The sequence below is a fragment of the Xenopus tropicalis genome, chromosome 2 (assembly GCF_000004195.4).
Source record: "Xenopus tropicalis strain Nigerian chromosome 2, UCB_Xtro_10.0, whole genome shotgun sequence".
Classification (NCBI taxonomy): Eukaryota; Metazoa; Chordata; class Amphibia; order Anura; family Pipidae; genus Xenopus; species Xenopus tropicalis.
Genome location: NC_030678.2, coordinates 149930539 through 149990105, shown reverse-complemented (window position 1 = coordinate 149990105; position 59567 = coordinate 149930539). Strand labels below are relative to the sequence as shown.

The following is a 59567-nucleotide window of genomic DNA, read 5'->3' as shown; positions in this document are numbered from 1 at the left end:
GTGCCCATACACTATAAGATCCGCTCGCTTGGCAATGTCGCCAAGCGAGCGGATCTTCACCCGATATCCCCACCTACGGGTGGGTGATATCGGGTAGCAAGTAACTTAAAAAAAAAATAATCCGATCGTTTACATTTGTGGTTATGGGGCAGTCGGTTTGGGGACCGCATCAACGAGCCGATGCGGTCCCCGATCCGACCGGATTTTCTAACCTGGCCGATCGAGAGCTGGCCAATTTCAGGCCAGATATCGGTCGGCCAGGCCGCTCTGTTCTGCCCATACACGGGCCGATTAGCTGCCGAATCGGTCCAAGGGACCGAGTATGGGGACCTTAAGATTGCATCCAGGCCCTTATTTCTATTGAACATGCTTTCTTTTTTATTGACTCTGTAGCCCCATCTAGTGTCTTTATGAAATTGTACTTTATGTACTTTAGAATGCACCCACCCATGTTTTATAGTGCTCACCACTGGGACACTTGAACACAAATTCACATAGTTTAGGAGAGAAAAATATCTGCTTATGTTCAAAATAACTCAAATAAGATCCAAATCTGGAATTAGAGGGACAGGCTTCTGTCTAGCAAAAGCAAATAAATGGATAGCTTGCAGCCTTCCAGCTCTCCTCAGCTATGATTCTACAGTAAATATCTGGGAATATGAAATCCCAGTCCAGAACTGGTTGTTATGGGTCATTCTATACAGCAAGGGTTAACCCCAGCTGTAAGTGCAACCTCCCAGACTTGGATGGATTCTGTTCTCTAGCTAGCCTTGGTTACTACTACCATGGCGAGCTGTTCTTTGTTGCAGCAGAGCTCTTTCCTCCAGTCTGATGGAAAATGACCTTGTGCACCTCTGGTAACTTCAGTTCTAGTCAGATTGTAGTCTTTTCCCTGTGTGCCCACCTCACATTAATCACAATGTACGGCAGTAGCGCTGCATGGCAGAAATGCTTTAGCTTCTTTGAAATGAGGCCTCTCAATAGTTATACATACAGGAATTTGAAAGCATTACATGTTACATGTTAGTTGGGGGGTTAGAAGCAGGAATGTATTTTTATAGAGTCACCTGAGGGCACTCACTCTGTGCCGGAGGGGGCGCATTGCACTCTTTGCACTAACAGAACAAAATCTCCAGTTTAAAAAAAGCAGAAATTTGGCTCTTACAGTTACAAGAAGCTTTTTTTTCCCACCATTGGTAACTTTGGGGTGCTGCCACCTGAGGCGAGTTTCTCAACTTAGCTTAGCTTATGGCAGCAGCGCCGCTGGGAGACCAACTGCAGTGTCGGAACGTACACTGCCCCACTGCCCCTTCAAATTCCCAGGAACACAATTTTTTTCCTGTCCCTGATAACCTGCGGTGTGATGTCGCCTAACTGCAAAAACTTCTTAAAAAGTCAGACTTTCCTGCAATAGGTCAGAGTAAAGTTGCTGCGGCTAATTTCCTGCGCTGATACGCTGTGCGGATAAGTCACATTGACTTTTTAAAAAGTTGCGGCTACTAATCGCTGCTTCTGTCTTTGCCTAAGGCTGAAGACACACAGAGCTACTAGCGGCAGCTACTTGTCACAGCTACAAAAATAAGAACGCTGATCATTTACTGATAATTACCTCTGTGTGTTTAGCAGAGACAATTCTCAGCATTGTCTACTGCAGGGAATCTTCTGGGGTTTAGTAGCTGTGACATGTAGCTGCTACTAAATAGCTCAGTGTGTCTTCGTCCTATAGCAAATAAGATAAAGAGTTGTTAGCCTTTAAGGTCCTCTGGGGCAGGTACTAACGAGTACCGTGTATGCATTAGGACAGCTAACTACAGGATTCGCCTTTTATTCTGTCAGGCGTGAGCATTCAGCTCCTCAGCATGGGCTGAGCCAGCAGCCAATAACACTAACATGTGCCTAAATGACCAATCAGGGGCTCTGCTTTGGCTATCACGTGATCCAGCCTCTCCCACCCATTGTTAAGGAGTGACGGAATGAGGGGCGGGCCTTTGTACTTGTTACACAACGTTCACGCTAGGGAGTGGGAATGGTGAGCGGCTGAGTGAGTGACTGAGTGTAACAGTGGCGGAGGGGTTGCTGTGCGCTGAGGTGCCGGGATGTCTCTGTACAGAAACACCATCTGGTTCCTGAAGGGGATGAGGGAGTACACCAAGTAAGTGCTCACACAGGCTCAGTGCATGTGTGTATGGCCGTCCCTGCAGGGTACTAGGCGGCTGTGTATACAGGGGTCTGCAACACGTACAGCTGTTATTATCCCCTGGCATCTAATCAGGGCTTACTGGGGATGATGGGAGTTCTAGTACAACTACATCCAGAAGTTGCTGTTATTACAATTTCCCGTTATACTCACTTTACAGGTACATGGGGGCGGCCAGTGCAGCATTTCCCACTTGCCTTATACCCAGCACCTATGCCTCTCTGCAGCCCCCCTCACAGTATGATCCTATCAGCCAATTACTACATGGGCCATGCTTAGGGTGGCACTGAGAGGGTGTGTGACCCCTTGGGGATGTAAGAATTGGTGGATTACTGTTATACATTATGCAGGAATAGCTGGCTGCCTTATAGCTGTGACTCCCAACAAATGGCCGACAGCCGCAGGTTCAGCTTGGGTGGGCATCATGTATTTGTCTCCTTCCTCAGGCCCAGACTGGCAATCTGTGGGTTCTGGCAAATGCCAGAGGGGCTGCTGTAAGATGCCATAGACAGTCACTATTTATTGGGCTGGTTTGGGCCTCTGTGTACTTATGTGGGCCCCAGCCTTACTGCATTGTTAGGGGTCTTTACCTTTAGCCCTGCAGTGTGGATATATTGCTGGAGATGGGATCCCTGTAAGGCACTGGATAACATGACAGCCCAGTTGGCAGACATTACTGTTACTGACAGGCTGTATTGCTGCTGTTGGTGAGTGCACGTTACTTTGCGTTATGCAAGGAATCTGCTTGTGTAACCAGTGCTGAGTGAGGGTGTTGCCATACTAGTGATACACGGTTGTTACATAGCTTGGTTATTGTTTAGCTGCAGCGTATTTGCTCCCTGGCCCTACCCTTATTATATATACTGCCTGTAGCAGAGATACAGAGACTAACTGATGGGCAGAGGTCAGTATGAGGATTACAAGGGAAATCGATAAGCAGTTGGGATGTGAAAATCCATCCTGTTGTTTCTAGGGGCACCTCTTTCAAACCTAAAGGGGCATATTTATCAAAATATAAAATTAGAGCTCACTACAGAAAAACTCACCCACCTTATGGGAGGTATATTTATCAGTAGGTTATAGTTTATTATTTGATAAATATGCTTCTAAAATCCCATAAGAATGAACAGAAAGTAATTTTTTCTGTAGGTTTGTATGATACTATCGGTGCGTGTATAGCCAGCCAACAGGAAGATTAATTTGGCATTGTGAGGCCTCTTACTCAGTGACTGCTGTAGCGCCAGTATACAGGAATGCATGCCTTGCAGTGGCTGCTGCAGATTCAGTATACAGATATATTATGCCAAGCCCCCCAACCTTTTGTACCCGTGAGCTACATTCAAATGTAAAAAGACTTAGGGAGTAACACAAGCATGAAACATGTTCCTGGGGTGCAAAATTAGGGCTGTGATTGGTTATTTGGTAGCCCCTATATGGACTATCAGCCTAAATGAGACTCTGTTTGGCAATACACCTGGTTTTTATGTAACCAAAACTTGCCTCCAAGCCAGGAATTCAAAATAAGCTCCCACTTTGAGGCCCATGGGAGCAACATCCAAGGGGTTGGGGATCACTGTATTGTGCTATGTCATGCAGTGGTTTATTACATTTCCGTGCATCATTCTAATGTTATGAATGTCTTTGCTTTTAGAAGTGGGTATGAGACTGCAGCAAAACAATTTTTATCAGAAGATTTGGAGTTCGATGTCAGGGGAAGGTCTTATATGATCACTGGAGCAAACAGCGGGATTGGCAAAGCTGCTGCCTTGGTAATTGCAAAGAAAGGTAATAAAAGTAAATCCCTTAAAAAGGGATATTTGCCAACTTCACACTATTATATAGTATGCATGATGGAGCTATTTGCCATTACCTGCAGATCAGGCAATAATTTCAACTATTGTCCATGAAAAGTTAATTTCTAGCATTTTGCTGGGCTAGAAGTGGCGGGAGAAAGCTTTGTGTGATAGGAACCCATGTGCTGTTTTTTTCCTAAGCTTCTTTAAGAATCAGGACTACCTGTTGTCTTATTCCAAAAACATCAGTTTAAAAGTTGCTGTTGGGGGTATGTAATCAGAAAGTCATTTTTCTTTTCACTATTCACTTTTATAGGAATAGGACATTCTGTAACATACTAATGGGGGAATTTGATAAAATTCACAAATTCACGCAACAGAACTGTTGCGCTCCAATAAGAAAAAATTGCATTTCACAGCGTAATATTTTTCATTAGACTTTTATTGCACCACAACTTTTATTGCCGCATTGCAAATGTTTAATATGTGCTTGAAGATGGTGTTAATTTTAACGCAAAATAGCAACTTTTTCATTAAGAAGATTTATTACATACACTGAGTACTTGCAACCTGCTGTTGCAAGAAATGCAAAGGGTTTGCAAATGGTATTTTTTTGTCGCAGAAACTTAACATTTGTTGCAAAGCAAAATGTTTGTCCCGTTGCTACTGTCTTTCACAGTCAGTTCCAACAACATTGGGTCCACTTCTTGCATAGTTAGTTTACACTAGGGTAGCAGTCACTTTGCTGGGGTTCCACCTTTTCAAATCATGTTCAAAAATGCATTCAGGTTGGCTCCAACTCAACTGCTGTGCGCCGCCCGCTATAGTAGGGGAGTCTCATAGTTTGCAATTAAAATACTTTAAAAAGAAAAAAAAAATACTTAATTCTGTGTTGTTGCCATTTAGTGTGTAATAATATCTGCATTCTGTAGGTGGAACTATCCACTTGGTGTGCAGAAATAAGGAAAGAGCAGAAGAAGCCCAAAGAGAACTCAAAGCAAACAGTGGAAATGAGGTGAGTACTGCATTGTGTGCTCTATCACTAATGGGGTTGGGGGAAACCAACTCTCTTCCACAGTTTACCAGTTTGTGTGTTTATATTCATGTACTGAAACATATCCTTCATTAACCTGTATACTGTATATTAGGGACCTTACATGTGGCTGAGTAGTTTGGGAATTTTCTTTACCACTGTTGGAGGGCCAAGAGCCTGATATTTCTGCCCTGTACCTTCTCATATTTCTTCCTATCTTGCCTCTCTATAGGACATTTCAGTGCATTTGCTGGATATGTCTGACCCCAAACAAATATGGGAATTTGCTGAGAAGTTCAAGACTGAGCATAAACTAAATGTCTTGGTAAGTTTGGGGGATGATCTGTATACTGTCTGTCTTGTGCCAGTACCCTCCTGCTCATCCACACACCTTCCTTAGAAGTCTCACAAGACTTGGCTGGGCAGGAATTGGAGAAATAGTGATTATAGGAGAGGGATATTGACTGCAGGATTCAGTAGAAAAGACATAGGGCTACATACATTGGGTGTTTATAATGCCCGCTGTGAAATGTCTTCTGGCAGATTTGTGTGTTCTGCATTGTTTAGGTCAAATGCAGGGGCTGTATCTACCTTTATAGTCAGAAGCTGAAACTGGCAGGATCAGGATAGGCTTGAGCAACCTGCTGCCTTCTCACTGGGATACTGAGCATTAGATATGTATTAGATGTATTATATGTCACAAATATGTTTTGGTATTCACCTTTTGAGGAAACTCAAAATTAAATATATTCTGTAATATTGCACTTGGGGGTATGCAATTATGCAATTTTTATTCATTTATTTATAAATGCAGTGATGCTTAAATACCATAAGTACAAAATAGATAAATAAAAGCCTACCTAGAACAGTTTTCTGACTCCCAGCAGCCACTGTGATCCTTTAATACAATGTCTCTCTCTCCAGCTGGCACTTCTCTCACCCACTGGGAGCTCTCATTGCCTGGATGCAAGCACAGCACTGCTCTGGGAGATACAAATAAACCTGCTAGTTTGTCTTTATGTAGTATAGAGGAGCTGTTAGGGACTGAGAGTGTGCAATACAGGGACTGAGCACATAACAGATTTTCTAAGAAGAATATCAAGATAAAAAAGGACCAGTTATGGTACTAAATATACATCAAAATCACATGTTTACATGTATACGCTTCCGTTCCTTATGCTAAAATATAACATAACTCCCTGTGGTGTGTCTTTGTTCTGTAGATAAACAATGCCGGGTGCATGGTTAATAAGCGGGAACTGACTGAAGATGGCCTAGAGAAAAATTTTGCCACCAATACTTTGGGTAAATATTCCACAAAAAAGAAACAAATGTTTCCTTATTTATTGAAAAATCCGAAAAAAACAGACACAAATGTGTACAAAAAAAATGTTGTGAATTGTCAAGTTTGTGTCACTTTAAAAGCTTGAATAGCTTCCCTCAAAAATATGAAAAATCTAATACCTTGAGGTGAAAGGACCACAAAAAAATGCCTAGGGCTGCTCCCATTCATTTCTGCATGACCTTGCGTTTTTCCTGTTTTGTAAATTGTGAAAAATTCATGTTTTTTTTTTTACTTTAAAAAATTGTGATTAGTGCAAAAAATGAATTGTGGAAAAAAAACGACCAGATAAATCTGCCCCCTAGTCTATCCCAAGTGTTTTGTGCCTTACCCTGCACACCTTTACATGTACCCCATATAAAAAATATAAGGATAGACCTGGGTGACCTGTATAAAATTACTGTCTGCAGCCATGATATGGTGGTAGCAGAGAGTGAATGAGCTGTTACATGTGTATTAAGTTTTCTGTACCTCTCGGTGTTTTTCTCACTAAAGAGCATTCTTTGTACAGTGAGTGCATTGCTGGCAGGCAGCCACATTCTAAATTCTAATACCAAACCAACGGATTTTAATTACTAACTAAAGAATATAATAACGAGCTTCTCTGAGGGGCACTTGGTGTTGCGCCTTCCCTCCATCTATTCATTTTGTGGTTATCTAATTGGTAATGCTGTACTGATCACGTTCTGCCTCATTGCCTATCCTCTTTCTATCTGCCTGCTGTTTCATTAACTTTGGGCAAAAAAATATGGTCAATGGACATTGATTGACGTTTAAAGTCTTATTAATAGGACTATACTTTTCATTTTAATTATGTGAATTTACTTTCTGTGGAAATAAATTAATTTACTGCTCAAGTATTTTGTTTTGTTGAAACTGTGCAGTAATAGTGTATACGCAGGAAGGCCATACTGGTGCCAGGCTTAGTTTTAACTGCAAGCACAGTGCTCTGCCACTTGACCATGAATGATATCCTGTGGTTATGTATCTGATATTGCCTTTAGGTACATACATTCTAACAACTGCACTGCTGCCATCTTTGGAGAAAGAAGAGGATCCCAGAGTTGTAAGTTCTGGGCTTTCAAAGCCTTTAGATTTTATATTTTCTAATCATTTTTCTAGGCAGGACAGGTTAATCACTATTGCATTGTGGCTTTTTAATTGCTACTGCTTAAGGTGGTGACCCAGATCACTTTCCATTTATCTAGCGCACATTTTCAAGTGCTACTTGTGGGTGCTGTGTGACCCACCGCACTTCTTATTCAACTAAATGGAAAAGGATTGGCAGATGAAAGCACCATGTTTAATAAATGCCACAAGTAGTGATGTTTAAAATCCAAGGCATGACATGGCTCTAATGAGTGAATGGTTGGGGTGCTGCTTGTAGGAGCAGCATGAAGTGTTTGGCATGGGTAAGCTGGGTATGGGTATGCTGTATCAATGACTTCGTCATCTTATCATGAGTATAGGTGGGCATACACGGCCGATTTCAGTTGCCGATATTGGTTCTTTAGACCGATTTGGCAGCTTATCTGTCCACGTATGGGCACAAACGACTGGCTTCCCCAGCCAACATCTAGCCTGAAATCGGGCAGGTTTGATTTTTCCGTTGGATCGGGGGCCACATTGGCTTGGCAGTGTGGTCACTGATCTGACGGCACCTATGCCCGCCATTTTAATTCGATCGTTTATCCCTATGGGCAAAAGATCTAATTAGCCTGATATCGCCCACCCGTAGGTGGACATATTGGGAGAAGATCCACTCGCTTGGCGACCTCGTGAAATGAGCGGATCTTACAGTGTATGGCCACCTTAGGCCCATGCCAGTAAGAACATTTGGATTAGTGTACTGATTGTATTGCAATCAGTAGTCCTTTCTTTATTCTCATTCTAATTACAATTTGGTTAGATAGTAACTATTGAATTAAAAGCTGTGGACCTGTCTTTGGAGATATAATAGTTCTGTGTCCCTAATCCCTATGTTTGTGACAGATAACGGTTTCCTCGGGAGGAATGTTGGTTCAGAAACTGAACGTGTCAGACCTGCAGTTTGAGACAGGCACATTTGATGGCACAATGGCATATGCACAGAACAAGGTATGGTTCCTGTAAGTAAGCAGGTTCCCTCACTGTAGTGTGACAGATAAACAGGTACTTCTCCTGCCTACCACTAGTCTGTGCTCCCTTGCTTCCATCGTATGCAGCTGTGTTGCCTAGGGCGCCCAGTTGGCTTGGCTTGCCCTTGCGTCTATTCTCTTTGCCAGTCGTATTTGCCCCTTTTTCAATGGCTAATTTGGTTCACTGTTTTGTTTATTATTCAAAATGTCTTACTTAAATGTCTTTTTGTTACTTTTACAGCGACAGCAAGTAATATTAACAGAGCAGTGGGCTAAAGCCAACCCGAATGTCCATTTCTCTGTCATGCACCCAGGCTGGGCTGACACACCAGGTAGGAACTCACCATTATTCTAAACTTACACAATAACAATACACAATAAAGCTCTCTTGTTGTTTGTATGCTTTGATTGTGGAAAATTCTCTAACACACACACAGAACCAAATACACATGATTTTGCACAATGTTAAGGGTAAGGCCCTATGAGGCCCAGCAAACGTAAAGTCTTGCGTTAGGTGATGGATATTGGTTGCGTGTGCCTGCACCTAAGTGGATTCAATGCTTCTTGGTGCTTCACAATTAGAAGATTTTTCAATTGTACAGGCGGATTGTCAGCCTACATTTATATGCAGTCTACCTCCTGGGGCCTTAGACTAATGTTTGGTGTATTCACACCTTCATAAATGTGCTCTAATGTATTCATATAAACATTTAAGGGGACACAATCATTGTTACATTGTTTTCAGTTTATTACAAAACATTACTTGTAATATTTAAAAAAAACAAACAAACTGGTAATTGGTTTCTTTTTTGATTTTTTTCACTTTGATTGAATAAGCTGTGAGATCCTCAATGCCAGATTTCTATGAAAAGATGAAGAACAGGTTACGCACAGAGGAGCAAGGTGCAGACACTGTTGTATGGCTGACACTTTCCCCCTCTGCCAAGAAGCACCCGAGTGGCCTTTTCTTTCAGGGTAAGTGCGGTTGGGTTCCACAGTGCACATATGAAACCAGCAGTATGTTCAGAAGCGTGCTGCCCTAAATATGGGGGACACCCCGCACAATTTTTGAACCTCGGGTTTAAACTGTAAACTGCACCAGCATGGAGGTGGCTCCTTGCTTAATTACCAAGCAGGCTATTGAGGTATGGATGAATTTCACCACAAATAACAGTCATTTTTAAACAAATTCATGTATTGAAGCACCTTAGAGAAAGCTTGTTGAACTAAGTATTACTGGATAATTGCATGTATTTTTTTCTTACTAGATCGGAAACCTGTTTCTACACATTTACCCTTTGCGCTTACACATTCCTCTCCTGGGGATGAAGAGAAACTTATGGAGAGCTTGAAGGAACTGTCCCAAAAATTTGCACCCGCTTCCTGTAAATTGTAACACTTCCTCAATAACTGTTAACTTACCAGGCGGCTTTAATAGTGCAGATTGCGAATGTACATAAACTCATTTGGTAGGTGAATAACAATACAAGAAACTCAAAGCAAATTTTGTACTTTGCAGTTGACACTGGATTAAGCCATACACTTTTTAAGGCTTCAGTAAGCGGCTGCAGAACTCCATTTTGATGCAGACTATATTTCTTTTATTTCTACCAAACAGCTTTAGGCTTATGGTACACAGGGCAAATTGTCCACTGCTGCTCACTTGAGTGTTTATGTATGGAGGTCCATCTGTCAACACTTTGTTTGCAACAGACAGAGCACTTTGCTTTTGATAACCTCAAGACTGATAACAGATGGACAGGGGCAGCTTGCCTACTTCAGCAGAAAAATGCAGCAGCAATTGGTGGGCAAAATGTCCCTGATATTGACATGAACAGTGACCTCTATCTAGCTATCACTCCTCATGTGCATCAGCCAGCGTGTGTGCCGTTGGCAGAGGCATCTAGACCACTGGTCTGTGTGGGATGATGGTAGCAGTCAAATTGCTCCTTGTGCCTGTGGCTCTGAGCTTTGCATCTCCTTGAGTTTACTTTAAATAGGCCACAAGGTAGGCGAGGGGCTGATCAACAAAGCTTCCCTTCTCACTCAGTTATAAGATACATTGCCAGGCATTCAGGTAACCCTGTAATTATCAGCTGCTTCAGGGTTCTGTATGGGGGGCAGAACCCAGGTTACTAAAGTCAGCTGCAGTATCTTGACCACAGAACTAATAAGGACGCTTCTGCCCTGCTAATGAACCCAAGGTACTGTCTGTCTGAGACCAGGAAGTTGGTTTGTACTACAAGCTGACAGAACAAATGACAAAATTGCAGTGTATGTTCATACAAAGTATATGGCTGCTATTATACATTCTAACTATATATAATTATATTCAGGATCTCATTTTTATCACTTTATTTTCTTTTGTATATCACCTCAGAAAAGTGTGTTTTTCTTGGTACTGTCCTAAAAAAAAAAAACGTGAAATAACTTCAGGGTCGAACTGGGGTGTCTGGGACCCACTGGGGCTCCCACCCTGGGGCCCCTCCCGCCTGCGCACACCCCCACCCCTTACCCAAAGCACCCATATCTGAAACTTACCTAGCGCAATCAGCGAGGGAGGTAAGTGGGGGAGAGCGCTTGCAGGGATCAGGTCTAGGTCGGCAGGGCTCACCCTCCCACCAGTCAATATCGACCCTGGATAACTTTTTCTCACTGAATTGAATCTGGCCCCATATCTGGCTACAAGTCAGCCCATTTAGGCTGGACATGTTTACCCCATGATGTATGTAATCACTAAATACCCAGACTAAAAACAGTATGACTTTGTGCATGATGGCCACCACCCTCCCTTTCTTAGTTAACTGAAACTATTAGACCACACATCAAACTAGTACCAGCCAATGCAAAGTAAAATTGGGGGCTGAGTATAGCATAAAAGTCCACATTTGTTCATATTATTTTTATGACAGAGTGGAGATTTACTTGCATGGACCATGTGAATGCTTGTCCATAGGGGAATAATACAATGAACTGGTGAGACTGTTCCTGTGTAGGACATTACAGAAGAATTTTGGCTCTATGGGCAGGAGGCTACTGTTTTTGGAATTCCCTGTGTTGTCTTATTCCCTGTGTTGTATTGGATTTACCTTCTGGCCAAGTGAATAGAGAAGCCAGTGCAAATTGAATGTACTTCTGTATGTAAATACTAGGCTGTCTGTGTGGAAGCCATATGGGTCTGTGCATATGGAAGCCCGCAGTTTATAAGAGCACATTTGTTTGCTCAGGATTCGAGAAGATGAATTAAAGGCAGTGTATATTTTTCCTTCCATCGCTCCCTGCACTTTGCCATATGTTGCCGTATATAGTACTGTTCCACAGCTGCCACTTTCATTTGTACATTAAACCAAGCTAAGGTGCTATTTTTTTCAGTGTTTAAATACCATAACCAGCTGATGAATAAAGCTTTCTCGTTTTGTTTTGGAATGCAGTTTTATTTGTGTTTCTTCATAGTCTGTCTAGCTTGTGGGGGGAGTGGGGGTGCTCATAGCCTCAGTCCATGGGCCTAACAGCCAGCAGTGGGTGTGGCCAACCAAATGTAGCCATGAGGGTAATGTCCCATGGGGAGAGTAGTCGCCTGTGGTAGCAGAGATTTATCGCATGGGACTTATCAGCAGTGGAAAGGCCTATGTATCACTTCGGCTTTCTTTCGCCTGTGGGTATAGTGACCCCTATAGGGGTATAGGAGCCAGTAAAAAAACTAACCCAGGCATGAAGGAAGGGGGGGTACACAAATCAGAAAGCCAGTGCTTGAAGCAGCAGCGCTAATCAGACACCATGCTGCCAAACAAGCTGATTTGCCCATAAATTTGGGTCATTCCCAGCTGCTGTCTGTGGCCTGTACATGGGTCCCCTTGGAACTCTCACCAAAGCTGATCACCTATACAAAAAGCACTGTCTGCTCTGCCTGATATGTGATACGCTTTGTGTTAATAAGTAACAAAACCTTGTTCAAGTATCTATAAGAACAGAAATTAAAAGAACAAATGGACAATAAAATGCAATAGAGACAACACCCAATAAAAAAAAAATCGCAAATACTGCATGTAAAACCTTTTCTGGGGGGTAGATTTCTGCAAGGAAGGGACTTTTTTTTTTTCCCTCTGCGGCAAATTAGTGAGGCTTCAGAAGGGGTTTTTGCCTTCCTTTGGACCAACTAGCAGTTAAGCTGGTTATATATGAGCATTAAGGCTGAACTTGATGGTCATTTTTAAACCTAACTTACTATGTAAAGTAAAGAAATGACTTTGCTGAGCTTAAAATAATAATAATAAAATAAAGGGTCTGCCATTTCTGGATGAAAGGTCTGATTTTGGGCCCCTATGTCCTGGTGGGCCCTGGGCAAATGCACCTTTTGCCCATTTATTAAACCTGCCCTGGGTGCCCACTATACACAGTTCCTTTACCTGGGTGCCTGAGCTGAGAAAGAACATAAACAACACAAAAGACAAGAACTCACAGGATTTGCTGAACTAGGACTGCAATAATGAGCCAACACGGCCCCTGATCTGACGAAAAATCAAGCCTGCCCAATCCACATTTGGCGAGGTATTGGTCAGGGAGGCCATACATGGGCAGATAAGCTGCAATAAATCTCTACTACCGTGGGAACTTATCTCCCTGAAATGCCTCCAAACCAGCACTAATGTGCAGGGCTGTGGAGTCGGAATCGGAGGCAATTTTGGGTACCTGGAGTCCGAGTCGGCAAAAAATGAACCGACTCCGACTCCTACTAAATTTAAATGGGAATAAAAAAAATAAAATAAAGCAACTTTAAATGTCCCAATTCACAAAGTCATAATTAACTACTTCTCTGCTATAAGAATAAAGCCCAATGCACGCAGTGCATAAACGAACACGATGAGCGACCATGAAGCTTTTCATTGACTGTATGCTTCACTAAATGGGACGTAACGCACAGTTACGGTGTGGCAGCTCCACTGCGTCGTGTTCCTCTGTTACTGGGAACCCAATGCCCACTGGGAACCCAGCCTAACTCTCACTGATAACTAATTAAGTAAAAAAAATTTGCAGGACTAGAAATACTTGTATACGTGAAGGGAATGGATAGTCCATAGTTTAAGACTGAAGCTTTAAAACATTTGAAAAACTGCTGTAATTCAGCTGTAATGTTAGCTTAAACTTTAAACATGACTATGGGATTCTAGGGAAATCATTAGGCGTAGGAGTATAGATAAAATTGTCTATCAGTTTATTATCAGTTCAGTCGTGGATGTATAAAATACATTAGCATATTAAAAACAGAGGAGTCGGAAGTATCAGAAACTGAGGAGTCGGAGAATTTATCTACCGACTCCACAGCCCTGCTAATGTGAACCACTGGTGGGCAGGCATACCCATTGTTAAGTTGCCCAAAAGTTTCCTACTTTCCATTTATTTCACTGTATACACTAAAGACAACAGATATATAGAGGACAAGTAGAAATGTTCTTTCTTTTACCTGCATTCATATAGGAGAGCTGCCCTGCTGTTGTGTAAACCAGGGGTGGCCACGTCCAGCCCATTGGTCTTTTTAATCCGTCCCGTCGAGGATTGGTGTGTCTCGCTTTTCCTAACAGAGACCGCAGTCAGCAATCTCTGTCTTTCAGAAAATCCTGACTCCGCAAGTCTCATCGCGCGAGACTTGGCGTCAAGACTGCATGTAAGCGCAGCAACGCAAAACCTAGGGGACTGACGAGCAGAGACGGTGCCGGCCCATCCCGTCAGTCAAATTTTAAAAGTCAATGTGGCCCCTGTGCTTAAAAGTTTGCCCATCCCTGGTGTAAACTAAGGTTGGAGCTTATCCAAGTACGTAAAGAGAGGGTAGATACTGCAACTAAACTGGTAAAGGGGATGGAAGATTTAAGCTATGAGGTTAGACTGTCGAGGTTGGGGTTGTTTTCTCTGGAAAAGAGGTGCTTGCGAGGGGACATGATTACTCTGTACAAGTACATTAGAGGGGATTATAGGCAACCAGCGCACCAGAGGTCACCCCTTTAGATTAGTGGAACGGAGTTTCCATTTGAAGCAGCGTAGGGGGTTTTTCACGGTGAGGGCAGTGAGGTTGGGGAATGCCCTTCCTAGAGATGTGGTAATGGCAGATTCTGTTAATGCCTATAAGAGGGGCCTGTGTAACAATGTAACCATTAACTGGCCATCAGGCTAAAGCCCTTACGGGGGAGAGAGAACCGTAGGGAGTTCTGCTCTAGTGCAGACGGTAACACTGCTTTCCTACAGTCAGCCAAGGCACATATATGGCTTCTTTTCAGCAAGAAAAAACATGCAGAGAAGAAAAGTCTGAGCACAATAAGCCCCCTTATGGGGCTAAAAGGAAAATGGCTAAATATTGCGAAGTCAGAGGCAGATGTTTAGGCTACAATAATAAGCCAACCAGTGGCTCGTGAGCAACATGTTACTCCCCAACCCCAAGGTTGTTGCTCCCAGTGGCCTCAAAGCAGGTGCTTACAATTGTGTAGGCTGCCAGTCTATATAGGGGCGACTAAATCGCTAATAACGGCAGTTATTTGGCACCTCAGGAACTTTTTCATGCTTATGTTGCTCTCAACTGGTAAAAAAAAGGTTGGTGACCCTGCAGTGAGGCAAGTGACACACTAAAGGCTGCTGTGTGTTGTGTGGGCACTTGTTAGCACGCGAATGGGACGGATTTTGCTATGGGAACACTAAAGTTGGCATTTTTTTCCCGAAACTTTAGTTAATGAATTAACTTTGCATTGGTGCACACTTTCTTCTCCCAAACCCTAATTAACAAATGCAAATTATGAAACATGCAGAAAGCATTTTGTGATTTCTTTATTCGTGTGACCAAAAGTCACGATTTTAAGGGTTTGGATTTGGTTCGGCCTGGAGCATGAATTTGTCTGAATCCTGTTGAAAAAGGCTCAGCTGCAGCCGAATCCCAGATTCAATGCATTGCTACTTTGTACAGATATATAGGTTCCATTTAATACAAAAGAGATCCAGGAGTTGGTCATTTTAGAAACCCAGTTCATTTACAGGAACAATAATTCTCTGGTATTTGTATATACATTACACAACAGCCATAATTAATTACATCCTTATAAATAGTGCTTAGTGATGTCATTTGTGTCAAACGACTTGCTAAAACTTGTGTACCGGTATGGGACCCATTATCCAGAATGCTCAGCAACGTAACTTGGATCTTCACATCTTAAAGGTGGCCATACACGGGCAGATCGAATTCTGCAAGCGGCAATGGGGCAGTCGGTTCGGGCCGATGCGGTCCCCGATCCAACGGGATTTTCTAACCTGCCCGATCGAGATCTGGCCAATTTCAGGCCAGATATCGGTCGGCCAGTCCGATCGTTTCTGCCCATACACGGGACCCATATCGGCAGCTTCTATCGGCCCGTGTATGGGGACCTTAAGTCAACTTAAAGATTCTTTAAACATTAAATAAACCCAATAGGATTGTTTGGCTTCCAATAAGGATTAATTATATCTTAGTTGGGATCAAATACAAGTATAAATTTGCTTATAATGGAGTCTATGGGATACGGCATACCTGTAATTTGGAACTTTCTGGATAATGGGTTTCCGGATAACAGATCCCATACCTGTACTATGATAAATAATATAACCCCTTTATATGGGCTTGAAACTCCTCTGTGACTTGCAATATCTATATATTTTACAATAGGGGGCACATTATTTACATTATTGTAAACACTGCTTAGTGATGTCATTAGTCATAACTGGTTCTGTGATGTAATTGGTATCACATGACTCATTAAAAAAAAAAAAATTAACCTTGGAGTTTCAGAATCTGTTAGAAAAGCATTTGGACTTCTGCCTCATACATTTATATGGCCATGGAACTCCAAAATGACGTGTCATATCCTTTTTACTAAATATGTACATTATTTCCTATATATATCAGGATATCCTAGGTACCATTATTCAATGGGAGAACCCACATCACATGTGCCTGGGAACCCCAGTATTAAGGCATGGTAGTGTGGCAAGCAGTCCAGTTGATACGGCTGCAGATGGAGTGCTGTGCAAAGGGGGCTAGTAGGGAGGCTTTAGTTCCCCTTTAAATTATGAAAGCAGACAAGGATAAAATACTAAAATAACACATGGCTTGGATGCTCTACTGTCGCTGACATTTATTTTAAAAAGAGGACTGGATAGAAGCTCAATACATCCCTGCAGACAGAATGCTGCTTCCTGTGTATGCCATTTCCTAGTGTTTCTTCTGGTCTGGCTGCTGAAAGCCATCTGCTGCTCAAAAATGGAGACAGGAAATCAATATGGCAGCCCAACAGATATGCCAGACAAACAATGGATTCCTGTTGCTACAGTGCTTGTACTGGTGCCTGAAATTGCAAACATGAAACTGCAGATTAAATATATTTATTAGAAAAAAAAAACAGCAGCCTCATTAAAAATTGGATGGATCCTTGAAAAGCAACAAAGCTCCAAGTTGTGCAGCTCTCAAACTGGTGCCATGCTGAGAGGTGCAGTTCCACACAAAGTCACAAGTCATGATTTTCAAAAGCGCTCCAAAGTGTCAAAAATGTAACTGGAGGGAGGCATTGTAGCTATGGCGTTCAGTTTTACTCCATTAATCGTATGACTTCAATAGGGATTTAACCCCCAGTGTGATCTTTGGGATTTAATTAAAAATGAAAATAAAGGAACAGAGACAAATCGGTGCATGTGAATACTGCCCATAGAATAAAAACAAGCATTTCCAGGATTCTTCTGAACTGCAAAATGTCCCTGTGGAACCAAGAGAAATATCCACATGCTACAAATGGAACTCAGTTTGTTCCCACAATGGCTGATGGGAATTGAGTACGTTGAGTGATCATCTCCAATCAATACTGAGTGATCAGCCAGGGACCCGACCAATGGCACCATCTTTGACCATATGCCAACGCACTTGTGCGCTTACATTGCAGACTACGTTAGCATAATGTATTTAGGGCATGTTTATTTCTGGGTCTTAGTGACCCTATAGGTTTATGGAACGTGGATTTCAGTTGTTTGGCATTTACAGCAGCTTTATCTTTATATGAGCAGTTACACAGCAGTGTTGGTGGTTTCTATCTCTGGCAGCATCATATCCAGTTTTAGGCTCCCTGGAATGCTCACTGAAAACCAATCTGTACGAAGAAGCTAAAAACTAGATTTGATTGGCCAAAGGCAGCAGCCACCCACCCCATAGTTCTCCTCTGTATACAGCGACAGATAAAGGGAAGCCCTTGGGGGGGGGGGGGGTGTTCTATTAATGCATGAAAGTGCCAGCAATGGGGTGCATTGGGCACATATATGCCTGGAAGTGCCGAGTAGCCTTATTAGGGCAAGAAGAGCCAGTGCAGTGCTTGGTTATTTCATGTTTAAAGGAACAGTAACACCAAAAAATGAAAGTGTATAAAAGTAACTAAAATATAATGTGCTGTTGCCCTGCACTGGTAAAAGTTGTGTGTTTACTTCAGAAAGTCTACTATAATTTATATAATAAGCTGCTATGTAGCCATGGGGGCAGCCATTCAAAGGAGAAAAGGCACAGGCACTTAGCAGAAAACAGATAAAACACTATTGTATTCTACAGAACTTATCTGTTATCTGCTATGTAACCTGTGCCTTTTCTCCTTTTTTCCAGCTTGAATGGCTGCCCCCGTGGCTACACAGCAGCTTATTATATAAATTATAGTAGTGTTACTGTAGCAAACACACCAGTTGTACCAGTGCAGGGCAACAGTGCATTATATTTTTATTACTTTAAACCTCTTTCATTTTTTAGTGTTACTGTTCCTTTAAGTCTATGAGGAACACCAGGAGATATTTGTTGGGTTCTACAGCCAAATGCTGGAAATGCACCCCATGTGCTACAGACCTGAAAAAAAATACACAACAAAAAGCTGTTACATACAAAGCAACATCACACTTTTTTGGATTTTTGTTGTGTTTTTTTTTTTTGTTTTTTTGAGAAAGCTTGAAACGAGCTGCAAGCCGTAGGTGTGGAATGCTCAGGTTATTGGGCAGCCACTAGTAAATAGTAAATAAACATCAAGGAAGCAGCTCTCGTGTTTGAGCAGAAGATAATGATTCCCTTTTTACTCCTCTAGAAGATAACAGTTACCATAATATAATGGGATATTGATTTTCAGTGCATTACTTACAAAAAAAAAAAAAAAAAAAGCGCTATTGGAATGTGAAGAAACCCACAGACATGGTGCGGCCGCCAGAAGGGACAAACAGATATGAATAAATCATGTGCTTTGTCCAAAAGACATAAATGTGTGTCTGCAACAAGAACTGGAATGGTTCAGTCACCCATAAAAGGACTCAGAGATGCTCAGGGAATATTAAATAGGGGCCATGTCTGTTTTATCCAGAGAATTTATCTAATGAGACTCAAACAAATACCTGAGATTAAAATAAAATGAATAAGAGCAGCTGTCAAGTGTCTGTACCTTGGCTGCACAGTAAATAACACCGCAACCTTCCTGAATCCCAGCCAAAAACCTTTTGATTTATATAGGAAAAATATTTGCATGCGTGTCGTGTATATCCCTATAGCCTAAGTATAGAGAAGGAAGAGGGGAGGAAGATATTATCTTGTGAATGTAGCATCCCAGTGGCCTGTTAATCTGCGATTTCCATAGGGATCTACAGAAAATTTACACTGAAATATTTTGCACCTTTTAAAAATGTTTATGGCTGCTCAATGGATTCACGTGGACTTCTTCATATAAGTGAATCTAAGATGACTTAAGACAAAGTAAGACATGGGACCAGCGACATGGAAAGCCTTGGACAGGACCAGGGTCATAGCTAAAAGGTACTAGGCTCCCATAACCTCAGGAAAATGAAGCATATGAAAACTGAAGAACTTTTAGGGCCCAGTTAGCTGCCGCCGCCCCCCCTCCCAGAAGTAGCAGGGTCTACTCTACCTGTTATAATCCTGTACAGGACTGATCCACATCAAAGTAAGTTCTAGCATAAGAACTGGAGGGCTGGACATACCTGTTTAATGGGGAAACCAAAAGCAGTGGTCGGTATTTGATATCCCCACTATTTAGTATACAGTGACCAGTTCAGAAGTCTTTGAAAAATAGATGTTCTGCAAGCTCTCTTTGTAGCGTTAAAAATAAGTGATGATAAGGAAGCCAAGCCATAGAATTCCAGTGCCTTTCTGCAGTAAAACCAGAAGCAGCTTGCCAGTCTAGGGGTAGGTAGCACAGAGTTGTGGGCATCTTTGCTTTGGGTTACCCTGCCACATATTCTGTTCTGCCAAAGGAACGGGTAATGGTTGGAATGCCGGCCGCGCAGCTTTTCCCTTTCGAGAGCCAACACACAAAAAATGATGAAGACAAGATCCAAAAATCAGGGAGAGCAGCAAGTAAACCAAATCTCTAAAAGAACTGTTTGCAAACAAATTGCAAATATTGTACTCTAAGCAGCAGGCAACTTGTTTCACCCAAAAGGATGGAAAATACCGCAGTACACAGCAAGCTGCAAGCTCAGTTTTGTTAAAACCTAAAGGTCACAGACGATTTTAAACTGCGTCCAATGGTTAAAGATAAAAAGACAGGAACCAAATGACTTCTCCTCTCCAAAGGATTCATACTGAAAGGCTAAACTCCTAGGTTCTCGCGCTACTCCTCTAGAACTGGAAGATATTCCCTTCTCTGTATCTTGTTTCCAACAGTGAAGGATGGGTATTGTCAAGATACAACAGGTGTCATATCCCACAGCTGGAAAAAGAAAACAAACAGTAGTCACTGCCCAGAAAACACAAAGGCAGTATTGTATTCTAAACTAAATGACATTACAGAACTGGACATCCAGGTGGAATTCTGTTATGAGCTAGGGAAGTTTAGAGCAAAGTTTTAGAGCAAACTTAGTAGAACTTGTTAAAGAGCGACTTGGTTGCTAAGAACCCACCAATACAAGGCATCATTATATGTCTCAGTATGCCAGTGTAATTATACACAAAATACATTTCATATAACTCTTTCAGGCGGCAGCAACAGTGCCACTAAAGTCATTCCATCACGTCAGAGAAAGGAATAGTTTATGTTAAGGTGGCAATACACCGCTGGTACCATATGAAACAAAGTTTAGTACGATAATTGGTGCGTGTATGGTAGGAGGTGAGACGACCGCTATTGGCAAAAGCCTTGGATATTGGTCGTCTCATTGATCAGGCAGGATGGAAAACTTTGGGCACAAACATTGGCAAACATTAATGCTGTATCGGCATATAGAGATAGAGTCCCTATGTTTCTACCTGCATATCTGACGATTAGTGGAGTGGACAAATGACCTTGACGTGGGAAATATTGTAGTTGAAGCTGGCCATACACGCAATGATGATATTGTACGAAACCTGGATACCACAAAAGGCTGCAATCATCGATCGGCCAGGTCAAAAGAGTTTGATCAGGCGCCATTGAAGGCACCCAAACAAAATCTATGTTCAGGACTGAATCGGCAGAAGGAGGTAGAATTTCTATTGTTTTACCTCCATATCTGAAGATTCAGCCCTGAACGTCAGTGGAGGGTGGGAACGATCTTTAGTGTGACTGATGGTCGCTACGTGTATGGCCACGTTAAGACTTGGTTTCTAATCAAAATGATGCTGCACTTTGTTTTATGTGCACTTGGACAACCAACCTTAATGACCTTGTCACTTCCTGAGGTTAACAACCATACTCTAGTCGCATCATAGTGTACATGGATGATGTTGTGCTTGCTGTCATGGAAAGTTGCTGTAGGTGCACGCCTTAAAGACAAGAAATGAAAGATCTGTAGTGACATTATATCTTTCTCTAGAGTTTCTTTTACAAACATCAATTGCTTTGTAGCCACCAAACCCTGAATGTTGCACGGACAGTCTATTTGGAAAATCCATTGGGAGAGAGGAGGATACCACAATGGATAACAAATAACGGCACAATCTGATTCATGCCACCTTTCCTAGAAATTTTTAGCAACATTTAACCATTATCACTAAACCAACCGATAATAATTTCATAAAGCTGAGGGTCTGCAACTCCCCGAAACAGCCCAGCGAATACTAACAAAGTGACTGAACCAATGGGCAATGGTTTCACCTTAAGGCAATGGTTACGGTAGCTTCTGAAAGTCAATGCTGAAGTCTATTTATTGTTTAGAACCACAGTGATGCAATTTCTTACTTCTTTATTTTGTTCTCTGTACCTGGAGAAAGCGATTAAGTAACAAATGGAGTTGGTATAAAATTCGGAATCATGGCTGCCCAGAGCTGGTATCAACAACCACAGTATCCGCATAACAAGAAGGCACAAGCCCATGAATGGTTCTATTAAGAGCATTACAAGTTCTGTTGCCATAGTCTAGTTCTCATCTCCATTTCACGGAAAGTTCTTTTTCTCCAGCTAAAATAAAATGTATTCCCCAGGCAGAGACTTACTGTTCATCAGTGATGCTCTCGTGGCAGCTGTCACAGACACGCACTTCAAACTCAAAGCCCATGAGTGGAATTGTGGACCTTTTGGAACTACACTTGCCACAGACGGCTTTCCCGCATTTCCTGCAATGGTGCTGAAAAGTAATTCAATAAAAAAAGAAAGATTGAAAAAAATGTGATAATAAAAAATGTGACGTTTATGCTAGAATGAAAAAGGCCACAATACTGGAGCAGTGTCTCTACAGAGAGTTGCCAGTTGCTTAAGTACTGTCATACATATACCTTACAGCTGAAGGCAGACTCAAAGGACAAGGACAAAGGACAGTTTGCTTGTATAAAGAGAGAAGGATAGGACAGAAGCTCTTATAAGCATCACAGTTACACAGGTTTTGGAGCTCACACTCAGCAGAAACCATAAAGAGAGATAAGAAGCAGCAGCAGCAGCGAGAAAGAGTAAAAATGAACTGCCTGGTTCATGGCCCCAGCACTATGAATGTCTGCTTTCTGTTATGGTCTATGTAACACCTACTGGGTTGAACCTACAGGAGAGTCTTTCTGCATTAAAGAATATGACAAATTTACTCCAGAGATAATTTAGAACATACGCTTGCAGTATTCTAAAACACCAACATTAGTCTACAGAATAGAATATAACCTTTATGAGTTATTTGTAATTAATATATAGTGATGGAATAAACAAATGCTTCTGCCTCTATTGCCATTTTGCTGATATCTCTCAACAAAGGCAGAAAGAATCCCAATAAACTGGCAAAGGCACCCAAGCTTGAAGAGTAATCCCTTCCATTGGAACATGGTCTGTTTGTGGGACAGGAATGCAGGCCCGGACTGGCAATCTATGGATTCTGGCAAATGCCAGAGGGGCTGCTGTAAGATGCCACAGTCTACAGTCACTATTAGATGGGCTGGTGGGGGCTGTTTGGGTCTTTGTGTAACAGAAATTCCAGGGCCTATTTTGAATCCCAGTCCGGGCGTGCACCAATGTCTATGCCCGATGCTTATCAGTGTACAGGACATGATGTGAAAATACTGTAGTGCTGAATATTTTTATATCTACAGGATGAACTCAGTAACAGTTAGGATAAAGGAAGAATTGCTGAATCTTTATTTATTTTGTTTATAACATAAAACTTGATAGAAGACCCTCTTTATATCAAGTTTTTTCAGATAAGGAAAGGAATAAGAGGAGTGAGAATGGATATGCTGGAAAACCAGACCTGTCTCAGGCCAATCTTTTTATGGTCCCACATCTGCTTGAAGTTCCAGAAGAAAGGTTGGTCACACTTTTGGCAGGAATCGCTGTCCAACCACTCTGGTGTCTGAGGAGCAGAAAAACACAGCAAAGTAATGTTTCCGGAAAGAGTAGAAAAAGAACAACTTATACCCAATGAATAAGCATGCCGAGGTGGGACACAATAGTCATATCTTAACACAGAGCTGCTCCTACTAGTATCAATCATTGCCAAGTCTATTCCAATGGGTCACTATTAGGGGGAGCACATCACTGCAGGCCAATAATCATGTGCCCCTATCTAGATGGGTGTACAGGTTCTTCTCCATATGAGATGCAGCCATATGCAGATACACTTAGACTCTTTTTAAGGTTGAAACACATTTTCCACTGCGTTTTACAGATTATGAGATCTGATAGACTATGCTCAGGTCTTTCTACTAACTCTAAGGTTAGTAAGGCCTTTCCTTTTATTTTCAACAATATCTTATTGCACTACCCACTAGTGTCAGAGTGGGCCTCTTAGATGCTACTAAAGAATGACATTTATGGCCCACTTGCAAAAATTATACATACACAGGGCTAAATATAATAGGGGTCATATAGAGCTATGGTAGTAAGAGCTGATTGGAACTGTCCTTGGCTGCGGCCCACCAGGAGAATCTCTGGTACTATGGCAGGCCAAGCCGAACCTACATATTTAGTTTTTATTCTTCCATCTTTGCTTAGAAGCATTCTATCCAATTTTTTTGTTCATGTACAGATGAGTTTGGAGAATTCATCCAATCAGCATGCTCTTAGGAATGCTGCCCAGCTGTTCAGCTGAAAGCCTGTTGGCCAGGTGTGCCCCCAGAGATTTTTATGGCCCGCAGTCAGTTTAAACATTTCACAGACTTTACTGTATAACATCATAATTTTAATTTAATCTGGCCTTTGAACATGCTGTATGACAAATTACTGACCCCTACATGCACTGCTTCATATAACATATACTAAATGGGGACAAATTTTCATGATGTTACACAAATATGATATACAAACATATATGATGTTATCATGTATCCCCTTTGGGACCAATAATATCCTTATATATTGTATGCAAGGGAATACATAATTACCTATGAAGCTACACATTATATTTATTAAAATGCATGCAAGAAAAAAACACAAACGTAAACGTACCTCCTGTCGTTCCACATCCATATTCCAGACTACGATCCCGCCATCTGCGCTGCACGAAATGAGCTGCCTCGTGTGATGTGCATAGCTGATTGACTGGACTTTATCACTGTGACAAAAGTTGTTACAGGTTAGAACAACTACTGGGAAACATGTCAAAGCTTAGCCATTGAGCTGCCCAATGGGAACAGGATCAAGCAAAGGTAGGCATGGTCTGGGCCTGCATGGATCACACACACACGGAAAGTTTGTGAGGTTCTACCCTTTTTCTGAGTGTATTATATGAAAATCAATGATTTAGGACAGCTTATAGTTTCTCACGCTTGTGACGATGATTTATAGACAATATACTCAATGTAAACAGAGGCCACTGTCATCATGTTTTATAATCAATTTATTTTTTTGCACACAAGTGTTATTGTGTTACTTTGTTTCATTAGGGAGCTTGCACATTTCCAATTTATATAATGTACTTTACAAGGACGATGCTTTGGATTATTCTGCCTAAAGGTGGCCATACACGGTAAGATCCACTTGTTTGGGAAGGTCACCAAATGAGCAGATCTTCTCCCAATATGCCCACCTAAGGTTAGCGATATCAGGTTAATTCAATTTACAACAGCAGGTATAAGTGCAGTTGGACCGAGGACCACATCGAGCTGATGCAGTCCCCAATCCGACAGAAAATCAAACCTGCCTGTTCGAGATCTGGCCAAGTTTCGGTCGGGTAGACACATCCGTCAACCAGCAGTTGAAATCTGCCCGTGTATGGCCACCTTAAGCTTCTTACTGTATATCATTTAATCTAAACATTATAATAGTCACAGATATATACACTGAAAAGCAGCAGTATAGTCAATATTAATGAGCCTTTCAGACAAAAAGCTTTGCCTTTTGAGACACTGATACTAAGAGTGTGTAACATCCCTGCCATAAAAACACCACAAGCAACACAGAGCTTCTTCTGTTTATCAGAAAGGAAATAAAACAATCACAATACTGTATCCCTTTAACTTGGCTTCCAGCTACACAAAGGTACACAATAATAAAATATAACGTACAGGTATTATTCACAGTGAGGGACAAAGTACGAACACAGCTGCTATTACAATAGCAATGATAAAATTGCACAGGTAACACCAAGGATGTGGGTAAAAAGGCAGCCCAGCTAGGAAAGGGATCTACTGCAAACCTGTGTTTGATGTTGGTAGCAAGGAAGTCTGTTGTGTCAACAGGAAAATGTGGAACAATCCCTCCCTTTTTTATATATAAAAAAACATGGCAGAATACATTTAATGCCTAAAATAATAGCATTTAGGCAGGAATGCTGGGAAATACAGTGCAACAGAATTACAATGGCCACAGGCTTAATAGCCCTATTTTAGTGCAGGACTATGGTTGCTTACTTTTTGTAGGAAACAAGACAGGCTTTGCTTTATTTTTATCTTTCTTCCCTATGAATTTCATTGGCATTAATCATATTATGTAGCAGCCAGGAGGCCACTGGTAATGACAAATAAAATGACTATTGTGTGACAGCATGATATTGTCATTCATGTAGGGAGAGAATGTATGATTAGAGGCACTAAGTACAGAAGGAGCAATACAGTAGGATAGAAATAGTTGCTGGCACATTGGTTCCTAAGCGACAGCCATTAAAGGGCTTCCGCTAGGGCATTACCGGCTCCCCTAGGGGATATGCACACACACATAGCAAATCCCAGGATGCACTGCATGTTGTACTGTCTGTACAGCTCCTAGCAACCCCAAAAGGGCTTCCCTCATCCAACAACATTGGTCTAACTACACATGGTGGTTTTCATCTCACTTACTTGTGGCCCTGAAGTTCCAGCGCGGTTCCTTTGCGCCCCCCAATGTCCCATATGATGATGGAATGGTCGGAGCTCCCAGAAAAGAGCAGCCTTTGTACAGGATCCCAGCACAGCGACGTGACTCCAGCTGCAACGCAAGCACAGGAGCGCTCATTCCTTCCACTCACACCGCAGCAAACACAGGGCCACATACAAAGCAGGGTTTATACAGCCGGGCATGGCCGGATCATATATTTATATTAATTATGGGAAGGCCATCTCCCATACACTTAATTTTTATCAAACAAATTCTCTGTAATAATAAAACAGTATCATGTTCTGGATTCCAGCTAAGATATAATTAATCCTTATGGCAGGCAAAGCAATCCTACTGTTTTTAGTTGACTTAAAGGGGTTGTTCAAGTTCAAATTAACTTTAAGTATATGATGTAGACAATGATATTCTGCGACAATTTGCAATTGGTTGTCATTTTTTGTGGTTATTTAGCGCTTTGTTCAGCAGCTCTCCAGTTTGGAATTTTAGCAGCAACTGGGTTGCTATGACCTTATTTAACTTGGCAACCAGGCAGTGGTTTAAATGAGAGACTGGAAAATGAATAGGAAAGGGGCTGAATAAGGAGATAAGTAATAATAATAATAGATTTGTGAGCTCACAAAGCAATACTTTTTGGCTGTCGCTGAAGCGGAAGGCAAATAATTTTAAAACTATAAAAAATAAACAATGAAGTTGGACATCTATAACATACTAAAAATTACTGTAAAGGTGAACCACCCCTTTAAGGCATAGAGATCCAATTTATGGAAAAACCCCAGCTCCCAAGCATTCCGGAAAACAGGCTCCATACCTGTATATGCTAAAGGAAAGGCCAATCTAAAGGTGACCATACACTGGCCAATGCTGTACTGCATCCGGATCCTGAACGGACAGATATGGTACAAGAGGCCAAACACAATATGGCCACCTTTTTATTGTTCCATTGCTTGGGCTCCCCTTCCCTTACTCATGCAGCATGCACTGGCAGGCAAATCACCAATGAAGCAACAATTTGTCACTAAATGTAGATATTGGTCAGGATGCTCCGGGCAGGGAACACATCAATCATATGGCTCATACATGGCCATTATTAGTGGTTCTCTGTGATTTTGTCAAATAAAAAACACACATAGCACAGGGGGGATTATAATGAATATGCTGGGGCCAGTGCCACCTTACCCGTGTGTCCCTTGAAGGTTGTGATAAGGCTACAGTTATCTTGTTCAAGTTTAAGGATGGTAACCTGTCCAGATTGGTCCCCAACAAACGCATGCCTTGTCTCCACATCAAATCTATCAGGAAAGTGTTAAGAGGCATAAACACAGGTGGGTACCACTAGGTATGCCCAGGATGCCACACAGTCGCAGGGCAAAGCACCAGCACCCCAGCACCAGTATGGGCAGTTGGGGGGCCTTTCCAGCCTCCAAGTTGCATTACTGGGAAAACAGGAATTTGTTTTTGGCTTAACAATCTGGTATTGGAGGGGGAAAAGAAGCCGGTGTATGGGAAAGCACAAAAGCATCAAAACCAAGGGGGCCAGGGGAGCTATGGCCCATACAATTTTCTACCCCTGGTTTTTATTTTTGTAAGTTTAACTTACCCTACACCTGATCACTTCCTCAACCCTAGAAGCCGCATGTTAACACAATGATGGGCACAACTATAGAATATGTATCCAATCATTTATGTGAGAGACTAAAGTCATAAGAGGAGCCCACATCTTGCCATGTTTTGTATATTGATCTCAGGTAATGATCTTCATTGAGCAACTATTCTATATGACACACTCTGGTAAGGAACTTACAGAAGAGTTGTATCTTGCCCGTTGATCCCCTAAAGTTGTTCATTATTACCATTTGCCCCTTGCCATACCCTGGTTTGTTGCTCATAGCTCCGTGTTTGCTGCTCCCTGCTGTCCCGCCTGTTGAACACTGACGCACTTATTCTACACTACATTACTTTTCTTTTTCTTGCTCTTTCATTAATAGCAATGAGATCTATTATTAACGTTCTGTGTTTAGCTGGCTTCTCACCGACCTCTCAATTCACAACAATTGTATTAGCTCTTTCGATCCTGGCTTTTTCTATTTATGATTTAATGAACAGAGAAAAACCTTTGAGCGTTAGTACAAGTTACACTGGGGGACACAGCATATTCAGTCAATCAATGGCTTACTTAGTATTAGTACCTTAAACCTACAACCTCTGATTTGTTCCTCTGGTGGAAAATGACAATATCTTGTTAAATGAAAGGGTTTAATCGTGGGGGGGGGTGGCAAACACATGCTGGCCTATGATACTATTCTAGTGGGCCCCATGCTGCCATCTTCTCATTTGTCCCAGGGATACTTTGCTGCCCGGATCCTTTGCTGCCCGGATCCATGGGCACAGCCACAGCCCAGTGCTGATTAAGGGATCCCTGGGACAAGAAACCAGATGGCTGTGTGGCGCTTACTAGATTGGCACCCTGCCAAGAGAAGTGCCAGCCAGGGGTGTGAGGTAAGAGATTATAATCACTGGAGGTACAAGACAAATTGCCAAACCCCCCTCCCAGTGATTATGCCAACTGAAAGTATCTCCACATTAAAGTGAACAGTAACTAGGTGTGGCAGCAGGCACTTGGATTGGGTATCACTTGGGACATACAGGTGTCTGCCATAGATGGTGCTTTGCCATTGGGTTGTAAGGTAGAAGCTGCCAGTTGACCCAGCATTTTTGCCATCAAAGTGACCCCATGTCCCACTACCCTTACTATAAAACACTGTGCAGCTGATGTTAAACAGAGACAATGTAGAACTTGGGGGCAGAAGCACCAGGTACAACTTCTGTGTCTATTAAATGCTTTTATACAGGTTTTCTTTTAGGTCTTTCTCTGAACAGTAAAGTGCAGTTCTGGTATATCAAAGTGTTTCTGCAAATATAAATCATAACTCAACAGATAATGTCACATAAATACAATTAGGCTACATGGGGTGGCCATAGTTTGAAGCCTGCAGTCAGTCGGTACCAAGGGATATAAAGGCTCCCGGAAAGGATACTGTAGGCAGGAGGCGCAGGCAGCAGTGCGATAGTTCCCCAGTCGCTCCCCGGTCTCGGAGCAGTGCCACGCGAAGAGTTTGTCCTGACCGGTGCTCAGTAACCATTCCATCTCCAGCACAAACAGAACCATTGTTACTCTGCCCTGGTGAGCTGTACATACACAGTAAGAACTAGTCAGAGGCGCCTATGCTGCAGCCATCTTTATCCCTATAGCCTTGTCATTTCCATTATGGCACTAAACTACACCCTAACTAATATTCTTATAGGTTACAGAATGGGGTACATTATCTACCTCATACCTCTATAACACTGAGTACCCTAAATACCACTGTAACTGCTGCAATAAGGTCCAGTAACAACAAGAAAACCCCAATCAGCCTATAAGGTGGATACATATATGCATAGTTAGATTTTGTAGTTTGCATTAATCAGAATGATCACAATAACATCCCATTAAAGGAGTAGTTCACCTTCAAGTAATTTTTTAATGTGTAACAAATGGCAAATTCTTAGCAACTTTTCAATTGGCCTTAATTTTTTATTTAATAGTCTTAATTAAATGCCTCCTTCTGACATTTTTTATGCTTTTAAATGGGGGTCACTGACCCTGACAGCCTATAAATAATTGCTCAGTGAGGTGTTATGGCTACAAATCTTTTCATTCAAATCCTCTTCTATTCATTCATATTTTGAATTAAAATCACTGCCTGGTTGCTAGGGTAGTTTGGACCCTAACAACCAGATAGCTACTGAAATTCCAAACCTGAGATTGGCTGAACAAATGCTAAATAATTCAAAAACCATAACATTAAAAAAAATGAAGACCAACTGACAATTGTCTCAGAATGAGACTCTCTACATCATACAATTTAATACAGAAGTGAACAACCCCTTTAAAGGAATATTTGGGTTATGTATAACCTAGGCATAGTCATATTGTGTATATGTATGTATGTATGTATAACTTTATTTATAAAGCGCCACAAGGGTACGCAGCGCTGTACAATCTTAAAGAATACAAAATTACACACAGGGAGGACGAGTGATATAATAAATAAATACAATAAATACATATATATATATATATATAAGTGCCATGTGGTAAGAGACACAGTAGGAAGGAGGTCCCTGCCCCGTAGAGCTTACAATCTGAGTATATGACTGGGTGCGAGTGTGACTCTTACCAGTGTAGTTTTTTCCTGGGTTCATTTTGTTATAATCTTCTGACAAAATAAATTCCTAAAAGAAATGAAAACATTAATGGTCATGTCTTTAACATAAATATATGCACCAATATATGCATCCCCAATGCACATCCCTGCTGCCTAACAGCCATGTCATAGTCCTTATACCCATGGGAAGTTACTGTGCCCATTGCATCCCTGCAATCTCATTTCTATAAAGTATTACACATGCTGTGAGGGTGTTTCCTTTGCCTTACTAAGATTCCTTATCAAACTGGTAATTAATTCCAGGGTAATTTGAACAGTAATTTTCATATACTGTAGAATACTGGCTGGTTGTGGGGAAGCCTCTCTTATAAAAGACAGGTAGAAGCTTAGCCATAAAGCATGACAGAGCTGTTGCTCTAAAAAAAAAAAAAAAAAAAAAAGGAAGGACACAATGAGAAAGTATACCTTTTTTTTCAACATGAAAAATATAAAAAAAATTAAATATTGCAAAATAGAATAGTTTATGCTTATTTTTTTTTAATTAAAAAAAAGCCCTGACGGATCATTGTTTTGTTTTTATACTCACCACTTCCTGCAATCAGTTAAAGGAACAGTAACACTAAAAAATGAAAGAGCTTTAAAGTAATAAAAATATAATGCACTGTTGCCCTGCACTGGTAAAACTGGTGTGTTTGCTACAGTAACACTACTATAATTTATATAATAAGCTGCTGTGTAGCCATGGGGGCAGCCATTCAAGCTGGAAAAAAGGAGAAAAGGCACAGGATACATAGCAGATAACAGATAAGTTCTGTAGAATACAATAGTGTTTTATCTGTTATCTGCTAAGTGCCTGTGCCTTTTCTCCTTTGAATGGCTGCCCCCATGGCTACATAGCAGCTTATTTATATAAATTATAGTAGACTTTCTGAATTAAACACACAACTTTTACCAGTGCAGGGCAGCAGCACATTATATTTTAGTTACTTTTATACACTTTCATTTTTTGGTGTTACTGGTCCTTTAAGAGAGATAATGGGCTCCGTGTAAACAAAACCCCACCCATCCCCTGTGTTGTGACTGTTTTGGTGGATATTTTAGCAGAAGTCCACTATGCAGAAGGGTTAGGCTAATGTCCCACAGAGCAATAGCTCTCTGCTAATCACTCCAACAATAGCAGTCTCCGGTGAAAAAGCCTATGCGTCGCTTTTCGAAGTCACGTGAAGTTGCCTGCAGGAGGAAACTTAGTGCGACATGGGAAAGCCATAGTGATGTGTAGGCTTGTTCACCGGCTACCCGTATTGTTGCCAGTGGAAAGGCATTTCAGAGCGATTAACAGAGATCTATCGTAGGCGACTAACTCGCTGCCATAGTAACACTGATGCATGGCTTTCAGGGACAAACACAAACGTACATTTATGGGGTATTTCTACTTTGCACTGTTTCTGGTTGGGGTTTTTTGGCTTTTTTTAGTGGCAAGTATCCAAATATCAGACTGGGGGGGGCACCCGTGGGCTGCTCCCCAAAAGCAACGGTCCTAGCTAGCCTGTGCCTGTAGCTTTAGGGGCTATATATTTATGGTAGATATAGTCCTGCTTAGTCTGTCTCTTTCTAGCCTTAATGTAAAAATGCTATCTGGTCCCTGTAGTCACCCCCCACCGCCTCAAAAACAGAATAACATCAATGATTGTTTTTCTTATTTTCTTATTTCCAAACTGATGCCTGGTGCAACATATAAAAAAAAATAGAGGACTGGTTGCAAAATCTTTTTCCCAGCTTTCTGTCCTGTCCTGTAGAAATGCTGAGCCTGACATGGAAACTGGTCAGCAGTAATTACTGAACAGGAAAGAGAAGTGCATGGGGGCAAATAAAGAGCAGTCACAGATACACAGAAATATAAGCACAGTCGAAAGCCCTAAATAATTTGTCCAAAGACTGTAATAATGGGTTATAAACTGTTATTACCCATAGAATTTGTTCCAAGTATGGCCTTTGCCTATTCAATGCAAATTATAGGTCATCATGTTGGCTGGAATTTCACTAAAACAAAGGACGCGCAAGGTTGTATATACTCTATAGGGACTGCAATGTGTCCCTTGCTGTGTTTGAAATGGATATGCTGTTCCCACACTCTATTATTATTCCCCAGGGCACAAGCTTGCCTGCTCCCATGTACTCCGGAGTGGGGCAGTTTTCTGCAAACAGGAGAACCAGCCGGGGTATCAGGTAAATGATTACAATAACTGGGGGGGGGGGTGTCTAAGGGCAGTGACACTAGTCTCCCCGTGTGTCATGGCCCTAACAGCATGGGCACAGCACACTGTGCAAAGGGTAAATAAATGGCCAACTGCAGTGTTATCTCCCTATATGCTTGGCATAGAATATGAGCAGGTCAACAGGAGTCGCACACAAATGATATTGCACGGGTGCTTAACCCATTTATTTCAGCCAAAGAATTTGGCAAGAAAATGCTTTTAGAGGGAGCAGACACCCACCCAGAGAGGAACGCATTGCTGTGTGCCCCCATTCTGTAAGTAACTGTTTGTAAGGTCTTTACTGTTCTTCCTGGTTACAATATTGCAATTCAGGGACAGTTTGGGGAAACACTATGAGGAGTATATATAATACATTGTGCTGCTGTAGCAGTAAACATTTTAGAGCAATACATTAAATATTAACAAGGCAAAGGGAAGCATTATAGGTAGAGGTCACATTCCCAACGCACTCGCTCACTCTGCTTCTAGGCAGCCGACCTTTATGAAAACTACTGTATATGGGAAGAGTCACAAGCGGATTTGGACCTGAAATTGTGACGTGAAAACCCCCAGTATAGGGAGCTACATGCAGTGCTGCCTGTGTCTGATCATGCAAAGGGATCCTGTGCATTCTAATCACTCACTTTGTTGTTCCCTAACCAGGGGCTCTGTGCTCCAGCCAAACGCTGTCTCCCACCCAAGGCAAGTGACTTATGATGGGCACAAAAACTGTCAGACTGTTATTTCCCGGTGAAGAAATGAACCACAAGCCCAAACAGAACAATATTGCTGGATTCAACGTCAGACCAATCTGTTGGGTCACCAGAATATCTCAATGGACCCTATGGGTAATATATATTAATGAAGAAAACTGGCCATTTTGTGTTGCCAAAAAATTAAAGAAATGCTTAATTGGAAGGTTTCTGAGTTTTTCGCATGCAAAAAGGCATTTTTTCCCCAAAAAAGTTTGTTTTTTTCCAGTGAAACTAAATGTATGGTCAAATCTTACTATACATTTGTGAAAGGACTGAGCGGCACCAAGCGTAATTATACAGAAGAACAAGGAGCGCATTTTGATGCAAGTTCCTTTAACAAATGGAGTTTTACTGCAGGGAAATTACTGTTGGAAATGACCGCATTTGTATAGTACTAAAGGTACTAATGGCACCACCCTGTGCTGTAGCTCAGCAGTAGCTAAAAGCTGGCCATACACGTGGCGAAACATCGTCAGATCCGCCACACACCATTCAGGGCTGAATCGGCAGGTAAGGAGGTAGAAACAATAGGATTTCTACCTCCTTCTGTCGATTCAGCGCTGAAGGGAGATTTTGGTCAGGCGCCTTCTATGGTGCCCGATCAAAATTTTCAAACTGGTCCGATCGGCGAGTCGGCCGATATCAGCAGCTTCCTGTGATATCGGTCGACTCGCCGACATACCATACACGCACCGAATATCGTACAAAACGAGGTTTCGTACGATATTATCGGTGCGTGTATGGCCACCTAAAGGGTAGCCGGCTGTGTATGGCTGATGTGCAACAATGGTTACAGACTCGTTATTGCAAGCACAAGCCTAAAGAAGAAATTCTAGTACTGATAAAAAAAAAGCAAATACATATTAGATTGTATATATTAGAGTCACAATTAAAGGCACATTCAATCATTATTTCTGTACAACATTCCTTGCATTCCTGGTTCCCTGGCATCTGCCAGTTTAAAGTGGAAGTGCTAAAACCCTTAACAACTGGCAAGAACTCCCTGAACAAAAGGGCAAATAGCTGAGCAGCCCACAGGCCTTTAAATAACGCCATTCAGTAAGCACTGGCAGGCCCAAGCCAGAAGCAGTCACTACAGCGGCCATGGGATTGTCACAGGAACAGCAATGCATTGTGCCAGCCGCCTGGGAGCTGGAGTTCTCTAGGGCACACAGTTTACAGATATGTTGCATTGGTATTACAGGTATGGGACCTGTTATCCAGAATGCTCAGGACCTGAGGTTTTCTGGATAAGGGATCTTTCTGTAATTTGGATCTCCATAACTTAAGTCTGCTAAAAATCATTTAAATATTGAATAAACCCATTAGGTTTGTTGCCGCCAATAAGGATTAATTCTATCTTAGTTGGGATCAAGTACAAGGTTCTGTTTTATTATTACAGAGAAAAGGGAATCATTTTTTAAAATTTGAATTATTTGCTTATAATGGAGTCTATGGGAGATAGCCTTTCCATAATTCAGAACTTTCTAGATAACGGGTTTTCCGGATAAGGGATCCCATACCTGTACTTTAACTCTGCATATTTTTCTTTTACAATAAACCTGGATTAGAAAGAGGAATAGGTTGACATGCAATGGATTTATAGGCGTACTTACGGAGATTGTGCCATTGTCCAATCCCACAGTTAGCCTTCTGGTTTCAGGGTTAAAACACATGCAACAACATGGAGCTGGAAGACAAGAAAACAAGAGAGGGCCAATAGCACGACATGGGTTGTTAAGAAGAGCCCCAGGGTTAGTGAGACCCGTCCTATTTGCTGCTGCTGAAATGAAGAGCTGTGTGCCATAGAGCTGTGTGCCATAGAGCTGTGCGCCATAGAGCTGTGCGCCATAGAGCTGTGCGCCATAGAGCTGTGCGCCATAGAGCTGTGCGCCATAGAGCTGCGCGCCATAGAGCTGTGCGCCATAGAGCTGTGGGCCATAGAGCTGTGCGCCATAGAGCTGCGCGCCATAGAGCTGTGGGCCATAGAGCTGTGCGCCATAGAGCTGTGGGCCATTGAGCTGTGGGCCATAGAGCTGTGGGCCATAGAGCTGCGCGCCATAGAGCTGCGCGCCATAGAGCTGCGCGCCATAGAGCTGCGGGCCATAGAGCTGCGCGCCATAGAGCTGCGCGCCATAGAGCTGCGCGCCATAGAGCTGCGCGCCATAGAGCTGCGCGCCATAGAGCTGCGCGCCATAGAGCTGCGCGCCATAGAGCTGCGCGCCATAGAGCTGCGTGCCATAGAGCTGCGCGCCATGCACTGCCATAAACAGGTCTCCAACATAGAGGAATGCATTCATTTGCTCTGTACATTTGCATCTTTGGCTCAGTAACAGTAGAAAGTGAGCTGTGAATGGCCCTTTTCCCTCACTGCTCAATTGCATTCTACAAATATTTTAGTCTGCAGCAGGAGGGCCCCAATACTACTTACCTAATAGCGCCACTCTGTGTTGATCTATAAGTGGGTATAGATTCGTTATTTTAAGCACAGTTGATGGGGGTACCTTTGAATTGGGTAGGAGGTAGTGAGGTGCTGGATGACATTTGGGTAGCACTGTCAGCCTACTTAGTCAGCTAAGAGGCTTTGTTCTTAAAAATATTAATTGAAGGGTCTTAATTAAACTGGACTTGAACATAGTTTTATGTATCTAATTCTTTATGGCAATGGCTTAACAGGCACCTACCAGATCCTCCCTCCACCTGCCCCCCCCATTCGTGTCCCCGTTCCCTGGAGGCTTGTGCTGGGTAAGTAAGAGAGTGGCTGGGAAGGAGGGATTTCTTAGAGCTATAGACTGTGTTTTACCGGAAAAGTACCAACACCATTGGCTCCTGAAGCGATTGCAGGCTTTTGTTATTTAAACACGGCACATTCTGTATGCAGAACCAGAGGCTCCTATTTACAACTTTGTGCCTAGAAATCTTTGAGCTTGTACCACAAGGTGTTTAGAGCTTTTCTGATTATACCAATTTGGGTTACACCATGCACTGTACAGTCCTTTTGGTTATTGTCCTATTGTCTCTAACTAGGTTAACTAGTTAGAGTAGGTGTAAGAGGTTACCTGTGAATCCTCTTTAATATTGTGCAGTTCAGGGCTGTATCTGCCTGGCCCTATATTTTGACCATGAGTTTTAAGGGAAAAGCCCAAGGGACCCTATATTGTAAATCTGTGGGCAGAGCTAAGGAGGTGTCTGGTGAAAATTGGCCAGATATTTATCTGGTGGGTTTAAAAATCCCAGAAGGTGAAGAAACCATCAGCTTGTTGATGCTTCTCTCCCTGATGGCCTGTATTCCTGTAGTTGAGATCTGCTCTTTGGCAACCCCATTTAATTGTATGGCCACTTTCATACCAAGCGGTTCATTCTTGCTTATCCAGCGTATTATTTTAAAATTCTACACCAGATATAGGAATACCAATAAGTGCAGTAGTGCTCCTGAGCAGGCCCAGACTGGGATTCAAAACAGGCCCTGGCATGTAAAGTGCATAGTCCAAACTGCCCCCCCACCAACCCAATAAATAGTGACTGTATATAGGAATCTTACAGCAGCTCAGAAGCCAAAATTCACAGATTGCCAGTGTGGGCCCAATCCTGTGGGTTGCTGGCTGTTACTAGCCATGCGTTTACTGATTCCTAATAAAAACTGCCCCCACTGCAGAGGTACTAACTGACAAGTACCTGGCTTTGTTTCCACACAGGCACTCTTACAATGAGTCTTTGTGACATTGAGGAAGAAATGTTGGCTGGTAAACACGGATTTATGTGTCATAACATTTGAAATAAGGAGTACAGTATAAAGGTAATTATAATTATGATGGCCAAACCCAATATCACAAGTAATAGAAAACAAAAAGATGATTGTATAGGGGAAGCCATGAATGTCAGGGCTGTTTCATAAACACTGAAGCCTTCAGCTTCCATTTGGCATTTTTGCTACTGTGCACTTCTATATTGTAGGGTTTTATGTGCATTGTTACCTTTCTTCTGCAAAAGTTCCTAAAGCATCTTAATAAGTGTATGAGGTCAACTTCTCTCTTAAAATGCCCTCAAATGCCTAGATCTCAGAGGGGCTGCCCGGGATCATGGGAAGACTGAAGTCGGCTTGGGGAAGTTGCTCCTACGTGTCTCAGCCCAGACAGTGGGTTGGCACAAAGCAGCATCAGCCTATGTAGGGAGGTTTCCCTGTGTTTCCCAACAGTGGCTAACATATTGAAACGGTAAGTGAATCATTTCACCCATAATCTTATATTACACACTATTTCCAGGCAAATATATATAATTTATATTTATTCATATTGTCCTTTTAACCTAAACAGCCCCTGTTTGTTATCCTATCCTAAAGAGGGGAGGAAAAAAGCCTGAACTAAACTGTAAGGGGACGAGCTCCATCTGCAACCAATGTGACCAAATGTCTTATCCCTCACATGCGTAGGAGTTACACAAATCTGATATCTCTCTATCAGCCCACACTAGGGGACGGGATTGTGTTACTCATTGGTTTCCTGGATTCCACCACCATACAATCTGCCTGCATCCTCTCCCTCTCTGCATATCCCCAGCCTTTTGCTCTATTCCCCCCAGGGAAACTGACATCCTGCCTGGTAGCACATAGAGATACAGATCCTACTTCTCTCTCTTTCAAGGCCTTATATTCTTCTTCCCCTCTCTGCATATCCCCTCTCAGTTCCCAGCATGCCCTTTTGTAGTTTAGGATCTTCTGTCCATTCTGTGTGGAGTAGAACCAGTGTCGGACTGGGACACAAGGGGCCCACCAGAAAACCCAAACCATGGGACCACTCTCCAAACTATTTTTCCTCCTTTCCTGCCCCAACCTCTTTATTCTTCAAGTATCTTATTTACATGCAACATCTATTTTTCCATTTATTTCTCTTTTTCTTCATTCAGAAAAAGGAAATGACCGTGAAACAGGCCAAATGGTCAGGAGCAGGAGGGCCCGCTGACACCTGGGCCCAATTGGAGTTTTCCTAGTATCCTGGTGGGCCAGTCCGACACTGTGTAGGACAATAATATACTTTTAGTAGCGTCGTACAAACCCTGTACCGCTCATACCATAGCCTGTCCCACAATGAACATTGTACCCCAACTTATATACCTGGTCTTTGTGGCCTGTGATTTTTAAGGATTTCCATCTTATTTTGTGCCAATGTTGCATGATGTGGGCACCCAGAACACGCAGGACTATTTGCAATCTTTGTCTCAATTCCTGTAAGTCATTTCCCTGCGTTTGTATTCCTGATACTGCAGTTATTACACATTCCCCTATAAATGTTATGGATGAACATAATTGTCTGTTCCTGTAGCAATCACAATGAATGTTGCCAGGAAACAACACTCTACAGAGCAAACAAAGCAGCCCAGCCGTGTACATGAGTCTGTGCTCCATCTCTAGCTCTTCTTAAAGGGCCCCTATCATGGCAAAATTGTTTCCCCCACTGGAGGTGCAGGCTAATAGAAAAGATACTATTTTTCGAAAAGATTGCCCCCCACCAGTGCAATGCTGCCTACACTGGAAGGCACAGCCATTCTAGGACACCAGCAGGCAAATTACATGTAGTGTCCCCGCTTGCGGTTTATGTGCATAATCTTACATGCAAGTGTATAATCAGCAAGCTGGGATGCTAAGTCAGATAGCTATCTCATTAAAGGGGTTGTTTACCTTTAAATTAACTTTAAGTATGTTGTACAGAGTGCTATTCTGAGATCATTTGCAATTGGTATTTATTATTTGTATTGTTTTAATTATTTCACTTTTTATTTATCTATCTGGTTGCTAGGGCCCAAATTACCATAGCAATCTGGGAGTAGTTTTGAAAGAGGGACTGGCTGTAATGAACAGCATGGGAAGGCAATCCCTGAAATGGAATAAGTTTGGTTGATGCCGGCCAAGAACAGAGCAAAGGCAACACTCACCTGGCATTGCATGGAAAATGCTCGGCCAGAACTGTCCGCTGTCCCTCTTCATCCAAACCCGCACTGTTCTGAAACAATCACAGAGAGGTTGCATCATTTATTTTCCAGTTGAATTAAATTATAAACAGATACAATTCTGTTCATCGTGGTAATGTCGTGTCATGGGGCTGCGTATTACAAGGATATTGGAGTTCATGGAGGAGGTTTGTAACCATATAAACACACAAGGTCACAGGCTGGGGGGTTTTATATCATAAAACGACTAAAGTCGTTCAAGTGTATATATTATTTCTTTAAATGCACTGGAATTGAACAGTTGATTGGAGACAGACTTGGCCTTCCCTCTGTTACGCAACAGTGTGCAGTGTGTGTTTTGCAACAAACAAGGTGGGGTTTCTCTGCAACACAAATATGCTGTTGTGCAAAACCACACTGCCCACGCTGATCAGAGAGCCTCAAGAAGTGTGAAACTGCTCTGTAGTTGGCAGCTACCCTCTCTGTACTATGTGTTTTTCCTATGGGTAGCACCATAAACTCCAACAGTGCAGGGAACAGCTAGTGCAGGAGACTTAAAGTGGACCTGTCACCCAGACATAAAAAGTTGTATAATAAAAGTCCTTTTCAAATTAAACATGAAACCCAAAATAATTTTTTTATTACCACATCCATACCCATTATAAAAGCATTTTAAAATCCCAGCTGTCAATCATATAATGCCTGCCCCGCCTCTATGCCTTAGGCATAGAGGTGGGGCAGACAGTTACTTTCACTTTCAATTCAGAACTTCTTAGATGTTGTTGCCCTCCTCACATTCCCCCTCCCTCCTCACCATGTAATTTTGTAACCAGTGCATGGACATGGGTATCAGGTCCCCCCATACTGGCACAGAAACAAGATTTTGGCAGGATTCAATGCCTGCTTTGATAACAGTGTCCACAAAATGGCCCCTGCCTGCTTGCTGCAATTGCTGTGAATTCCAAGGATGAAGAAAATAAAATTAAAATAATTTATACAGTGTAAGTAAAGTTTATTTTGCTTGCCAAACACAACAGAAAACAATTTGAAATTATTTCTTAAGGTGACAGGTCCGCTTTAAGAAAGTCCTTGTTATCTTCTTAGGAACAAACAAGCAACAAAGGAAAAGGAGAAGGAAAGGTTAAAACCAAGTAAGCTTTATCAGAAAGGTCTAAGTAAATATAGTCATAAATCCATGGCATGAGTCTGCGCAGCTCTCTCCCCCACCATTCTGCTCTCTCCCCATCCCCTCTCTGCTGTAATCTGAGCTACCAGCAGCCAGAGCTGCAGCACGGAACTTAGTGAGATCAAGATAAAATGGCAGCTGCTATCTTATACAAACCGAGGGGATTCTAGGGATGTTAACTCAGGTAAGCTTTCTACAGAATAAATATAGCATTCTAGCTTGCACTATTGTGGTTAAAATGCCAAAATGCCTTTCCTTCACATTTAAAACTATACCCCAAACAATATATTGCATAAAGAAGCTCACATGTAAAACTCTGTTTCATCTAACTAAACAATTTTCATAAAATCTTAGATCCCTGATTTGTTCTGTTGTCCTAGATATTCTTGTATCCTATTCTTGTTAAATGGCTGACACGATAATATCTAAGGGAGGCCTGAACAACTTTGAGACCTCAAACTGGCACTTGAAAAGTCTGAGATTCACACCAACAGATTGTGGGCCTACATCAACCTTACGCACATTACAAAAAAAAAAATCCTTGTCTTATCCTGCTGACTAAACAGAATAATTAATATTGCATGAAGACCATAGGGTAAATAAATCATCTCCACCGGACACTTGGGAGAAGTAAGAATTGTGCCTGGCACACCTTCATTAACTATGTTTGTCCCAGACAGTGTTAACTAATATGCTATACATGTATGTTGTACTTTGTGCCCAAGGGTTTACAATCTATCAGCGGAAAAGAAAGGAAAAAAAAATTACTTGCCAAACTCTAACAAGACCTTAAGCAGAATTGCCGGTTCCTAGTAGCTCTGTTCTGGTGCCCCACATCCTCGCATGAAGCAGGTTTGCAGGAAAATGAAGATTTGTGATTTATTTGGGTCACAGGAAACCATTAAGAACTTGGTGAATTTACCTTTAAAGCCAAGGAGCGTAACCTCTTGGGGCTGGGAAGGAGTTACCATTCAAAGAAACTCTAACTCTATAAGAAATCAAATGTTGCCCTGTTTAATTGCTCCCTAGGTGGAACCAAATAACTGTAGGAGAAGACCTCTGTACTGTAGAAGTTTTTCTGCCCATAAACGCTTGCCAGAATGGTGACAGTCTTACCTTATATTGCCAGTCTGTGTACCATGAATGGAAGTTATTACCCTGACCCCATGAGTTGGGTTGCCACCTTTGCTATATAATAATAACTGCATTCCTGTATCCTTCTATTTTCCAGCAAGGTGGCAACCCAACCCATGAGCAGTTTTAACTACAGGTCTCAGAATAGGAATAGACAATTGAGATGAATTCTATGTTGTTCTATGTTGTTTATTCTTAAAGTCATGTAGAATATTACTGACCAGTTATGTCACTTACAGTTCCAGCACTGAATTAACCAACCTAGTCCAAATGAGAAGGGTTGGTAAGGCAGATCCCATCCATCCCATAGCTACAGTTCTCTGGGCAAAGCACAGTAACAGCCTACTTGGCAGTTTTTAGGGGCCAAAACATTCACTAGACTCAGTAAAGAAGTTCTTGGTTCAAGAACATATGGAAGGGCACATTTATGGCATAAATTGAATAAAGGCATACACTGCGACCATTGGTATAGTGTGTCCTTTAGACTAATTTGGCACAATCCCCCAGGGAAGGGGGAGCCAGGTGTCGATCAGGCAGGTTTGATTTTCCCCATCAGATCAGCTTGTTAATGCAGTCCTCGGTCTGGAGGCCCCTACTGTAATTTGATCGTTTGGCCCTGGGGCCAGACTATCGAATTAGCCCCATTTTGCCCCATATCTGAAACTGCCCACTGATTAGAGACAAATGTTGTCAGGGGTTTAACCAAGAATCTGGTCATATAACAAGACAATTAAAGAGTTAGTCCACTTAATTTGAGACTATAGAAACACCTACAATGCTTAACAAGATCCAATACCCAGCAGTCTGCTTGTAACCATATTTTCTGTATCCCTAATGTAGAGAAACACGATCCTTTGAAATATATAAATTACATACCCATCTAATCCTCCCCATTATGACCTGCTGAAATATTTTTACTAAGAACTTTTGGTTTCCATGGCAAAATGATTTCATGTTTAAAAAACAAAAAGGCTCATTTACAAACTGCCCCCTTTTTCCACTTTGCCCTGCACATTGCAGGCGAATGCACAACTCTTTGCCTCTTAGAATGAAGCAGTTAGTTTTCCTACCATCACCACGTGTTGCTAAGCAAAATGCTTTTCTTCATTACTTGAATTGGAAAGCAGACCAAAGAACCTACATTGTGTGCTAGTCTAGTCCCTGGCAGCCCATGCTGCAGATTCTACATTCTTGTTAAACCCATAAAGCCTTCCAGAGACTTAAAGTTTTATGGACTTGTTAGGGTTTAAAAGCTTGATGCTGGATGACACTGTAATCTTTGATAGCGGTATTGGCTTTGTTCTGACTTTTAATGAACACTGCAAAATGATTCCAGTATTGGCACACGTGGCCTTCATGCCCCATAATGGCGTTGGCAGCTTATTGGCTAGTGGGGCCCTCTGATTGGTGTATCCAACCCATAGCCGGCTGAAAATCAGACAGATGTCGATCAGGCAGGTTTAAAAATCCAGTTAAGGTGAGAAGCACATTGGTTTGTTAATGTAATCCTCAGCCAGACATCCTGCATCCCATCAATGTGATCTGATATCACCCAGCTCAAGGTTGGCACATTGGGGAAAGATATGCTGGTTTGGAGACCTCACCAAATAAATGGATCTTTTAGTGTATGGCCAGCTTAAGTCACCCCATCAAATTTCTTCTAAAGCTAAACTCTTGCTGTAGTCCTTATTCACTATATTGCCTGAGATGTACTTTAAGGACAGTTAGAGCCTTCTGAAACCACTGCGAGCCAGTTATATTATCTATCTATCGCTGTACACAACAACTGTTACTTAGCAATGCAATTTGTATCTTATATCACACACATTCTATGATTACTGTTTTCAAGGGAAGAACAGTGATTCACATTCTGTGCTTCTCTATTGTGCACTGGGACTAAGTATACAGTCATAAGTACTGGAAAACATCCCCACGCCTGGAAAGGGCAGAAGGCAATGACACTGGGGAGCTCAACAGCAGTGCCCTCCAACTGAGTCAATGTAGTGGTCCGATTACTTCTCATAGAGCATCTTTGAGGACCGGATTCAATTAAAATAATGGTGTCATACAGTGAAGTCTATGGAGCCTTTAAGGAGGCTGGGGGCCATAAAAAGCATTTGGGGGTCCACATCCATCCTGCAGGCCTTTAGTTGATCAGCTATGCACTACAGTTTCAAAAATATGTGTTAAAGGCAATGTTTACCAACTAGACTTGGTAAACCTATTTTTTAGCATTATGCTCTATGGTTGCAAGGGTCAGTGACAAAGCAGGATTTAATCATTACCTTTTCTATCAGCCTGTGACCCTGCCCTATTCTAATTTAAATGCTGCGTTTGTGTGTATATAAACTCTGCATAATGGTCATGCCAAGCATTCCATCAACCGACAAGCTTTACACCCTCGGTGGACACTATAGGGCATATTTATTAAAGAGTTTATACCTACAATGCCAAGTGCTGGGCATGGTGGTGCAGAGGTTAGCTTTGCCTGTCCGCCAGAGGCAGAGGCTTGATTCCAGCCAGGGCTATCTGTAAGGAGTTTGTATGTTCCTCCCATTTCTGGGTAGGTTTCCTCCCACACACCAAGAACATAAAGGCAGGTTAATTAGCTCCTAATAAAACCAACCATAGTGTGTAATGCATAATCTCAGTAAAGAGCTGCGGAATAAATCTGCACACTATGCCCTTTACATACCCACCTGTATATATTGGGTGCAATTTATTTGTATTCAAATAATATCCTGGTCAGAACCAAAAAGGCAACATGGCAGAAATGCTAACTGTCTCGCCATGCCACTCCATAGATATACACAGAGCAGCACCTTTATGGCCACTAGAACATGATGAGAAAAAAACTAGCAGTGCACCTCCGTTCAGGGAAAAAGGAAAGCTTTGCTAATAAGTTATAGCTTTTTACTTACCTGTCTAAGGCAGTGATCCCCAACCAGTGGCCTCATAGCAGGTGCATATTTTTTAATTCCTGGCTTGGAGGCAAGGTCTAGATGCGTATAAACCAGATGTACTGCCAAACAGAACCTCCTTAAGGCTATCAGTCCACATAGGGACTACCAAATAGCCAATAATAGCCCATATTTTGCACCCCTGGAACATTTTTCATGCTTATGTTGCTCCCCAACTCCTTTTACATTTGAATGTGGCTCATGGGTAAAAAGGTTGGGGACCTCTGGTCTAAGGGAATATACAGTTAAAAGGAGATTTGCCTGGAGAGCTCTTCATATACAAAGGCAAACTTACATCCCTTTTCTTACCACACTGTGCATCATTTCATAATTATAGTTAATAAATGTTAAGACAACAGTTCACACAAATGCCTTTATATTCCAAGTGCAACATTTTCCTGCCAGGCAGATTATAATGACATAGTGGCGGCTGGTGGCACGGATTAGCTGCATTAGGCTCCAAGCACTCTGAATAGCCACATTGTTAGCACAGACTGGGAAAGGAGAATCCATAGCAGCAATAGCTCTGTGTGTGCGATGGGCACTTGCACTTATCTTCTGAAATCAGGTTTTCTTTATCTGTGGTTTCACCAAAATGAATTTATAAACACCATGGCGATACGCTGGCAGTTTCTCTCTCTCTATGCAACCCACTGCCTGGTTACTAAGGTAAACAAGATCCTAACAACCATATAGCGCCTCACATTTCAAACTGGAGGGCTGCTAAACAAAACACTAAATAATTTATAAACTAAAAATTAAAAAATGAAAACCAGCTGCAAATTGTCTCAGAATATCATAATGTTTATGCTGTAGTAAAAGTTAATTTTAGGGTGAACACCCCTTTTAAATGAGAATATTAGATGTCACCTCTGCATCACATGACTTGTTTGAGGTCATGGAGGGTATTGATGGGTATTGATGGATATCTTACTATTTTACAATACCACTGCAGCACCGCTGCACCAAACCTAGTATGAGAGCTCCTATGAACATCAGCACCTAAAAGAAGTAGGGCTACAATGGTGAACCAAAGCACACAGGAGCAAGGGCACATATAAATTGGACTAAATAATAAAAAGTTTAAGCGGAGGCCATAAAGGGTCACTCAGATGACAGACAGGGTAAAAAAAAATAAATAAAAAACAAAATAGAATTAGTTTTGCAAGTGTCTTATTTCTGACATTCCAAGCTGAAGATGTCAGTAAGGCGGATGCGCTCTAATCACTTTTATAATCACATTGATCACAATGTTTTCTGCTGCACCAGGCCAAACAAACCCAGCTGCCATATAGCTACAACCCCGCACTCAGTGGAAGCCAACTGTGCCATTAGTGCCATAACCGGGAATGATTAGCATTAAGGAGAAATAAGTCACTTCTCATATTTTGCAGGGCTGCACCTTCTGCTGGCCTTTCCTAAAGCTGCAAAATACATCCGGCTGACAAAGCATTAGAGAACACTAGCCTTTCGCTTACAGTAACCTTGTAATACAGGGAGGAGGGAAATGGTTAAATGCCCACGCATACATGTGACCTTGCCGGAGAAAGCCCTGCTTACCCAACAGATGCGGCAGTTGAAATGCACAGCAACAGCTTCCTAAAGTACTCCGTGCGACTACACAGAAGGAATATAGGCTGCCCATGTCACTAGGTGCCAACTTATGCACCCCGAACTCCATCACCCTAAAAGACAAAGGCTAATACAATACTGTACTCTAAGGCCTACAAGCACAAGGTATATTTTGGCTGTGGCTGAATCTAATTGTGCCAAATGTAGAAGCCCCAATAAAGGTGCAAAATGGACACTAAAATGGCCCCCTTATCTGGAAACCCATTATCCAAAAAATTCCAAATTACGGAAAGGCCATCTGCCATAGGCTCCATTTTAATCAGATAATTCACATTTTTAAAAATGGTTTCCTTTATCTCTGTAATATTAAAACAGTACCTTGTACTTGATCCCAACTAATATATAATTAATCCTTGTTGGAGGCAAAACAATCCTATTGCGTTTAAAAACTGTTTAAATAATTTTATCAGCAGACATAAGCTAGGAGATCTGATTTATGGAAAGACCCCTTATCTGCATTCTGGATAATGGGTCCCATACCTGTACTAAGCAAAAGCCTCAGTGCCACTTTCCCTATGAACTCCCAGCAGCAGCAGTGGGCTCCATGGTGCGCAAATCCCGCCTCAGACTAAGCCGTGTCTCTAAATTGTGTTACACAGAATATTCCCAAGGAATAACAGTATTAATTTAATAAAATAATCAAACAAAATGTCTATACGAGACAAGGAAGCACTGCCCTAGCTACAATTAGGCACCACTTAGTAGCAGCTACCTGTAGCTGGTTAGAAATATTTTCTGTGGGGCCAGCGGCCTCTTATGCCCCATAGCAAACAATGAAAGCCTGTATAGCTAAATGCAAGTAGCACTGACTAATATTTATATTGTTCATATAAATGCACAATACAGACATAGGTGTAATGCTCCGTGTATACAAATCTAAGTGATTTATGGACATGCCCCATTAATCCAGAGAACTCCCTGTTACATTCCCCTGTATCATGGGTGACTCCTGAATGTACAGAACAACTGACAGGTCTGAACACATTACGCCCACAAAATGGCACCTGTCTGCTTGCAATGATCGGAATTTCAAGACTTAAGAAAACAAGATTTAAATCATTTGCATAGAATAAGTGAAGTTTATTTTGCCTGACTAGCACAACAGAAAGAAAAGGATTTGAAATCATTCTTATGGTGACAGGTCCCCTTTAAGCAATAAAATAATCAAATTCTAAACCACTCAGTTATTTGCTATGAAGAGTGAGCTCTAGAGCCCTAAGAGTTACAGAAGCTTCCACTACTACTAACCGGTTTATTTCTGGACAAGGATTAAATGGGAAGCAGTAGTAACCTGGCATGACCCTATGTAACTAAGCCGGTGAGTGTAAGTAGTGCTTGCAGAATACTAAACCCCCACCATAACAACACTAGCTGAATTCAAGCAAAGCTGAATCAATGCTTCTCCCCTGTTTAAGTAAAATCCACTTGCAATGCACTAAAATAGAAAGATCTAGAAATCTATTCTGTAGCAGAAGAGACCACTGAAACAGGAACTCTAACTTGATGACCAGAGATAAGTAAATTTATGTTTTTCCCCAATGCTCAACAAAATGTGGTGAGAAAAAATACATTAGGTTGTGCTTAGTCATTTCCATGTACTATTTGTACGTGTCTGAATGTAGGAAGGAGAGGGAAACAGTCCATGGACACTCAACGGTCAGATCAACCAAGTGACTCAGTGCCCAACTGTACACAAAATGAATGAAGTGCTGGGAAATTGTGTTATACAGCTACATGGAATCTTAGCAACCAACCAGATGTCTGTTTTCATTTATCTATCTGTGCCATACTAGTAAAAGCTAATAGATGATTGGCTACCATGGTTACAACTGAAATTGATAGTCCTAGATATCCATATTGCTTTAACTACAGAATGCAGACATTCCTGATACAGTAATTGAAGCGTGAGCATAGATGCACGGGCATAATACATGGGATGGCTCTCTTCCACTCCCCACCAGATATAGCTGAGGAGCTACAGGAAACTGTGGGCGACTTTGGGAAATCATATCAATGGATATGCCATCCCACCGGTGGGATGGCATGGCAGGGAGATTAGTCGCCTGCGGTAGCGAAGATTTATCGCGGGCGACTAATCTCCCCGTGTGCCACTGCCCTAATCATTTGGCTTTTGCTACACAGTGTCAGGACCTGAGCTGCAGAGATACGGCATCTCAACTACAATATTATTAATCCTTATTGGAGGCAAAACAATCCTGTTGGGTTTATTTAATGTTTAAATGATTTTTTAATAGACAAGGTATAAAGATCCAAATTATGGAATGACTTATCCAAAAAAAACAAGCATTCTGTATAACAGGTACCATACCTGTAATTACATTTTTTTTTTTGGTCTCCATTTAACTTCTGGGGGTGATTTATTTACCCTCTTGACAGAAATGGAACTTTCCTTGATTTCAGTTTGTCAGCCTCTAGCAAAGATGAGACCAGACTGCTGTAGAATCCTAACAAGTCATGTGAGGTTTGTGGAACTTCTGTCTTTACATAGAAGCAAAAAGAAAGGTTGCATAAGGGAGTTCAGGCGCTTCTGGCTGTAAAGTGTCGGCAGAGCCTTATGAAAAGGTTCTCTGTGACAGTGGAGACAATGTTTTAATTCCGACACCTACTGGGCAGCATGCCATGCCATATTGGCACACAAGCCTAATGTCTCGCTGTTACTCAACTACACTCCCTAACAGGATTCCCAAACAACCTGGCTTCCAGTAGTTGGTAAAAGTTGGATTAATTAAACTTTCAAATTAACTTGAAGTTTTACACATAAGGCATTCTATGTAAATCTGCAGTTCTTCATTTTTGTACTATGATGAAGATCCCCAACTTTAGGGCCCTATCACACACACTTTTAATCAGAAGCCAGTTAACCTGCCTGTATATTTTGGGAGTCTGGGAGGCAACCCACATGGAGAACATACAAACTCCTTGCACATAGTGCGGCTGGGATTGAAGTCAGCGCTGCAAGGCAGGAGTGCTACCCCCTGAGCCACCGCGCTGCCTAAAATTAAGGAATTTTGTCACTGCGTCCTGAGCTACTAAAAATCACATGCAAAAGCTCCTGAAATTGTACCACTGCCATAGAGGGAGACGTTTTTTTCTATGACTTTAAAGGGCAGATAAATGTTTAAAAAATATTCTCAATCTTTTTCGATTGCCCTAAAAAGTAAAGGGAATGTGCCTTTTAATGTTATGCTTCAATTAAAAAGTCCCCAATCATAAAAGGACAACTAGGTTTTAGCCCACGTTTAGCTCAAGCACCATATTTTATTTGTCAATAGTGATTCAAAAACAAAAATGCAATGTCCCTTTATATATACTATACTGGTAGCCTGTTATTGTTTATAAATAAGCTACAATGTAACCAAGTTCCAGCATGGCTGCAGGGCCCGTACTTGCATTGTAGATAACAGATTAGCAGTTTGCGATACAGTAGTTCTACTTGGAGAGATGAGCAGAGTTAAATTCGCAGCTCCCTACACACCTATTGCATGGAATATATTTTAATGTAAAGTCATCATTTAGGACGCACAACCCTTCTGTGCATTCTGCATGCATTTACACAAGTGGGAGCAGGAAGAGTTAACAAACCTGATGAATTATACAGTAGGGCCCTGCTCAATAGCCGGTGCCAGCGCTCTAGCATTACAAGGTGGCAGCGCTGCAACCCAAGCACCCTCCTTTACTAATTGATCACTGTTTCAGGACCTGTCAGGTACAGGGCACAATTGCTTGCAATGTAAGCCTTTGTGGGGGGGGGTGGCTTTTATCCTTTAGCTGTTGTTAAACTACAACTTTCAGGACCCGCCTCTTTCAGGTATGAGTGGGTGCTGGGGGTTAAACATAAGCAAATGATACTGGTACAGATGTCACCTGGCTGCTGAAAACCATGTTCGATGCCAATAGCATTAGGAGCTAAGGAACATAACAGAGGTTTCTTTCTGTCATCATCTCTGTATCTGTATATGACATTGGCCCCCTGTACATTATTACCCACAATGCTACAGGCACTGCTGTTCTGAAGGAGTCAGAAGGCAGACCTGGCAGTCTGTGCTTTATTACACAGGTAGGTGCCAAGGGACTGCTGGTGCTACTGTAAGGGAATGGGTGTAGGAATTAGGAGCTGGGAAGAACACTAAAAGAAAGTAAATGGATCACACTAAGGATTCGCACTGCTGTTAAAGAACTACATCTCCCACCATCCCCTGCACACAGATCGCTGCACGTCTGGAACAGAGTGGCTGGGAGTTGCAGATGTAGAACAACTGGAGGGCCTGCAGGAGAGGGGCCCCGGCATGGGAAAACTTGCTACTCGGCACAGAGCTCCACTAGGCAGCGACTTACCTGTCCTCAGAGACGCTGATGAGCCCGTCCTCCTTGGGCACTATCACTGCCATATTCACCACGTCCTGCGAGCCCTCCACCTTGCTCAGCAGGACGGGTTTGCGAGTCAGAGGCTTGGGGTGGATCTCAGCTGCCATCCCCGCAGCGGGGCTTTGCCGGAGCAGGGTTACCGTAAGGCGGAGCTGCAGCCTCCGGGAGAGCCACAAGCTGCTGCCCACTCGCTGTACCAGCCGCAGCACTGATCGCCCTCTGGCAGCTGAGCGCAAGCGTCACTTCTGGGAACGCCCCCTGCTAGGCTGGCTCCGCAATGGCGCCCTTTCATTGGCTGGCTGGGGAGGTTCGGCGCATGTATGGGGGGACAAGTGATCACTAAGAAGGAGGGCTGGGCGGGGTCTGGCTGCTCCCACTCCCAGGCTGGGGTATCTCAGCCCTACAAACTCCCCTGCTGCAGTCACTGTGAGTTAGTACTACAGAATGCCCGTGTGTGGCAAACATGCCATGTAGTGAGGAATGGAAGGAACAGACTGGGGTGTAGGAAACTGATTGGCAGTAATGGCATTTGGGGCATTTTTATCAATGAGTGAAAATAAAGTCCAGAGGTGAACTTCCTAGCACACTACTTACTTTAATAGGTTTTTGTTTGGGGGGGGGGCTATTTAAATCTCCCCCTTAAATCCATATACAAGGGAAATGGAACACTCATCCAGTCTCTCATCATTTCCCACCTTGATTACTGTAACTTATACCTTACAGGCCTCCTGACACATTGCCTTTCCCAACTCCAATGTGTAAATGCTGCTGCCAGACTCATTCATCTATCTCACTGTTCCACATCTGTCGCTCCCCTATACATATCTCTTCACTGGCTCCCAATCTCCTCTAGAATCAAATTCACATATAAGGCCCTTACTAATAAAGCCCCTCCCTATATCTCAGCTCTAATCCCAATACACACTCCTTCTAGCAACCTACATTGTGCCTCTGACATTTGCCTCTCTCCTCCTCTCATCACTTCTTCCTATTCCAGACTGCAAGTCTTCTCCTGGGCTTCTGCCTGTCTCTGGAACTCTCTGCCTGGGCCCATCAGACTCTCCCCTTCCTTCTGAACTTTTGTAGGGGATCAGAGGACTCTTCCCCCTGTTTCTCAGTCTGAGACATCATCCAGCCTGGCTACAGACTAGGGAGGAACTTGATTGGCTGGATGCCCCAGTGCACTGTTGGGAGAGAAAGGTGTGCCTAGGTTAGGAGCCAATAATCAGGGACGAGCCCAGCAACTTTTAAAGGGAGCCCCTGTTGTTTTGCCAGAGTTGAGACCGAAAGACCATCCAGTAAGCAGTGACTGTAAAGACAGTGGAGTGACAGCCTGTAAAGAGAGATCTGCTACACTGCGGTCAGATGCCTTTACCCCCTGCGGATCCCAGTGAGTGATCCATATGAGGAAAATGTATTGAAAGTCTCCTGTGTGTCCCCCCTGTGTGAGGACAGGTGTTTCTCATGGCCTGCTATGTGGGAACAACTGCCTATTCCAAAGGGAGAAGTACTATGGGGCAGGTAGCGCTACCTGGGGAAACTGATAGAGCTCTGGGGAAGGGACTTTGCCAGGACTGAACTAGGAAAGGGTATTTCCTCCAGGAGTGTGGAACTGAATCCTCAGAAAGACTGAGCCAGTAGTGGATAAACCCTATCCAGGTTTCCAGAGCAGGGTTATTACTCTTTTGCATGTTATAATTATATTACCTTTACACCCAGTTATATAAAGCTGATATTTGCTGCAAACTGTGTGATTATTTTCCTAGTGGAAATCCCCTTGAGGTGTGCTCCTCTGTGTCCATTAGGTGGAGGCACTGCGCTACAATCCCAGTTCCCAGTACCTTTTATCTGCAAAGGGAACAACATTTCCCGTCTAAGCAATTATACAGCCCAAAATAAGTGAGTGTGCCAAGAAAGGGTTACACTTTCAAACACTCCCCGAAGACCCATCTGTTTAGGGAAGCATATTCAATGTACCTAAAGTAATCAAACATTTATATAAGTATTATAAATCATCAATCAGTATCCAGATTCCTTTTGTTTTAATGTACCCTTAACCCCTCTAGATTGTAAGCTCTTGCGAGCAGGGCCCTCTGATCCTATTGTTACTCTGTATACCCTTGTTTGTTAAACTTTTTAAGATCCCTGTTTGTTTAAATGTATTGTGAAATGCTGCATAATTTGCTGGTGCTATGTAAATAAATGATGATGAAATACAAGGAGTTCTGCTCTGATGAACTGCAGTGAACTTCATTTTAACCACAGACATGGTGTAATCTTGAAATCCCAGGCAGCAGCATGTATCTAGGAAGATACCATAGGTAGGGTACATTTATCAAACTGTGAAAATAAAGTGCAGCACAGATTGCCAGAGGAATTTTTCTCAGCTCTCTGATTCTGATGGTTATATTTCTCCAATAGTTCAAGTGTGCTTTATTTTCATCCTTTGATAAATTTGCCATACAAATCTTATACAAGTGAATAGGGAGCTGAGGAGTTCTTCTATGGTGAACTCTATGCTCACTCTTTGATAAATAAGCCCAGGCCAGGACTGGCAGTCTGTGGGTTCAGGCAAATGCCAGAGGGGCTGCTGTAAGGTGCCATAGATAGTCACTATTTGGTGGGCTGGTGGGGGCAATGTTACGTAGAAGCAATGGACCATTTTTTGTGACTTGACCTTGGGTCCCATGGATTTTTTTTACATTACTAACACAGAGTCCAACAAGTTCCACTTCCCAGCTGAAAGAGTTTAAAGGGGAACTCCACCAAAACACAAATTAAGCTTTTTGAAAAGAAAACATGATAATTTTAAGATTAACTTTGCAATATACATCACTTAAAGGAACAGTAACACCAAAAAAATGAAAGTGTATAAAAATAATGATGATATTATGTACTGTTGCCCTGTGCTGGTGCAGCTGGTGTGTTTGCCTCAGAAAGACTACTATAGTTTATATAAACAAAGCTGCTGTGTAGCCATGGGGGCAGCCATTCAAAGGAGAAAAGGCACAGGCACATAGCAGATAACAGATAAACCCCTATTATATTCTACAGAACTTGTCTGTTATCTGCTATGTAACCTGTGCCTTTCTCCTTTTTTCCAGGTTGAATGGCTGCCCCCATGGCTACACAGCAGCTTATTTATATAGTACTGTTACTTTAACAATTACACAACTTACAGTTACAGTACATTATACTTTAAATACTTTAATACACTTTGGTGTTACTGTTCCTTTAAAAATATGCAGCCTTTTAGTGATTTTTAATGTAATAAAACGGTTTGGAACAGTTCCCTAAGCCTGACCCCTGTTCCCCTGCTGATCTGGCTGACTACTCTGAAACTCGAGTCGACTGTCCTCAGCCTTCAGCCTGCATCCTCCAAATCCCACAATTCCCTGCATACATGATGTCAATAAGGAAAGAAACATCACAGTGCAATGCATTGTTCCTGCATGCCGTCTGTAAGCTGTGGAGAAGTTGTTTCAATTTGTAACATCAATGTTTCAGTCCCTCCTCCCCTGCCAGGATTCCAAATGATGCAGAGAGAAGAACTGTTTTGCAGCTGGATTTCAGCATATAAAAATGGTATTTATTCATACTTTTTGAAGCAACAGATTACAGTCCTAGGTATATATAAGGGATTTCTGTGTTGCACGGGGCTCTTTAACCAATTTTGGTTTAAAAGACAGAGTTTCCCTTTAATTGGGCTGCTATGAGAACAGTGTATAAATAAAGGGCATCTGTTACTTTAGTTCAACTGAATGTTACAAAACAATACTTTCCAGTAAGTTGAACAGTTACAATGTGTAACTGGCAACACTTTGTTTGTGTAGTTAACTTGCAGAAGAATAAGGGATTTTAGCTAGTCTCTATTTTAATTCTCCTATTAAAAGTGAGTCCATAGTAGGTGTGCTAAGGCCTAGGCCCAGGCATTCCATTCCAACAACCAATGAAAGCCACGACAATTATAATGTCATATAACATCTGCTATCCATGTTTTGCACTACAGCACCCAAGGAATGCTTTACTTCTAATGGCAAAATGCTTTGCCCAGCCAGACATTCCATTACAGGAAGCAATGTATGGCCAGCCAATCATGATGTCACCATACATGCCCTATTTAATATGTAACCAATTGTTTACTATCTGTGTAAAGTTGCACAGCTTTTTACACAATTTTTACTCACAAATTTCTTGTTTAAAACTTTAAGGAACAGAGACATTTTGAGAAATCAAGAATTGGGGCCCAATTCTTCTTAGCTGACAGGGTCCACCGGCCAGATGGCACAGTCAGCCAGTGGGCAATGCCACCTAACCCCATGTCAGACTTATAATGGGTATTTCTAAGAAATAAGGTCTCAAAAATGCCTGCAGTGGGTATTTATCACCTTACTGTTGATATCTCTGCAGCCCTATATGTCCCCCCAACAGATACAGTTACATAGATAGTTACATAGGGTTGAAAAAAGACAAGAGTCCTTCAAGTTCAACCCATCCAAGTAAACCCAGCACACACAACCTATACTTACCTATCTATACACTCACATACATAAACTATATATACAACCACTAATACTAACTGTAGATATTAGTATCACAATAGCCTTGGATATTCTGATTGTTCAAGAACTCATCCAGGCCCCTCTTATAGGCATTAAAAGAATCTGCCATTACCCCATCACTAGGAAGGGCATTCCCCAACCTCACTGCCCTCACCATAAAAACCACCTACGCTGCTTCAAATGGAAGCTCCGTTCTTCTAATCTAAAGGGGTGACCTCTGGTGCGTTGATCGTTTTTATGGGAAAAAAGAACATCCCCCATCTGCCTATAATCCCCTCTAATGTACTTGTACAGTGTAATCATGTCCCCTCGCAAGCGCCTCTTTTTATAATTAGCAGGAAGGATTTACTGGTCACCTGTTTAAAAGCACACTTCTTATTGGGTTACTGCTCCTGGGCAAACTTAGTGCCTTATAAGATATGGGGGTGAGTGGTGCATTGTGTAAGTAGTTTTTTGGAGCGCAAAGACCTGTGACATACAACTTGAATTGAGCATTGCCAAGAGGGGCAAGGAGAAGAGGCATGTAGATGTACAACCTCCCTCTACTTACCTTTCACATCATTCAGAGGTGCAACATAGGGTGCAGCAGGAGGTGCAGCCTGCATCAGTCCCTGTCTTTACTGCTAACCCTAAGGTAGGCAGTAAGGACAGGGCTTGGCTATGCTGTCACAGAGAGCAGCAGACCCCTGGGTGAAATGCTACTTAGATGAGCACTTGTGCTCTTTATTGCACTTGAGCCCAGGGGGTGTTGTTGATGAGGCCTTACATCTCACAGAGAGTTCCCTATCTCTCTTGGTTTCTAGTTTCATCATTTATGGCTTCAGGCTGGTTTGAAAATGTTGCTATACATTATTTACATGGATCATTCTGCCAAAAGGCAAACGTCAACTAGACAAACAGGATCTCACCAAGAATTAAAGCAAAACAAACTTCATCCCTCTCCACCAACAGTATTTGCATCTGAGTCTTCATTTGTCCTTTATGCATGAAATAATAAGCCTTGTTTATTATCACAAGTGCCAGTGCAAAGAGCTACAAGGGACTCAAAATTAAATGTGCATTAGTGGCATTAACAAAGGTACATTATAAGCAAAGGCACACACTGATGCAAGGGAACCCTAGAGTTACTGCCAGCCTGGAAATGCCGGTAATTCCAGGGTTCCATTAGTGAGTTGCATCAATAGGTGCTATTGTCATTATTAACACTGTGCACTGGAAGTCACACCATTATAACACAAACCCTTTGGAAATTGCGTCCATCTAAACATTCAAGCAATTAGCCAATGTGTCCAATATATGTCCATACTGGTGCACCCCAAGCAAGTTGCAAAGGAAATAGCTTGTGCCTGTAATTGGGCTGGAATTCTGGGGAAAAGAACACTACATTATGGGTAAGAAATAGTGATTTCCATCAGAAAATTGCACTTTGTACCACGCACTGCTTTGTACAGTAAATAAGGCTTAAAGGAATACTGTCATGGGAAAACATGTCTTTTTCAAAACACATTAGTTAATAGCGCTGCTCCAGCTAAATCCTGCATTGAAATCAATGTTTTAAAACAGCAAACTTTTTTTTATAATTAATTTTGCACCTCGACATGAGGCTAGACATTCACAGCTTGCCCCTTGCTCTGATAAACTTCAGTGTTGCTTTACTGCTGAGCTGCAAGTTGGAGTGATGTCACCTCCCATCCATTCCCCCCTCCCCCCAGCACCTCTGCTGAAGGATTCACCTGTCTAAACAAATAAATCCTCCATGGGCTAATAGCACTGATGGCACTGTCCTGAATTGTAGCAAGTGGGAAAACAGGCAAAGCTGCATATACCGCCTCTGTATATTTTAGGGTGAATTCAGATATTTCTTTGCCAGCTAAAATACTCTATAGAAGTAACTTTCCCTTGTGCCATTAGCCTTAATTAGTGTGTAGAGTAATTGATATATAGATATATACAAACAGTATACACTTGTAAATAATGGTACATTGCCTTCTGTGAACAATAACTCCAGATCCTATATACATTATACGGTATAGCGAGGGGCAGAACTAGTGGCACCACAAATACATTAAATACTGTGAGAAGCAGTGGGAAATGCAATGAGAGGCTATGATTTCTGATATCCGAGACCCCCTTACCCTTCCAAGAAGCAGGTTTCCTGGAGGCTGGAGAAGATTTCAGCATTGTATGGATCAAATTAATTAAATAATCTTTTGCATTGCTAAATTCTCAATAGCCCCACCTATTGGTACCTATGAGAACAGCATCCAAGCAGGCGAAACCATGTTTACTATAATTCAAGTTGGGTCATATTGTATATTGAGAAACAATAGTATCTATTGTGTAGTGCTGGCTCCTTCTGAAAGCTTAGAATCTGACACCTGAAAACTGGGGGTCAAGCTGAGCTGATGCCAAAAACCTGCCCAAGTGGATGTGCACAATGTAACTTCCCCCATGCAGCTGCAATGATTGGGGGTGGGTCGGCGGGGCCCACTGGGTTTTTCCCAGTGTTTCGCTGGCTCAGCCCTGTGTCCATTAAACATTTTGTCAATGTAAAGCTATGGCACCTAATGCTGCCTTGTGTCTCTTTCCTGGGCTCCCGCCCTGGGCCATGTTGTTTTCCTCTTCCCACAATTTCAGCCCAGGATTTTTGAAAGTAAACAAATTTACCAGCCTCACAGTTTGCATAATGTCCTGTAGATTCTACAGAATGGTTGCTAAATATATTTACTTTGATGGGCCCTATTTCACATAGAGAGTAGGTAAACTAAAAGTCAGTAACAAGCTGCGTCAGTTAGCGCCGGCCCCACACAAATAAACACCTTACCTTGTGCCTTAGATCTTTTGCCAGAAAACTCTTATTATTTTAACATTTGTGCAGAGCAAACATTGAGAGTGATTCCCTGCAGAACTGTCTGCACTGTGCAACTGCCAGATTCTTTCTTGTAATAATCCAGATCAGCAGTGCAAGTCTGTGCAGTTATCACCCCTAAACATGTGGGACACTAATAAACTTTTTTTGGGGGGGGGATAAAATCCAGGGTAGGATTCAAAATAGGCTCTGGCATTTCAAGTACACACATGCCAAACAGCCCCCCACGGCAGTGCTGCCTCTCTTCTATGGTACAGAGGGCCGTAATTTTTCTGGCCTACATGGTAGAGGGCCGATAATGGAAGCCCATTTTGACCACTCTCTTTTTGTAAACTACACCCAATTCAAGCCACACAACTACTGTATGTTATCATAAGAACTTTTTAGACCATACCCACATTAATGGTGGTAGCATACAAAAAAAAACAAATGGTTGTAGCTCACTGCAGGGATATCACCCTTTACTTATATGTGAAGTTTATTATGTCATATAACCCTTAAACCCATATGGCTCCTCCTCCTCTGTGGATAGCACAGCAACCCCCAGAAAAAAAATTATACTCCTTAGGGACCCCCTAGAACTAAGAACTATTTACAAATGCTAGCAAACTCCCAGAACAAACCCCTGCCAGGTCCACCTCCAACAGACAGCATAGGGCAGGCAGAGTATGGCACACACAGACAGCATAGGGCAGGCAGAGTAAGGCACACACAGGCAGCATAGGACAAGCAGAGAATGACACACAAAGGCAGCATAGGACAGGCAGAGTATGGCACACAAATGCAGCATAGAGCAGGCAGAGTATTGCACACAGGCAGCATAGGGCAAGCAGAAAATGACACACAAAGGCAGCATAGAGCAGGCAGAGTATGGCACACAAAGGCAGCATAGAGCAGGCAGAGTATGGCACACAGGCAGCATAGGGCAGGCAGAGAATGGCACATACAGGCAGCGCAGGGCAGGCAGAGCATGGCACACAGGCAGCATAGGGCAGGCAGAGTATGGCACACACAGGCAGCATAGGGCAGGTAGATTATAGCACACACAGGCAGCATAGGCCAGGCAGAGTACAGCACACACAGGCAGCATAGGGCAGGTAGATTATGGCACATACAGGCAGCATAGGGCTAAAGCAGGCAGAGTATGCCACGCACAGGCAGCATAGGACAGGCAGAGTATGGCAGATACAGTCAGCATAGGGCAGGCAGAGTATGGCACACACAGGCAGCATAGGGCAGGCAGAGTATGGCACACACAGGCAGCATTTAGAGGCATTGTTTCACTGCCCACATTTCAGTACCAGGCAAGCACTGTTAATTAAAAGACAAAGGAGTTCATTTACATCCACAAGTGCAGTGAGAAAAGTGTAATTTTGAGTGCAACTGGAATGTTTTTTTCCAATAAAGCAGCATTTTATGGGAGCAGCAGCTGTAAAAAGAACCCTAATGTCTTT

General features: G+C 42.3%; 2 protein-coding genes across 2 annotated transcripts; one reads left to right on the top strand and one right to left on the bottom strand.

Moving 5' to 3' along the window:
- The first annotated feature begins 2093 nt into the window (after positions 1-2093).
- On the top strand, positions 2094-10866 carry dhrs12 (dehydrogenase/reductase (SDR family) member 12). Its single transcript, NM_001079079.1, is given in 10 exon segments — positions 2094-2152; positions 3849-3982; positions 4923-5005; positions 5256-5348; positions 6247-6328; positions 7370-7431; positions 8358-8462; positions 8724-8814; positions 9320-9457; positions 9751-10866. Coding segments are annotated over 10 exon segments (972 nt in total). The 5' UTR covers positions 2094-2096; the 3' UTR covers positions 9879-10866.
- A 7570-nt stretch (positions 10867-18436) lies between these two features.
- wdfy2 (WD repeat and FYVE domain containing 2) lies at positions 18437-50978 on the bottom strand. The gene is made up of 12 exons (XM_002936724.5): positions 50653-50978; positions 39370-39437; positions 35058-35131; positions 30444-30498; positions 29259-29409; positions 27400-27512; positions 26187-26313; positions 24358-24463; positions 23162-23263; positions 21930-22060; positions 21152-21260; positions 18437-20229 (listed from the first exon to the last, which is right to left on the bottom strand). The coding sequence occupies exons 1-12, from the start codon at positions 50787-50789 to the stop codon at positions 20200-20202; spliced, it is 1203 nt and encodes a 400-aa protein (XP_002936770.1). The 5' UTR covers positions 50790-50978; the 3' UTR covers positions 18437-20199.
- Between the last annotated feature and the right edge of the window lie 8589 nt (positions 50979-59567).

Bases quoted from the DNA above. Each gene is read 5' to 3' on its own strand.
- wdfy2 (XM_002936724.5), bottom strand. From the start codon at position 50,789: ATGGCAGCTGAGATCCACCCCAAGCCTCTGACTCGCAAACCCGTCCTG. The intron at 23,264-24,357 runs GTACGTTTACGT...TCTGCTCCTCAG, and splicing joins TGGATGTGGAACGACAGGAG to ACACCAGAGTGGTTGGACAG. The intron at 22,061-23,161 runs GTCTGGTTTTCC...ATTACTTTTCAG, and splicing joins AAAAGATTGGCCTGAGACAG to CACCATTGCAGGAAATGCGG.